We start from the raw sequence: 72,089 nt of genomic DNA, 5'->3' as shown, positions 1-72,089 counted from the left end.
ATAGCATCTTGGGTTGGTACCTCTCTACTATGGTCTTAGAATGATAAGTATGTGTTTGTAGATTCTTGGAGTCTTGTGTAACCTAGAGGAACAATAGTAGCAGTTGGGGCTTAGTCCATCGTGTAGCTGGGTGATACTAGAAAAGTAGGATCCACTGGGCTCAATGGAGGTTTACCATTTCGCTCATCATGGGCAATCTTGCTTTGGAGGTCCCAACTTACGCCATAGGTCTTTGGATCCTTTTATGTTTAATGATCCTATATATGCAATTGTCACAGATACCCTACAATCGTTCCTCCTCTATTATGGCCCAGCTATATTGATTGGAAAATCCCTTCCCAACTTAACACCATAAAATTGGCCTGTGGGCGAAATCCACAAGAGTCTCTGTCGATGCACTATACTCCCAATCATTTGTGAGAAGATGTTGATCCATGATTTGCAAGCCTAGCTCTTTCCCCAAGGTAGACATAATGTTATTATCTAGATCGAGACTATCCAGGCAATACTTGCGCAGTCCTGGCTTGGGACTCATTTTGGGCATACTCAACTATTTGGGCTGCTAATCGTTGTTGTGCCAATTGCAAAGTCTCTTCTTCCTTTGCTCTATTAGCATGGATCAGTGTGCCTCAATTCTTTTAATGTTCTACCGGCATAAGCACTTGTGGTGGTTTGATGGTCAAGTGCAGCAGGTGTAATAGGAGTTGTATAGACATGGATATCAATGTGAATCCTCTCTGCTTATAACGATCAGAGTACAAGTGTATCTCTGGAGTTTACCTCAACTCCTTCATCATGTGGTATGTATGTAGTAAGTTTGGTTCAGAAGTAGCGTCGGTTGAGGCTGAACCTCTAAGATATCTAGCTATGTGGTCAAAAAGACTGGTACCTGGCTTAATTGGTGAGGCCTAGTTATGGTTCTCACTTCTTGGGACTGTGGATCCATTGACTCGAAATCTGACAATGTACTATTGGCCCCTAGTACAGTCCTTATATAATGGTCCTTATATAATGCTAAACTAGGTTCTAACCGAAGGTCCTGATCCTAGTGTAGGCTGGTATGCACGTAGCTTGATAAATGCACTATCAGCTAAATAGGCCTCTAATACACGTTCAGATTGTAAGCGCATGTGAATATGGGGTGTTTGAAGGCCCTAAGGATGCCTTAGACAAGTTTGGGATTTTTTGGTTTAATTTGTTTTTTCCAAAAAAAATTTTGATCATCCAAAGTTTTTCTGAAACACGTTTCTTAACCCATCTAACCCAAAAAATAGCATATTTTTTCGGGTCAGTCAAGCGCTATGTATATATATATATAAACCTCCAAACCTTTTACCTTTTACCTTTTCCCTTTTAAGTTTTCTCTTTTTTATTTTTTATTTTTTATTTTTTTACTTTTTACGTTTTTTATTTACTATTTATGATTTCAATTTTTGGTTTTACCAAAAAGAGGTTTTCCTAGAATCTTTGACTTGGGTCTTGCCTAAAAGCTTGCGTGCATTGAATGCAGCCAGCCCATCAAAACTCACCAAAAAATGGGTATTGATAGGCTTTTGGACTTTTTTGGGCTAGCGGCATAAAAGCCTACATGCATTAAATGCAGACAGCTAGTCAAGATGTCCCATATTTGAGACATGATTAAGCCAACTTAACTCATATTAATTATGCTAATGCAAAAATGCAGAACGTACAAAAAACACAAAAACTTCTTTATGTTGCAAATCCTCTCCTAACTTCTGTCTTTATCTCGATTTCTCCACGTAAGAAGTCAAAATTGGGATAAATACTATGTTAGGAAATTGATTTTATGGTCGATTTAACTTAATTCTTTCAATTTCATGTTCAATTAATTGTTTTTTCTTTTCAAAATTAAAAAATACAAAAAAATAAGAAATACAAAAAACCATAAATTGAACTTCTAAATGATAAGTGGGAGAAGAGTTAACCTAAATACAAGAATTATAGAACTCACAGAAAATGCAAAACATGCAAAAATTGATAAGTGGAAGAAGAGTTAACCTAAATACACAAATTGCAGAACTCACAGAAAATGCAAAACATGCAAAAATTGAAAAACATGCAGAAATTGAACATAAATTTCTTAAGGTTTCAAACAACAATGCAAACAAAATGGGCAAATTTTCAGAATTTTGTTTCTACCATTCTTGAAAAAACACAGAAAATAGAAATATTACAGAAATCAATCATACACACACACGCATTCAAAATGCATTGTAGCTATATGGTGGGGCTATTCCTCGCGGTAGATGCACCGCTTATGGGAAACCCTTGCACCACACCCAACCCCACTCGGGAGAGTATAAAACAACTCAACCGAGAAGCCAAGATGCCATGACCTAGCTAATAATTAAATAGGAAAGGTATGCCATTCACCTCATGAATACTTGTGCTTAGATTCTCGTAGGAGACGATGTTGTCGTGCAGCCACACTCCAAAGCTTCACTCTGCCACCACAAGTGCCACCACAGTCCAAAGGAATCTCGACCCTTCTCTCACTCAATCTCTCTCTCTCTCACATTCACTCACACATACACAATGAGCATATAACAAGTCTAATTAAATTGGATAAGCATGTCTACATCTCATTGGCGTCACTGCCGCATGTTTTGGGTAAGATATCGCTCTGCACACTTTCACTCAGATCTAGGTTTTTTTGCCTTGTTTTGTACATTGGCATCATCTTTGTTAATAATACCATACATTCAAGGCTCCCCCCACACTAGCTCTTCACTCAGCTTACATCAGCATTTTTTGGCTGGTTCTACTCTTGTGTTATTGTTTAGCCATTCAGCTTTCTTTTGACATTGGACTTCTGTGTCCATCAACTTTGACTTGTCAGCTCCCTAGCATTCTTCTTGAGCATTTGACCTTTGTATCAATTCATTTTGCTTGGTCAGTTCATTTAGCTACATCAGTTAGTTTTCCTTTTGCTTTTTGCATTCAGTGTCTAGCTTTCAATCTTCAGCATGCCTGGCTCTCTGCCTTCAGCGCATGGCTTTTGGCTTTCAACACTTTGCTCTACACCTTAGTGTTTGGCTATCTATCTTCAAAAGTCTGTTTTTTATCTTCGGCTTCCTACTGCAGCTGTCAAGCTTGGCTTAGCCCGTGGCTTTCAAATTTTAGTCTTCAGCTTTCCAGATTCGGCAGTTGGTAGGGTTTACTTACTTGGTTGGGTTTACTTTCAAACAGTTGGCTTTCTGCTTTCAGCAAAGTCAACATTTAGCTCGACTTTCCGCTTTCAGTGGTCAGCTCCGCATTCAGCATTTTGCCTATGGCCTTTGGTAATCTAACATTTGATTACAGATTTTGCAACAACTGCTTCCACCTACAGAATCCACATCAACTGCTTCTACCTGCCATCTTTGACCTGCCAACTATGACTTGCAGATTCAGCCCCTGTTGATTCTACGTCAACCTCAACCTGACATTGTAGATTTCGACCTACTGATCAGCTTCCATGTTAGCTTTTGACTTGTTGATTCCTCATTAGCAGATTTTAACATATTGATTCCCCAATTGATTTCGCACCTGTCGATTCCACGATACTTGATTATGCCTGTAGCTTCCAACCTAAAGATTGCTGATTTCGTAAGTTTGCATAGCCCTCTATAGACATTTGAAGTACTTTGACTCCCTTATAGGTACTGCTTGTGTCAAATATACTTCAGTCCGTATATTCCTTTGCTGTGTAAAATGTGCGAAAACACCAGTGAGTTGTTTGGCATTCTGTCCATTGAGGGGACAAGTTGGATAGAACCAACTATCCCATCTAGATATATATGATGTGGCATGTTTTGGTAGCAAAGTACCTATGGGTATGTCTCTGGTGTTGACCTTCAGCTTGCTAGGCCCACATCTACTATCAGCATGTCCAATGGATCCGTTGTGTGTGGAACTAGTGGCAGTGTATAGCCTACACCTATTCCTCTTACACTAAAACAACTCAAATGGGATGTCATAAATGCACAGGTGCATGCACTTATTGCTTTGTCCTCCTACAAACAATAATTTTTTCCTCACATCCATTCATGTACAACTACTAAGAGTTCATGGGATGTCCTTGCCTCTTTATATTAGATCTGCAAACAATGAAGCAGGAGTTGCCTATCTCTGGAAAAAGATTGACTTGGAGCAGCTGACAGAGGATGAGTCTATGGATGCATTTCTAACCCATGTCAAGGATCTAAGGGAACAATTAATCAATATTGATGAGGTTGCAAACAGCTACTCACACAAGTATGCCAAGTTACCCTAGTAGAGCACAAGATTGATCTCAAGCCCCAAAGTAAGCTAGTGGTACAGTAGCTAAGGCGTTTGGGAGTAGTGCAAGTGGAGGTGCTTAAGAATGAGGTAACTAATTTGCTTGAAGCTGGATTTATTTTTCCAGTAGAGAATTCAGAGTGGATTTTCCCAGTTGTAGTCACTCCCAAAAAGGGTGGAAAATGGCGTGTGTGTGTGTGTGTGGACTTTCGCCCTCTGAATGCATGCACAAAGAGGGATTATTATCCTCTACCCTTTTAGGATGAGATTTTGGATCAAGTTCCAAGTCATGAGTTGTATTCAGTGTGATGGATACTCTGGATACTTTCAAATCTGGATTTGTGAAGAAGATCAAAAGAAAACCTTATTTATCACCCCTTGGGGAATGTATGCCTATAGGGTGATGCCATTCTGCTTGACCAATGCACCAGCAACTTTTCAATGCTTCATGAGTCTGGTATTTGCACCTTACTTATTAGGAAAGTTTATAAGGGTCTTTTTGGATGATTTTTGCATTTATTCAAGCCGCATGGATCACTTGGAAAAGTTGAGGTTGGCCTTGCAAAGTATTAATGATGCAAAAGGGTGTCTTAATCCTAGAAAATGCCGCTTGGCACAAAGGAAGGTGGTTCTCTTGGGACATGTTATCTCAGAAGAAGGCATAGAGATGGATCCTGAGAAGGTGCAGGCAATTGTGGGCCTCCCACCACCTACCAATGTAAGAGAGGTAAGGAGGATTTTAGGTAAAACAAAGTATTACCAATGCTTTGTTGACATGTTCTCTGAGAAGATGTATCCTATAAATCTATTGACAAAGAAGAATGTTTCTTTCCAATGGGGGCCCGATCAAATTCAATCTTTTTGTTTGCTCAAGGAATGCATGAGTCAAAGTCTAATTGTGCAGCCTCCTAGGTGGGGGGAGGACTTTTATGTGAATCCAAGTGTCTCATCACATTTAGTGGGTGCTATAATCTTGCAAAAGAAGGGAGAGCAAGGGCATATGCAACCAGTGTATTATGCAAGCTGACAACTCACTGATGCTGAGGAGAGGTATGGTGAAATGGAGAAAGGTGGTTTGTCTCTTGTTTTTGCAGTAAAGAAGTTCAGGTCATACTTGTTACCTCGCCCTTTTTTCTTCCTCACATCTCAACCCTCTTTACAATTCTTGGTTTGCAAACCCAATCCTGCAGGAGGGAAGTTTGCAAAGTGGATTTGTGAGCTTCAAGAATTCTCTTTCACTTTTATTACAGAAAACACCACTAGGGCCTCTCTTGTAGATTTGCTTACAAGGAAGGAAGAGGAAGAAGGAACAGGAACAAAGGAAGAAGTATATGAAGATTTGGAGACACCACCAACTGCTTTCACTATGCATTTTGAAGGAGCCTTTAGCCCTTCCAGGCAATGTGGGGCTAGAGGGATAGTTTTATTTGATCCAGAAGGAAAAGAGGTATGGACCAAGGGTAGAAAATTTCCAAAGGCTATATCAAATAATGTGGCTGAGTACAATGCATTAATTTGGGAATTAGAAGATTGCATAAAAGATGGAATTAAAGAGGTAGAGGTTAAAGATAGAATTAAAGAGGTAGAGGTTAAAGGGGATTCACAATTGGTCATCCGACAAATGAAAGGAGAATATAAGGCAAGGAGTCCTAATCTCCAAGAATTGTATAAAAGGGCAATGGAGTTAAAAGAAGCTTTTGAGTTTTGTAAATTTGTGCAAGTTAACAGGAAGGATAATCAAAAGGCTAATGAATTGGATACTAAAACTTTGGTTTCTTTCAAAGTAGCTTTTCTTGTATTAATGGATACAGGTTGGCCTGAGCTCCAAGATATTCAACACTATTTAGATACAGGATACTTCCCTCCTGGATTGAATCAGCAGAAGAAAAGGCTTACAAGAAAAGCTCATCCTTACACAATTCTAGGGGATGTTTTTTACAAGCAAGGTAAGTATAAGATTCTTAGGAGGGTAGTGAGCCTGGAAGAATCTAAAAGGATTATGGAATTATGTCATGAATGTTCAGGTCACTTTGCCTCAATCCCCCCAGCACGGAGGATCCTTAACACAGGTTATTATTGGCCTCAACTCATCAACAAAGATGTCTATGAGTGGTGCAGAATCTATGAAGTATGCCAGGCATATGGGCATAAGCAATTGGTTCCCGAACCCTTAAACCCTATCCCAGCATATGGTCCATTTGAAAGGTGGGGATTAGATTTTGTGGGCCCACTTCCTCATTCCTCACATGAAAAGTATTACATATTGGTGGCCACAGATTATGCAACAAGGTGGGCAAAAGCAAAGGCCATGGTCAATAATAAAGCAGTGGTGGCAGTGGCATCCTTTCTCACAGAATACATATGTGCCCGATTTGGGTGTCCATTAGAAATCCTTACAGATGGGGGGAGGTCTTTCAGGAATGACTTGATTGAAGCTTTGGTGCAAAAATTAAAAATAAAGCATGCTATGTCAACTCCCTATTATCCCCAATGTAATGGTTTAGTAGAAAAAACTAATGGATTGCTTTGTGGATCTTTGTCTACGCTAGTGGATACTATGAAGAGAAAGTGGGATGTGCATTTGCCAGAGGTCCTATGGGCCTATAGGACAACTCACAAACTCTCTCTTGGTTTCACACCTTTTCAGTTAGTTTATGGAATGGAGGCTATTTTGCCAATAGAATTGGAAATCACAAGCCTTCGCACATCTTTTGCACGCTTGAATAATGAAGAAGAAACACATGCCCAACGCCTAGTACAACTGGAGACCTTGGATGAGAGTCGACTTCAAGCACTTCAAAATTTGGAGGCTGCACAACAACGGTGCAAGGCAAGGTATGACACTCTCACAAAGAAGAAGAAGAAGCCAGAACTCAAGCAAGGATGCTTAGTCTCATGAGGTATAATGGCCGTGTGGAGAAACGGCTAGATAAGAAGCTTCTTCGACGCTGGGAAGGCTCCTTCAGGATAAAGCAAAAGTTCAAAAATAACACCTATCTTCTAGAGTATGCAACTGGCCAGGAGGTTCCCGGACGTGCCAATGAGTATCGGCTAAAGATATTTTACCCTCGAGCACCATGGCCAGCAGACCCCCAAGACAAGCATGGAGGATCTGCTGGGGGAGGCAAAGATGTGACATGAAAAATTGATATCTTTCATTTTCAATTTTGTACATATTTTAATGGTTTCTCAATGGTAATAAGGTGGAAGCTTGTCCAAGAAGATTGCAGCGCCCATAATGGAATAATGGCGTGGTGATGCGGCAGCTTAGCGGCTACCCTGATAACAGCATTCTATCTTCAAATATAATGGTTTTACTTGATTTAGAGTGCACACATTATAAATGCTACAAGTATGCTTGATAAATACTTTGGTATGGTAGATAGGCTAGTGATGTGGAAAATAAAAGTGGAGTGAGTGTGGAAGGCATGTGGAGGAGTGTGTAGGTGCATGATTGGGAAAGATTCTTCTAGAATGCTTACATGGAAGAGGAGAATGTCGCCATGTGTAAGTGGGATCTCCACCTACATGCCACTTAGACTTGGCTATTATCTCATCACACTTTCAAAGTCAAAAAGTCTTCAATTTAATAATCAATAGAAGACTTAGTAAGAGGACAATTGATGGTGACATCTACCCTTATGTCACTGAAGAGTTGAATTTTTTTATGTTGTAATTTATAACAATGGAAGAGGGTGATTCTCCACCTATAAAAGGAGCCCTCCTCTCCCTTTCAAATCAATGAATGAAGCCTCCTCAATTGAGCATTTTGTGTCATTGCCATTCTCTTATCTTCAAACCCTTATTCAAACACTCTCTTTACATGTGAATGTCTCATTTAGCATTAGCTCCTCATGCTTAACCCAATTTTGGACCTCTTTGATGATTCATGATAAGTGGGATAAGGAGTTATTATCTTGGTGGGCCTGTGACTTCTCAAGGTAGCCCTTGCCTTATTGCCGCCCTCCTTTGGAGGTACCAATGGTTTTAGCGGTAATGAGTATGTGGAAAGACTTTGGGGACCATAGGTAAATCTTTACAATTGTTCGTTGAGCAATTTTAACCCTTACCCTCTAGCTTGAATCATGAAGGAGATGAAAGGCAAGAGACTATGTAAAAATTGAGGTTTCATGCCAAAGAGAGGGAAGTGCAGTTTTTGTGGTCTAATATCCAAATTTCAGCCGATAATTACTCATCACTCGGGTATTGGTTTCTAAAATTGATCATATGGCTAGAAATCTCTTTATATGCTCTTTCCACTCATGTAACTAGTTTCTTAATCCTTTACTTTATTGATGATCAGAATTTCTCCCAAAGTTGCTAACTTTTAGGTGCAGTTTTATAGTCTTGTAGTAAAATACTCATAACTTTTCGCTTAGTTGCCCGTTTTCAAAAGTTTTTATATAGACACGAAGCTCTCTTCAAGCTCTACATACTTATATAATTCTCTTTTGTAAACTGCAATTCTCTGTGTATCTCTATTTTTATAGACTTTTGGCCATTATTTCTTCTTAATAATGATTAATTTCTCTTAATCTCTTATTAAAAAGCAAATCCCATGTATCTTATCCTCTTGTAAGTGATTGCTATATTCTTTTACTTTAAGATGTTCCATCCAAATCGTCCAATTTGAACAGATGAACCTTACCAACATTCCCTATATGTTTCCGTTCACATAATCCTGAGTCGGAAGATTTTCTTCCAACAAAGAACTGCCCTCTTGTTTGGAGCTGCAAGACTAGCAGAAATTCTTTCTTCTCCTCCTGAGCCTTTCATCTTTCCTTACATGAATTATGATCTCACCTTTGATGTATTTATCTTTATCTTAACCTAGGGAGAGAAAGGGAGGTGAGGAGGCTGTGAGGTTTCATACAAGTGTGTTTTGATTCTAAGAAGTGACCGAAGTCAAAACCCCAACTTTGTGTTCGTAGGATTGAAGGTGCCTATGTGGTACATAGTACTTTGTACTGTAATTTTAAGACCTAAAATGTGTTTCCGGCACGTCACGGTCTCTGTTCTATCACTGTAAGGTATGTTTGATAGTTTTGGGAAGTTCTGGTTGAGAACTGTCTCAAGTCAAATTCTCGTTTTTATAGTACAACAGTGCATTTTGTGTGTAGACAGTGTTTACACATGTATTGTTGACACTGGGTGTATGTACATGTACTCTAGTCAGATCTCGTGACCTACAGGTTGTGCTAAAGTACCGTTGCAGCAGTCACAAAAGATACTGCTATGTGGCAGATTGCATACAGAAAGTTGTAGATTTTTTATTGTTGCAGGAAAACATGTCTGACGGAATCAATTAGATTGTTAGTGAGAATCTAGACAAGAACAAATTCCATGACTGGAAGTTCAGAATAACCAATTTCCTTATGGGTAAAGGATTTTGGGACTATGTGGAAGGAGACAATGAGGAGCCTCATGAGTTGTCTAAAGAGAATGCCACTACATCACACATCAAGGCATTCAAGGATTGGAGCTAGGATGTAAGGAAATTCATGTATTGGCTTTCAATGAGTGTCATAGACACAATGATAGGGCACATACATGATGCCAGCACTCCACCTGTTGCATGGCAAAACCTGGTGCAAATGTTTCAGACCAACACAAAGGTAAGAAAATTGTAGCTAAACCAAAAAGAGCTTCATACTATGGAAAAGAAAAGCATGTCTATCAATGAGTATGTTTTAAAAATCAAGGGCATTGTTGAATCCCCTGGGTCCATCAATGTATCGGTGGAATATGATGATTTGGTAAGTGTCTATTTGAATGGGCTTGGCAAAGCGTACAAGCCATTCAAGACCTCCAGTGTAGTTAGGGAAAATATTCCCAACTTTAAGTGTCTGTTTAAATGGACTTGGCAAAGAGTACAAGCCATTCAAGACCTCCATTATAGTTAGGGGAAATATTCCCAACTTTCGAGACTTGGTGTCTATGCTAATAATAGAGAAAAAGTCGCTAGGTGAGGACTCTTCTTCACAAAGCAAGAACGCATCGGAACATGCCTTTTACTCTACTTTAGGTAGAGGCAAAGGTAGAGGTTGTGGTCAAGGCCAAGGTGGTGGCCAGCAAGGAAATCAGAATTAAATATTATTAATATTATCATCTATTTGTTATAAAGAATGGCACATTCTAGTGATAAGCGAAAAGAGAAGGAATTAGAGAAGCCAGAGCTACGTACCTTCACTGAAAACATCATGCTAATAGTATTGAGAATAAGTGAAGATGCTCTGGAGCCTTTCAAGATAAGGCAATTTTCACCAATTTCTTGACACAAGTGTCCAACAAAGGATTTGTACAGTTGATCAAGCCCTTTCCCAAGTTTGATAAGAAGCCAGATCTTATGGAGTGTCATCTCGTTCTTCTAGAGTGCAATTGCTTTATTGGGGGGGGGATCCTTTTGTGAGATTTTTTTTTTATCTCTCTCTCTCTCTCTCTCTCTCTCTCTCTCTCTCTCTCTCTCTCTCTCTCTCTCTCTGTTTCTTTATACTACACGTTGGTGTAGGCTTTTTGGAGCTTCGCCTTGCAAGATTTTTTTTAAAAATGCGAGCTTTTTGGAGTACCTCCTAAAGCATTTCCCAAAACTCTCTCTCTCTCTCTCTCTCTCTCTCTCTCTCTTTGTTTCTTTATACTACACGTTGGTGTAGGCTTTTTTGAGTCAATAAATGATCATAGAAACCCCCTCTACACCCTCCCTTTCAGGTCTAGCTGCTGCCTCCTCAGATTGTCCTCTCAGGCCCTCACCTCCAAAAACTTTGACTATCCAACTAAGAGCCTCTCCTGACCACAACTGACACCCAGCTAACCAAATGCACTCACATTGCTGACACAAAACAGTCTGATTCTGCCTCCGAATGCTGATGGATGACTCCAATCATAAAACTATCCTCCAAACCTCCAAAATGTTCTCTAGTGTTAGCTAACCTTATATTCACAACCCCAGGACCTTCCTAGACACCTTGATGACACTCTTTTGATCACTTGCTGACTGATACAGGCTGAATTATGCCTCAAAAGTCTGACATAGAATTTGCTGACTCCAAAACCTTCACTAAAACATAATCTTTCCTTAGGTGTCCTCTAACATCCTCAAGCTCTTAGGCAACTCCAAACTGACCAAGATATCACACTTATGACTAACTAACATCCAAAATCTTCGCTAAAACATAATCTTTCCTCAGGTGTCCTCCAACATCCTCAAGCTCTTAGGCAACTCGAAACTGACCAAGATATCATGGTGAAAGCATGTATAGGTGGTACCACTTTTTTCACCTTTTGGTGGTACCACCAATAGCCCCTAAAAGAAGGGAAGTTTAGTGTTTTTAAAATTAGTAATATGGAAAATAGTGGGCCATCATAAAATTAATTGGGTCCCCCTCTTCAAAGCATGCAATGATTTGGCACCCCCCTTCTCGTAATATGGAAAATAGTGGGCCATCATGAAAAGGATTGGGCCACCCTCTTTAAAGCATGCATTGATTTGGCCTCTCGCGCACGCCCCCTTCTCCCTCTACTCCTCTTCTCCCTCTGCTCCGTTCCTGCATTCCCTCTCACCAAGCGAGCTTTCTGCCCATTCATCCCTCTGCTGCCTCACATCACTCATGGTTTCACCGTTTCACAGCCATGTGCGCAGAGATGAGTGATCCCACCCCCAAGAAGAACACCCCCCTAGGAGGTGCAAGAGACCCTTTGCGGATGCTGACTCAATTGTGCAGACCCCTTCACCGATGCCAGAGCAAGGTGAAGCTTCCCAGACAACATGCGGCCCCCCAATAGAAAAGTCAGCTCGAAAAGGTATTGTGCTCCTCTTCAATGTCTGCTGCATGCATATATCCTTCTTACACATCTCCTCCATTGGCTTTTGTTTGCACATTGTTTCCCTGTCAATGCATGCTCCCCTTGAGAACTAACTTGTTCTCTTATTGACAGCGTCATCTGAGTACCCCAAGCTCTCCCGTTTTTGCTACTCAGCTGAGTTGCATGCTGAGTACGGCTTGAGCATGGAGAGCAAGCTGCCCAAAGACCTTACTGTCGAGGATTTGCCACCTGAGGAGTGACTGACTGTCTTCAAAGTTCCCGAAAAGAAGAAGACAAAGGTCTTCCTGCATATGGTGCAGGATCACCTATACGACGCTTGTCGTCTTTTGTATCAGAAAGTGTACCAGGCTGCCCCCTCTAATGGGGAACTAATGACAAAGTTTGCTAGGGGGTTTGCCTTTGAGAATTGTGCAGCTGCTAAAGCTCAACCCTAAAGTCACAAGATTGCATGGGTTGTGGTGGGTGGTATGGTCTTGGAGAATGTGAAGGCTCAACGGGGAGGTTTGAATTGCAAAGTGAGCAAGTTCATGTCCGATTATGGTGTTTCTGTCTTATATGGACAAACAGAGCATGCTGTTGACTCCTATGCCTTGACAGTGTCTAATCACCCTGCAAAACCGACTGAGGTTGCATCCCAGTCCCTATACATAGAATGGTTAGGTAGAATTGCTGAAGCGAAGGTTGGTTCTGCTAAATTGGTCTTAGCAGAGAAGAGGGATTTGTGGCTACGCAACGAAGGCACCTATTCGGCCTATGCCCCGATTATAGTAGAGATGGAGAGACTTAGAGCAGACATGGAGATATTAAAAGCATCTCCCCTAGAAAATGAAGCTCTCATTCTGAAGAAGGAAGCTGAGATAGGAGTGTTCGAGAGGGTGGTCTCAGTGACTTCTGGTGCTGTGACGTCTGCTAGATGAAGGAGGAGGTGTCCACTATGCAAGTACTTTTGAAAACTCAAGCATTTTTCTATCCTTTAAGTAGTGGTCCAAGCACTTGCAAGCGATATATGCACTTGCAAGTGATTCAAGCACTTGAAAGTGGTGTAGCATTTACACCACTTGCAAGTGCTTAGAGGTCATCGAGTTTATAGACCACTCATAAGTATTCAGACCACTTGCAAGTGTTGTGACCACTTGCAAGTGTTATACCACTGTAAGTGCTTACATCACTAGCAAGTGCGTAGAAATCATGCAAGTTCTTAGAATTTTAACAAGTGCTTAGACCACTTGAAGGTGCTAAGACCACTTGCCCCGCAAGTGGTCATACCCCGCAAGTGGTCATACCACTTGCAAGTGCTAAGGCCACTTGTAAGTGTTCATGTCTTTTGCAAGTTCTAAGACCACTTGCAAGTGTTCATACCACTTGCAAGTGCCTAGGCCACTAGCGAAGTTCAAGACCACTTGCAAGTGTTCATACCACTTACAAGTGCCTAGGCCACTAGCGAAGTTCAAGGCCACTTGCAAGTGTTCATACCGCTTTCAAGTGCTCATACCGCTTGCAAGTTCTTAAAACACTAGCAAAAGCACAAAGCACATACAATTTCTAAGACCTTTAACAGGTTCTTAGAACACTTGGAAGAGCCACTTGCAAGTGGTTGCATCATTTGCAAGTGCTTAGACCACTTTCAAGTGCTTAGACCACTCACTGGTGCTTAGACCTTAGGGCACTGCACAGACCACTGAACAGGTGCTCAAATCACTTACACATGCTGGAAAGTTCTGATGGTTGGTTGTTTTTCATTATGTGCAGGCTTTGGTTGAGGAAATGGAGCATGTGTTATGTGAGCTGAGGAGACATGCCTGCACTTGGGAGAGCCCTTCTAGTGCTGCCAAGTCTGTCCTAGGTGCTGACAGTGTCCTCATTGGTGGATCTTGTGTGGCTTGTGGCCAACTGCTATCAAGCAAACAGCGGTCGACATTTATTATCTGCCATGTGCCCACAAGTACCACCCCTTTTGCTTTTCCATTGTCTGTGCGACTGAGCCCAAGTGCATTGTTCTGGACTGTTCGTGGGAGATACCACTTGTAGCAAGATGTTGGGCACTTGGGAATGCATATGAGGAGTCCATAGGTAAGGCATGCCTCTTTCATAGGATAGGATTCATGCTACTTTTGATATGTACAGTAATTGTCTATTATGTCTCAGGTGAGCCAGAGGCTGGCGAGGGGGTGGACCCAGCCGCTTCCACCTCGTCCATGCATGATGTGGACGCCTTGATGATGAAATATAAAAACTTTGAGGATTGTAGTCTGTCTGCTGAAAAAACTGATGTGCTTGGTGATGGAGGCATCCTAAGGGAGACACCTGGTTCAGAGATCACACAAGGTAATTTTGGTTGCTGTAACGTTATCCTCAGACATGATTATCCATGATCATTGTGATCATATTAACTACCTGTGCTCCTAACTTGATTTCCTATTGCTATCCCAGGTACTGATGTCATTAAGACATTAAGTCATGTTAGTGCTCCAACTGGAGAGCCAAGCCACGTCGACAAAGGTGTACATACTGAAGAGGAGTTGGACCCAGATATGGAAGAGACCCTCCAATTTGTTGCAGAAGAGCTGCGGAAGAAGAAGAAAAGGCAGGTGGAGGATGGGCCTCTTCGGGACCCCAAGAAAAGTACTAACCCAATTTTTCCCAAAGCTCGAGCATGCTTAAAGCTTCTTGCAACTTTGTAGCTTTTTGCTCATGCAAGTTGCATTATTTTGCGGCAATATAATATATAAGTCCTTTGTCTCAGTGTCTGTGCATGTCTTGACCATCTTAATTGTTGTGCATGTAGTTAAAATTCAAGTTGTTGGCTCGAAAACCCTACCACCACTGATGAGGTAGAGCACATTGAGCACTGTCCTCCACGCTATCAGTTTCGACACTTCAATGACTCTCGAGACCTAGCAGTCATTGTTGACTTCAACAAGGTTCTTTTGTGCGTGCACGATAAGCGCAGGACACAAATATTCCCCCAAATGTCTCAACGCTGTACTTTTCCAAAGTCCGTGAGGATGAGAACATCACCTATTACGTACGGCAGGATATGCAGAGGTGTTCTTACTTGCATTGAGTCAGGTTGCAGAGGTATTTGTGTGGACCTCCCACACAGGCAGGGAATTGGAGACAGCCATGGATAAGTGCCTACCTCAAGCCAAGAAATGCATGAGTGGATGGCTGTCGCAAACCGCTTGCCATGTTTGCACTTGGCGCTTTGATAATCCTCCTAGGCCAATGTTCTTGAAAAACCTGGATACCTTCTGGCATCTTTTCCCGAAATTCAATAAGACAAATACACTTGTGCTAGATGACTCATTGTATAAAATGTACTCTAATGATCCTGCATGCTATGTGATCTTTCCTGAAGTGGAGAAGCAGACTAAGGGGCAGTGGAAAAATTTTCTGAAACAGGATGTGGCTGACTTTGTGTTGCAGTGGGCAGAAAGTGCTGATAGAGCAAAAAGTGTCAGAGAGTGCCCTTTTGATGTCAGGGATGATGACTTGCAACGGTCAAATTGGAGAATCGTGCGAAACAATGTTGAGGAAATGAAAGAAATTGAAGCCCCCACATTGCCGAAAATTACCCCCAACCTGGATCCTAAAGAAAGAAAGTATAAGCATCCAAAGAGTAAAACAGCAAATTAGAAGTGCTTTTGTTGGCATTTTTCCCATTGTACAGAGGACTGCCTGTAGCCCCTTCACTACCATGACACCATGCCCTTACTGTGTAGCTTAATGTACTCTGACACCGTGCCTTTATTGTGTGGCTAACTTCCAACACTCCTTGACATATATAAAAACAAAAATGGTTTTGACCTTGGAACGATTTTGTGTCGATCTGGTGTCATTTTCTTTAGTTTATACAGTGGTTGAATTTTGTGGACTCTTAAGAAAGTGATGGTCTGAAAGTGCTTGTCTAGGTACTGAAGTGCTTGTCAAGTGGTTTAAAAGTGCTGGTCTAGACACTAAAAGTGCTTATCAAGTGGTTTGAAAGTGCTTGTCTAGGTATTGAAGTGCTTGTCAAGTCATTTGAAAGTGCTTGTCTAGATACTAAAAGTGCTTTTCCAGGTACTGAAGTGCTTGACAAGAATTTCTCAAGTGGTCTTAAAGTACTAAACATGTGCTTGTCTAGGTACTAGAAAGTGCTGGTGGTCAGGTAATCTGAAAGTGCTTGTCAAGGTGCTTAAAGCGCTTGTCAAGTGGTCTGGAATGCTTGTCCAGGTACTAAAAGTACCTGACAAGTGCTTACCATGTGGCCTCCAAGTGCTTGTCAAGTGCTTGTGTAGGTACTTCAATTGTTTGGGAAGTGCTGGTCAAATGGTCTGAAAGTGCTTGTCTAGTTACTTCAAGTGCTTGTCTAGGTACTTAAAGTGCTTTTCAAGTAATCTGAAAGTGCTTGTGTAGATCCTAGAAGTGCTTGTGTAGGTACTAGAAGTGCTTGCCAAGTGGTCTTAAAGTGCTTGTCTACTACACTGAAAGTGCTATCAAAGAGTTGAACGTGCGAAATAGTGCTTCTTAGGAGGACGCATTGTGCTAGCTTGAAAGTTAGAACTTATAAGTTCTCCTCTGGGGGCATGCTATTATAGATTTGTTCAAATACATCATTTGACAATTCATATACATTAGGCTCACCTTCTACCAGCACATCGAAAACCTGATGCATCACACCAGGTGGGAGTAGATAAAAGCAGGGGGAATATAGGTGTCATCTTGGCCATTTACCTTGTCGTAGAAGAGTCCCTCAATGACAAATGAGTTCTTTTGAATACGGTTATGCCATTCATCCCTTTCAGATTTGATGGTCAAGCGCTTGGTTTTAGTGCACTTCAAGATGTAGAAGTCTACACTTGGCTCTTCTGCATTCACTGCGAAGTTCTGGCCAACCATCAAGGCATCACTTAGGTCGTCATGGTGGCCAGCATACATGGGGGCTCCTAGTAACTCATCATCGCTGGATGCTTCTCCATCGTTTTGAACATTGACAGTCGGTTGTATTCGCAAGTACTGCCACCTCTCAACGTGGTCCTTGTTTACACATCTCCTCCATTAGCCTTTCATGCACGCATGGCAAAAGCACGACAATGGTCTGCACCATAGCCCGTGCATATTTGATTGACTGTAGCCCTTGACACAGTGGAAGGATCACCATAGCCCGTGCATATTTGATTGATTATAGCCCTTGACATAGTGGAAGGATCGAGACCCTTTGATCCGCATGCAATCCCACTCTCTATCTCTGTCTACATCACCGAGCTTGACCTCCCAGAATCTACGATCGACTTTCTTCCCTGTCAATGGCTTTCTTGAGGGTTGCATTGAGGAATGCCACCACACTTGAAGCATTATGTAACACCCATCCATTAGATTTTAGCTGCTCCTGTGTGAGAGCTCTTTTGAGCACTGCACCAGCCCCATCGTGCTCACCCTTCCCATGGACGGATGCAAAGAAACTGTGCATCATCTCAATACCTGTCATATTGAAGTATCGAGCTACAAAATAGAAATGGCGCCTTGCTTTGAATTGTGAAGCAATGCCATCCAGTGTCGCTTGACACTGCATCCTTGAGCTTTCAGCCACTCATTGTGCAAAAGAAAGCAGTGCTGCACAAACAAAGTGTTGTGGATTTTGTCATCAGAGATGTAGAAGTGGGTTGTCTTCCGAATGGTACCAAGCACATCACGCAGGTACGAAATGTGGACCAAGATTGTCACCTGAGTTGAATACCAATGCATTGACTGAATTTCATTCTGCACCTTGAAGGAGTAATTCTCTGCAAAATCCACTACCGACACCACTACATGATCTGGAAATTTATCCAAACACTCTTTGAATTGTTTAGCTTGCCATCTGTACTTATAATTGTGTTTGATGAAGTTTCCCAATTTGCTTTGAAGCAAGGAAGTGAAAGTCCTCGGGCTGACTTGGCGAACATCAAGATCGTCCGGAGTTTTTGCTTGACCGTTCTCATCCACTTCCTGTGTAGGAACGTCGTCAAAAAGCTTGACAGTCATCATAGAGATGTCATCGCTTTTTTCATGTGGACATAAGGAGATCTGTTTAATGCCACAATGTTGGCATGTACCCAAAAGACATTGTCTACAGTGAAAGCACAGTCAATGGGTTTGGGGCACAATACAAACTCCCACAGGTTTGTTAAGCTTGGAAATGTGGCATTGGAGGCCGCGCACTGCGCTGTTCCATCATGAGAACTGCAAACAAGGCACCTGCAAACTGCATGGCCGGCCATGTAGCCCATATCTTCCCTGGCGCATCTGATTAAGAGCTTCTTTGAAGTAGACAAGCTGCACATGGTATTCACAGCAACAAGTGTTGCGGTCCTTCAACTTGCGTACAAAGTATGGCTTTAGACCCTCAAAACATATAAGGGAGATCCTTATGTTAGGATGAGCCACTTGGAACTGCATATAGAAGTCCCTCTGTGACAAAGAAGACAAATTTAGACACACTATCAAGCATTATAAATCATTTTGAAGCAACCTATAGCATTGATAAGCATTATTACGCACTTTCAATCAGTGTAAAGCTATGACACTCATTGGGTAAAGCTCTTAGATGCACTTAGTAGCACTTTCTGCACACCTGGCAGCACTTTCTGCACCTGGCAGTACTTGTAAATGGTTATAAAGCACTATAAAGCACTCTCAGGCACTTGCAAGCACTTAGAAGCCTGAGGATCCATTTAGATGAACTTGGAATAACATGGAATTTCTTGGAAGCACTTGGAAACACTAGCAAACACTTAGAAGCAAGTAAAGCATGTGGAGTTCATCCACACACACTTGGCAAACAACTGAAGATCCAAGTGATATCCAAGCTTTTTAATGAATTCAAAGTTCAAAGACCTTCACACCCTCCTCCAATCTCTCTTTGTAGATTGATACCCAATGAAGCAATCCGTGTCGTCCGTAGTCATGTAGATGTCATGCTAAAGGCCTTTGATGAGCATGGTGGTTATGTGGACTTCATTGTATCTCCGTTCATTGTATCATTGCAAAAACCAGGGTCTAGAGAGTATGCCAAAGTTACAAATGTTGATTGGGCAGTTTGGGGACCCACATGGGGTTTCTTGAGTGGATAGGTTTGACTACCAACTGAATGAAGACTGGCAGGATCTCAAGGGTCATAAGTTTTATGTTTGGGATGGCAATCACAGACTCAAAGCATGGATACAACACATACAAGACTATAAGTTAATGCTTCCCAGTTAAGTTAATACTTTGATTCTCTTTGATTGGTCCTTATAATGAGTTAGGCTTATAGGTTATGAGCATGTACCTAAGATGTACACGAAGGTTGTTTGCCACTTCATTAATGTGGAGAAAAGGAGAGAGGGTGAACTATTGTTGGCTTTCAAATCCACTAATGAGTAGGTGCCTCAATCTCACTTTAGTTTTTATTGCTCGTCACATGCACAAGTATTCATATTGTAACATTTTGTACAGGATTACTCGTGCCCATGTGGCACCCTCATTTGCACACAAGGTGTTCCTCTTTCAAAAGTTCGGTTTGGCAGATAAGACATCTCTTTTGGAGCACAAAAGGCATTGGGTTGAAGTTGAGATGGTTGTAGAGCATAGGCATGGCCCTATTGTATGGTACAATGCACCAACAACTATCCTTGGTCAACTAGTTTGGAAGATAAAATGCTTATCGATGTTGTTTTTATCATGGTTCAATTTCACTTCCATTATCGCAACTCATGTTTATTTCCATCCTACATAGGAAGAGTTATCTGAAGCATTGAAAAAGGTCACTTCAAATTTGGATAAGGAAAGTATGACACTAGAGGATTTCACACAAGCTCATACCAAAGAAGTTAGAGGGGTGGAGAATGCCTTTCGAGGCATAGCATAAAAATTGTTGCAGATTGCAAACCCTACCAATGGTGATGCATTTTTCCAATTGATTTATGCATATGACTGAAACAACAAAACTAGTCCAGTGAAAAGGGACAAGATACTCACCTTTGCTCAGTTTAGAGCTCAGTTTAGAGTTAACATGTGGTGCTTCTATTTGTCATGTTTTTCCCCAACAACATGCGATGGTCCATTTTTGTTTGTTGTGATGTTGCAGGAAAGCTACCATTTGGAACACGATGATTCAAAGTAATGTGAAAGATGAAGGTTACATTAGACAGTTTTGAGATTCCGCAAAATTGCAAACCTATCTCAAGAAGGAGACATATTGGTAGTGCATGTGTACGAAGAGAGTATTAGAGACCTTGAAATGAGAGGCTTGTCATTACTTGAAGGTTTTGTGGAGTGGTTCAATGATGCAAGGGATAACCATGTAAAAGATAGCAATATGAAGCCCATGGGTGATATGTCAAAGCAACCAGAGATTCAGCTATCTGCTACTCTCTCTCTCTCACTCTCTCTCACTCTCCGCCTCTCTCTCTCTCTGCCATAGCCTCTGCTTCCCACCTACACAGAAGGGCCTCTCTTCCCGCCTGAGCGCAAGCTGTATTCATCTGTACTATCTCCCTCTCTCCCTCTCTCTCTCTCTCTCTCTCCATGAAGACTACAGTTGTGCTTTAATGGTCTTCTTTGCAATAACCTCAGCCGCCTAGCTCCCTCATAACTGGCTCCACATGGAGTCTCATAGTGTACAGAATGGCAATACAGGCTCTGTATATCTTCCCCCATTGTCTATCACACAACACATCCCGAGAGAACTTCTACCAGGTCTTCGAAACTACTAGGTTGCAAAGAAGAGGGAACAAAGAAGCATTGAGAAGAGGATGGCACGTACACGCGAGGATGGTGACATTGATGAGCGAGAGGCAAAGAAAATCTGCAGAGCAGTTTCTCAGTGCTAGCGCAAACAAACAAATGGGCTTTCCGAGGGCCTTCAAACAAAGATTCTACAACAGCTCCACCGTCATCCAACGTTCTCAGCACACGTCAGAGACAGTTGAGAGACTCATTTTCTCTAACATTTGTCATACATTATCCGCCGAGGCGAAGACACCCCATTCAAATAACGAGTTGTTTTTAAAGCGGGCTACTGTCATGGCATGCCTCCTGGTGTTGACAATCAAATGAGTGGTAGAGAAGTTGCCAAGGCTTTAGGAGTTCATCGAAGGAATGTCATTGAGGCCAATTTTCGGTTGCAACATGAAGCGGAGGAAGGGTCACTTCCCTTGGATTCTTGTTAGCGTCAATTGCATAGGGCAAGCACCATCACCAGTGAAATCAGGGAAATCGTGTTTCAATTTTGGTCGGTGGAAACTCGCATCTCCCCAAACAAGAAAGATGTTGTTCGAAAGAGGATAGGCAAGAGTGCGCATGTACTGCATCCAGTACATCTACTCGATTTGCCTCAGGTATATCACTGTGTTGTAAGAGCTACACAGTTGATCGCATATGATTGATAGTGTATCCGGATATGCTCTTCTATACGATACTGATTTCTAAATGTCAGTGGTTTAGAGTGCTTGACAGTACTAAAATTTTGTATGATAGGGCATTAGAGTGCTTTACCATGCTTCCAAATGTTTGCAAGTGCCTCACAGTGCATTACAATGCTTAACCATGCACTATAGTGCTTTACGAAGCTTTACAATTGATTTCAGATGCTTCTGAGTGCTTCATGGTGATTCGAAGAAATTCAAAGTCATGAGTGCATCTTAGTGCTTCTGAGCATTTTCAGACCGCTTGTGCTTGACATACTTCTTCAAGTGATCACAAGTGCTTCTAAGTGGTTCATAGTGGTTCCAAGTAATTTTATGTCATTCCAAGTGCATCTAAATGTTTCTGTGTGCTTCTAAGTGCCTTTTGTTGCTTCTGAGTGCTTAATAGTGCTTCAAAAAGCTGCCAGGTGCCTGAGAGTTCTTCCAAATGCTTCCAAGTGCTTATGCTCGTAATGGCTTAACAGAGCTTCAGAAGTGATAAACAGCCCCCAAAAATAAACATTTCTCTTCACGGTATGGGTGCCAGTGCCTTTTTTTTTTTAAGTATGACCACCAGATCAAGGATATGGAACGGACTTGCCTCAACACCGCAATTACATGCCAAGTGGCGCGGGCAGGCGCGACGACAACACGATGAGAACAGCCACCCTCATCGCAATATCCTAAATAAATCTACTTTATTTAGGATCAAAGTAGATTGTTTTTTAACATCGTTAAATGTGACACAATGCGACATGCTCAGTGTGATATTGGTAGCAACATTTATCTTAGAAAATTCCTATGTAAAAAAGCATCATTAATGACTTGATGTGTAGTGGTGATCATCTTTAATATTTTCCCTTATAATCCATTGGGTACAATGACTGGTGCAACTATGGATGTTTCTCATTTTATCTTGTTATCATGGATGAAATATTTAGAAAGTAGGAGGAACTAATATAAATATCTTATGTTTTGAATAGTAGAGTGTTGCTATTTAACATCATTAAATGTGATGCAATATGACATGTTTAGTGAGACACTGGTATAGCAACATATTGTCTTATGTGTTTTAAATAGGAGAGTGTTACTATGTATCATTTTTTAGCATCATTAATGTGATGCACTACAATAGTGGTAGTAACATTTTATTTTAGAAAATTCCTTCGTTAAAAAAGTAATTAGGCTTGATACTTAACCTTGACCTTATAATCCATTACGTACAAAGAATAGCCCAACCTGTGTCTCATGGTATCTTGTTATCATGGTTGCAATCTTTAAAAACTAGGAGGAACTAATATAAGCCTTATGCTTTAAGCAGTATAGTAAATCAAAGTATGCCTGCTACTCTCTCTGTGATGTTGTAGACCTCTATATTTCCAACTTGTAATTGTATTTACCATGTTATGGTGGGGAGGTTTTTAATATGCATTAAAGGCCATTACATAATACAAAACATTGAAACAAACTCACCTTAAATCAAGGTTAGAGCTATATTGTCACCATTTTTTAATATTGGAATTGGATTTGACACCTTCCCTTCTCTCTCTCTCTCTCTCTCTCTCTCTCTCTCTCTCTCTCTCTCTCTCTCCCTACTTTTATCCTCACTTACACCTTCCCTCCCTCTCTCTCCCCCCCTCCCTCTCTCTCCCCCCCTCTCCCTCCCCCCCCCTCTCCCTCTCTCTCCCTCCCTCCCCTCTCCCTCTCCCTCTCTCTCCCTCCCTCCCTCCCTCTATCCTCACCTTACTCCTTCCCTTATCTCCCTCTCTCTCCCCCTCCCTCCCTCCATCCTCACCTTAGTCCTTGCCTCTCTCCATCCGTCTCTCTCTCCCTCTCTCTCTCTCTCTCTCTCTCTCTCTCTCTCTCCCTCCCTCTCTCCTCTGTCCCTCCCTCCCTCCTCTATATCTATATCTCTATCTCTCTCTCTCTCTCCCCTTCCTTCTCTCTCTCCCCCTCCCTCCTCTCTCTCGCCCTCTCTCCCTCCCTCCCTCTATCCTCACCTTACTCCTTACCTCCCTCTCTCCATCCATCTTGTTCTCTGTCTCTCCCCCTCCCTCCTTCTCTCTCTCTCTCCCTCCCTACCTCTATCCTCATCTTAATCCTTCCCTTCCTCTCTCTCTCTCTATGCAAAATATTCTTCATTACATACAGAATATCTCTCATTTAATGTCGGATATTTATTTGATATCTTTCTATTTTCAATTGATACATACAAAATTTTTAATTTATTAGGTCTTTGTATCAATATTAGATTATTATTCCATTTTTTACATTCTATTCTTGATTTTGAGATTCTTCTTCTTGGATTTGGAGATTCTAAGTCTATCTCTCTCACATTTTTGAGCTAAACACGCTTTCTGCTTCTCTAAGTATACATTGAGAGCTTGTGTTTGCAATGGATTGCTCTGCTATATCGAGGCTATATCAGTATTCTTTGGTGCCTGCAAACAATGACCACATGATGGTATTCTTCCCATGTGTAGATCAATATTTGCTACTAAAAGATTGGGAGTTACAATCTCCTCTCTTTTGTAATCCTAATGCTTCTATTAGTGTGTTTGCCAACCCAAATTACTTAATCCAATTATATCCAAGAAAGACTCTACCGTGTATGTTTTTGATAGGGAGTTGTCAAACAGATACCTAGTGAGTCCGTCAAGTGAGTTTGAGTAGCCTACTCCAATTAATGAAAGTACTTTCCTGGATCTCACAAAAGGAGGTCCATCAGGGTCTTTGGAGGTGGTCGATGTCACGATTGATGAACCTTCGACAACAAGCCTGGATGTGGTGTCAAAGGGTAATGAGATGAACGTCATTTGTTAACCTTATAATGAACTCCTACTCTCATGGTGGTATTTTGATGAAGATGTTAATGGCATGTTCGGGGGCCACAGTCGGTTGAAATGCATTGGTGGCACCATATGACGATCACACCGCAAGGGTGGTCCACTGCCCGATTCGTTTAGGGTGTAGTTTGCTATTGCATCGCATGGGCGATGTGTGTGCCAAAATGGGCTCCCACCATAGCCCGGGATTCCCCTCGGCAATTGGTGGTGGATAATACACATCAGACCTCAGATCAGGCACGGCTACCCATTGAGTTTAAGCATATCACTAAGCAGAGGAAAAGAAACCAATGAGGATTTTCCTATGAGCAAACCGAAAAGACCCTAGCATGAGAATCGAGCGGCCCTGCTGTGCGAATTGTAGTCTAGAGAGGCATCCTTTGCGGTCGACTGGGTCTAAGTCCCCTAGAAAGGGGCATTGGAGAGGGTGAGAGCCCCGTCGAGCTCAAACCTTGTCGCTCCTCCATGAGGCACCATTGATGAGTCGAACAGTTTGGGTGTGCAACCCTAAGCGCGTGGTAAATTCCATTGAAGGCTAAATACATGCAAGGGACCGATTGGGGAACAAGTACCACGAGGGAAAGATGAAAAGGACTCTCAAAAGAGAGTTAAAAAGTGCTTAATTAGGAACTAGTTGTTAGCCCCACCACTAAGTGAATGCACCACAGATTCATTTTGAGTTTTATCTTCATCTTAAGCCCTTTGCACACAAAGCAGCCTGCCCAACTTGTTGTGTTGAATCACCAATCAAAAGACTCAAAAGCAAGACTTAGGCACCCACCCTTTACACAAATAAGCAAACTATGCCATGCTTTACACACATAAAAAAGTGTAATCTCTTCATTTGCTGACTAGGATGCTACCTAGTGCCCATCAAAAGGGAAAACTTGGCCATGTGACTTTTTGACAACACGGTCCCATGATCCAACATTTTCTTGAACGTATTTGGCCAGGTGTAAAGGAGACACGACTAAGTTACAACTTTATGAGAGTTTTGGTTGAAAATGCATGACCATGCTATGTGCACATTGATGGGTGGCCTAGTAGTGTGAATTGCATTCTTGTTCCATATTAGTAAGTTGATATACCAATTTAAGAGTGCGTGAAAATATCAGTTAGATTCTTGCAAATTCATTGGACTCTTGCAAACTCATTAAAAGCGAAAGGCTGTAACTCCTTCCAAACCACTAAAGGGTGGTGGGCCATGAGCATTTCCAAAGGTTATTAAGGGGCTGGTAAATACCAATGTTCAATGAAACGTCCGTCCAGCGATCAATTTTTTGGATCATCAATCAACTCGGGTTAGCCTACTTTTGTTTATTTACCCACACACCTTATGAGAGAAGCTTTTAACATCATAGGAACAATCCCAAGAGACCAAAATGGTCTATCCAACGAGGAGAGAGAGAGAGAGAGAGAGAGAGAGAGAGAGAGAGAGAGAGAGAGAGAGAGAGAGAGAGAGAGAGGCAAACACATAAAGTGACCCTAAAGAGACATAGAGAGGGAGAGAGAAGCAAGTAGAGTCTTAGAGATTAACAAATAAAGTGACTAGAGAGAGAATCAAGTAGAGAGACAATGAACAATCACTTTGCTCCTCCACTAACCAATGGAGAAGAATTCAAGAAAGAAGATGTTGCATGACCATTGAGCCTCATCATCAACATAAAACCCTTGTATTGGTTGAGTTGTATGGCATGCATCTATAAATGCCTTGGGATGTAAGTGATTCTTCTCATTGGCATTGAATCATTGGCTCTCGCACACATTTATAAACACCTTTCAATTCAAAAGCTAGCTAGAATGTGTGTGAGGGCACCTTGGCATTTGGAGGAGAGGCCAAGGGAAGCATTTTCGTGAATCCGCCTTGCCGTGTGATTGTGCGGTAAGGTAGAGGATTAGGTACTTGGTGGGAAAGACATGGCCCAGACCCTTGCTCTTGGATTTCCGACTTGAGTAAGGGGGTTGGAAGAGCTCGAAGATCGGCAAGCTTTAACGCGCTTCTCCGGCGACACTTCGATTCAAGTACATTGGCATTAACACTATGGAAAATGAACGGGTAATGCATTTGATGAATGCATTGATACAAGCAAGTGAATTGTATGAAATTGAAGTGATTTAGAATCACTTGCATTATGGCAAGGGTTATGCAAAGTTGCCAATGCATTGAGGTATTGATTGTCCCGGTATGTGTAGGATTGAGATTCGATTGCACATGCCCAAAGATTATGCCAATTTTTTGGTCAAAATTCAATGTCAAATGCTATCCTTGAGCCTATATATGCTTATGTACATTGAGAATATCATTGGTGATCAAGCTTTGCACACTTGAGACTTGCGGGTCAATCTTGGTTATATACAGGCTGCTATGCACTAGGGTCATATTCAGCCATTATTAGTGTGACCGGGTTTGAAGCCATATGGAGTGTTGGTTAGCCTCATTTGAGAGCTTTCTAATAGGCTATTGGTCCTTTGAATTGGATTTTGGAAAGGCGGTCAACTTTAAGATTTCCTACTACATAATTTTTGGGACTCTATGCATAAAAGTGTGGCCCAGTCATAAATGCTTGTTGCTAGTCAAAAAGTGCTAGCATATCATGAAAGTATATATCAAGAGATTTCCAACAAGCCCAAGCATGCCCAGTTTAGAGACCATTTAACAGATCAACTCAAAGCGGTTGTCTTTTCCACTGGTTAACTTGGCCAATAGGGACAATTGACTTTCAAATCTTTTTTTAGACATCCTTGATCTACTCATCATCAAGAGCATTCCAATGACCCAGAGATCATGCAAATTGGGGTTAGTTTGAGTGGTCTACTAGAAAACAGGCATGCGGCACAAATCTCAAAACAGAGAGGTATAGCCCACATCCAAAGTGGGATCAAGGATTGTATGGCACGTTCCTCTCTCCATGACATGGAAAACTAAAGCTCATCAAATTTAGAGTCTTTTTGGGCAAAATACGGCCTATTTGATGTTTTGGTAGCTTTTGACCGCATAGAGGAGAGTGCTAACCACTAATTCAGTCAAGAGGATTTAGGGTTGATCAGAAAGCAATCATTGGGTTTTAATCCTCACTCTATAAGCTTCACGACAAGTTTTCAACCTTGTCAATCGGACTATGGAGTCACTAGTTGGATCAAATTTTGTACCAGGGGCATAGTTGAGAAATTTTGGGTCTGGTACACTATTCGGGAGTCATGGGTGACTATGATAGTGAGGATGATGAAAGCTATTATGGGGATGAAGATGATTATAGTACTAATAATAGTACTTGCAATGGAAGTTGTACCACGGATGAGGAAGATTGCATTGAAGAGGATAGTTTCGATGAGGATAGTGACAATCATGAAAAGTCCACATGCATGGATAATGATCAATGTGATGAAGACTATATCATCTTCAAGGGCATACAGGAGGTATGAAAGTGGAATATATCTATGGTAATCAAGTTGACCATGATTCTTCCTATGAGGTCACTAATAGCAATAATGATTGGATTCATGAAAGTGAAGTTGAATCTCAACTCAATCAAGGTGGCTACAATTCTTCCTATGAGATCACTCATAGCAATGGTGATTGGAACCAAGAAAGTGGAGTTGAATTTCAACTCAACGCCCTTGAGAGTGATCTTACGTGATGAGGATAGTGATGAAGAGTATTTTGATACTATGTGTACGAAAGAAGCAGTGTTCATACTAAGCAACCTTCTTCAAGCATGTACGGTATACAAGGACAAGACTTCTCTCAAGCAAGGCCAACCGGAAACTTTCCATCTTCAAGGGCAATGGGTGGAAATGCCTATCAAAGGCCTTTATCAATTGAGAGTCAAGACAAAAGACAATATGCTTTTGAAGATATAAGGATTATAGAATATTATGGTAGTAATGTTCAAAGTCAAAAGGTTGTGTATGCAAAAGAAAGATTTAGATTTTCCATGATATATGGACTTATGCATACAAGGTTGTTGAAACCAATCAAAGTTCAAGCTTGTCAACTCAAGTAGGTAGATTCTTGTTCAAAAGAGGAGAGCCATTTGCACAAACATTGTTTGTTTTTGATGGTGAAAGAGTCAGTTGCATGGAACTCAAGGATTGGATTCGTAATTGGATGCCTATTTTCATGCCATTCCTTGTGGCGAGATTGACAGTGAACAAAGTGACTTCTCATTTCAAGGGAAGAGCCAGATCTTGGTAGATGAAGGAAACGCACAAATATGATTGGGATTGATCGAATTTGGCATATGATGTTGTGCAACACTCTGTGACCACCAAGAGCAAAAGTGCTTTAGAGATCAATGCATGGTTTTGTCACATGAGGATTCTCTATCTAACTATATGGAGAGATATTGGTACCTTTCCTTTTTCATTCCTCGACAATAAAGAGAAGGAAAGTATAGAGAGTTTTGTGCAAACATTAGACAAAGAATTCATTGAAGTATCTCAAAGTATTGTGAAAATTGATGAGGAAATTAGTCTTGATGAGATTATGGTGTTCGTGGGACTTGTCCACATGCATATCCAAAGGGTCAATCACTCAAGGAAAAGTTTCTCAAGCTAAGCAAGATAGAAATGAATAAGTTTGTGGTACCCATTCTTGGTTACACTTCACGCTTAAGAGGGAATGGAATGCTTCAACTCATGTTGAAAGATTTGGGTATTAAAAGGGAGAAAAAAGAGGTTACCCGCTTCACTCAATCTTTTGGTTATTGCATATGGACTATGATTATGTGGGCCTTTGTGAGTTCATTGAGGGTATCCTTAGGGACAACACACGCTAAAATTTCTAAAAAGAAAGTTATTGTGAAGCCATACACTCAAGTGCAAGAAATTTTGGACACTATCTCATGTGCCGATTTGTGTTCCGACATGCATAGATCTTTTTCCAATGTTGGAAACATCCATATGTGTTAATGTAGTGGCCCATTGTGAGCCAATGATGAGCTTTATGATAGTTGAAAAATGTCAGCCCATTGATAGTTATGTGGATGAGCTTCCTTCACCTTTCTCAAGAACTCTTCACACTTGGCTTTATAATGCATTAATTGATGATTGTCGTGGATGAGCTTCCTTCACCTTTCTAAAGAACTCTTCACACTTGGCTTAATTGATGATTGTTGTGGGCAACAAGCACATTTGGATTGGCACCGAGCTTCTTGGGATGACTCATCTTTTCTTGGGACTGACTTAGAGTCGTCTTCAAGAGATATTGATGTGCATGAGATGATGGACTCCATATGGGTTATGGAGGTGGATGGTTTTGCTTTGGGTACTATATCTTCTATTGATGCATGTATCCATGGGTATGATGACTTTGCAAAAGAGATGGATGCCTATGGTCACGAGGGATTGAATAGTTGTGCATCTAATTTGTGTGATGCTCATCATGCTCATGGTGTGGACATACGTGATGCTCATGCATCGATTAGTGTTACTTATGCATTGTTCGGTGTGGAAAGTCGTACCTTGGATTCACCTACTTGGATTCACCTATGGATAGTGTTGGTCGTGCATTGATAGGTGGTCCGTGGACTATATTTGTGAATCCAACTTATGATGCTTTTCCGAGTTCAGATGGAAGGTATATGATTGTGAGCTCTATGAGACCACTTCATGTGTGGATGCCTTATCAGAGTCCATTATTGTCAGGGATCGTGCCTATTTTAAATTTGAGGATCACACTTGGGACACTAGGGAGGATTACACATGTGGTGATGATGATGCACACAAGGATTTAGTCTATGTTGATCATAGCTATGTGCATTACATTGATGTTAGAGTGACACCTATGGAGAGTCTATGGAATGATCATGATCACATCTATGCTCATATGGGTATTGGCTATGAGGTGTGTATCTTTGGACCTTATGGATACCGACATGAGGTGATGGTTTATTCAATTGGGGCATTCACTTTTGGATGTGCTTTGTGCCATTTGGAATGTAATTTTGATGGAGAGCACATGACTATCTTCGTCATAGACAATGGTCCTTTACATTTTGATGGAGAGCACATGACTATCTTCGTCATAGACAATGGTCCTTTACATTTTCCATTTGATCCGGGAGGATACATGCTTAGCCTTGCACGTCCGATGTTGATTTTCTACATTTGCTATTTGATCCAAGGGGTTCTAGAGCCATTGTCTTGTGGCGACTGCACGACGTGGATTTCCATTTGACCCAGGGGACTAGATGGTTGTCTCTATCTCTTGCGTGCATTTGGTGGATCAAATCAAGAGACATAACAATGATTTTGTGTGCTGGAAATTCTTGTAAATCATTGTTAGAGAGTTTTATAGTATTTGGAGATCATGGAACTTTCATTTGGAAGTGTTGGTAAAGGAGATACCATCATGGAGAGCAAGTTTGGGCTGTTTGCATGCTTAAGATGGAATTTTTGATCATGGGAAGCAATTTACAGCCATGAATCATTTGGGATGCTCTCATATGAGTCACTTGTCCACATGTGGGTTCCGAGAACTATTATGTGGATGCCCAATCCATACAGAGGCCTAAATGTTTAAGGTTTTGAGGATGAAACCTATGGGTGGGGATGGTTTGTAATCAAGTATTATGGGACTATATGGACCATGGGTCTTGGGCATGGCCCAATATGAAGGCCAAGGACATTAATAAGTGTGAAATGGTGACCAAAGTATGTAAGGACAATTATAAGGCCAAGTTGTAGATAACTCATAATCACTTTTATCATATTTACTCAATATCAATTAAGCTTTGCTCATGCAAGCTTCCATGGTGACCTTCACCCGTGTATTGGACTCCATGTAAACAATGTCTCGTGTTCTCAACTCCATGTTAACGAGTCATGTCCTTCCTCCCTTCTTTCAACTAGCATGACCCACACAACCCCTACACTTCCTTCTTCACCGGCCATTCTTACTCCATGATGCCTTATAGAGGTACCTCTAAGGTGCATGTGTGCATGAGAGAGAGAGAGAGAGAGAGAGAAAGAGAGAGAGAGAGAGAGGGTGGGGGGAGGGCTAAGAGAGTGTTATCTTGTGCACAACAAAATCATGGCTCTCTTGGGAGGGAGGGAGGGAGGGAGCGAGCGAGGGAGGGAGAGACAGAGACAGAGACAAACACAACGAGACTCCAAGCTCTCCATGATTATGCCATGGCCATAAAGGCAAATAGATGGTTGAAATCAAGCAATCTCCCTATCTTTGGTTTGAAATATCCCTTTGTATGATTTTATTTTACTTGATAGAAGTCTCTTTTTTGACAATCAAGGAGGAAACCATTAGATTAAGGAAGGATGTTGAGACTTGTTTCAAATGGGTGAAAATAGCTAACAAAAATATGCATATGGTGGGCGATCTCCCTATCTTTGGTTTGAAATATCCCTTTGTATGATTTATTTTACTTGATAGAAATCTCTTTTTTGAAAATCAAGGAGGAATGCATTAGATTAAGGAAAGATGTTGAGACTTGTTTCAAATGGATGAAAATAGCTAACAAAAATATGGAGATGGTGGAGGCTACCAAGAAAGAGAGCTACACATCTGGAGCTACAACTTTTGTTAGTTATTGGTGCTTGTTGTTGCCTATGATTCCCTTTTCATGTTATTCCTTAATACTCGATCTATTAGTGGTGGAGAAACCATCTCTAGCAAGTTGTGTAAACCATCTCTAGCAAGTAGTGCTTCTTATAATTTATTTTTATAAAAAAAGCCACATGTCATAAAGATTGATCTGGTTTGTTTAGCACATGCCTTTTCAAAAATATGAAAAGAACCTTATCCACACTGCTACCTTTCAACCATGGGCATAGAAGATGTCTGCTTGATTATGTTTGAAAGACCAAAAAAGCCAGCCTTTTTATTGCAGTTTTAAGCTGTACAATCTCCCATTTGAATATAGTTTTCATGTTAAAAAAAGGACCTCAGCCCTTTCTATATGAAGGATGCCCTGTCTCCTCTTATGGATTGCTTGTTATAAGCTGTGTTGAACTTCTCAACAAACTCATTGATGGTGCTGTGGTGACAAAATGAAGGGAAAAATGAATAAAAATTTACCACAGAAAAGAAAGCAATTATATAATGTCCTTTCAGCACAAAAGCTCTCCTGCCAGTTAATCCACAGAGCTAGCTCTCATCTAAAACACGCTCACACAGAGCAAGTAATTCCACTAAAACCCTTACTTGGAGCACTTGGTTAGCGTGGCAAGATACGTCAGTAAGAGTGTGTCATTGTATTCCTGCAATATTTAATCACATTTTCACCAACCCAAACGTACATACGGTTTAGTAAGCAAATCCTTACTCCCCCAACCCATTCGTAGAAAAACATACCATTAAAAGGTCCTCCTGGAAATTTGTGGAGTCTATAGCAGGCAATCTACGCAAAAGACTTGAAATTTGCCGCAGAAGAGAATGTTCATATGTAGCATCCCCTGCAAAAGAAAGAAATCTCTCTCTCTCTCTCTCTCTCTCTCTCACATTTCTTCACGGCATGAACATCCACTTGAGCCACCCATGCCAACAGTGCCGCATCGACATCAGCTCACACCAGCTGTACACATGGGCCATATTCGTGTCCCACAGGAGTCCTGAGTGGGCAGGCCTACTCCATCCTACAAGCCAGGTGTCCCTGACCCATGAGATTCTCTAACATGGCATGCCCTCACCATAGCCACATCTCCCATAGGACATCAGGAGGCTGATAAGAGTCATGTTTCAGTTTTCAGTTTTCATGTTCTTTTTTAGTTTTTCCCAAGCACTATATACCCATGGTATCATTGTACTATTCATGGTCTCATAGGCTTTTCGGGTCTTTTGTAGACCTTAACAGATTCACCCACTACACCCGACCTTCAGGCTGATGTAAGAGCTCGGCCGAGGGGAATGACACTAGACAGAGCCATTGAGCTCGACCTCGTGGTCCCTGCCCATGCCCGTGTCACTACAGCAGGATCAGAGCCATCATCTCGCACCACCACAGGACTTTCTCCCACCAGCCCAGCTTTACTACATTTGGGTACCATGTTGCGACGTCCTATGCGGGATATTTTAGGGTGATATGAGAGCTGGACACTTTTTGTTTTGGGATCAGATCTGACATTTCAGCTCTTATTACTTTCTTTGATTTTTATTTTTAGTACCCATGATGATGTATTTCATGGGCATGATGTAACCATTTGGTCTCATAGGTCATTTTGGCCTTTTGTAGACGTTAGTACAACTCTCTCTCTCTCTCTCTCTCTCTCTCTCACAGATCACGAGCTTTTTCTCCCACATCCACGAAGCCTCTCGCCGCCGCCACCTGAGAGAGGAACCCATCCAGGACCCCCCACACCTCAGACGAGTAACACAGTGCACACAAGAGCCTCCGTTTCCCCAGGTTCACTGTAGACCAAGCGGTTCAGATGCAGCGAGCTAGGTGCCCAAGACCTACTGGGCTGCATAGGCGCTCCGCCCGTCAACTCCAAGTCCAAGAGATGCTCCGGTGATACAGAGATACCCACATAGGACATGTGGACATTGATGCCCTTTACACAGTTCTTGAGGATGATGATGAGACCTCTCCACCAGCCACGCTAGCTTGATGTTCCTTGGACCTTGGGTCATCGTGCTATTGTATTCTTGATGATGTATTCCTGAGGATTCTACTTGTATTTGTAGCTAGTAGTCTTTTTCCAATGTTTTATTTTTTTTGTTTTACCAGGATCAGTATAACACTTGGATACTTCGTAACATCTTTTTTGTCTCGTAGACCCTAGTGGTCTTTTGAAGACGTTAATAAAATCATCTTCTTCTTCTTCTTCTTCTTCTCTTCTCTTCTCTCTCTCTCTCTCTCTCTCTCTCTCTCTCTCTCTCTCTACCTCCTTCTTACATTCAAACCCCTCTCTTTACTACTACTACTCAAACTTAATGGGCAAAAGCTGATCAACAAGAAGCACTCCAAGATCCCTAAATGCACGCATTTACAGGCACGTACGCAGAACCCTCCTTCAATAGTTGATTTGCTGAGCTATATGTACGATAGAGCTTTGCAAAAGCAGCAGTAGTAAATGTTACATATCTATTATCAACCCAAATTTGGTTGGGTTAAAAGCTTTTTTTCCCGGCACTACTCGAGGTCAACTACTGGGCACAAACTTTCAACAACCAATCCCAGATCCCCTAGTACAAGCACAAACAAATTTTCCCTCAAGAAAAGATCCATCTATCCGAAGAAATCGGAACATCCACTCACGAGCAGACTACAGAGTGAAAAAAGGAGGGAGGGGTTATGAGAGGCTCCCTCCATGACTGGCCACACTCGACGGGAGTATACATCAAGGGGGAAGGAGGGGGAATCCAGGCTAGGGCACGTGATGCTGGCACCTCCTTGGAAGAAATAGGGACCCGGGCTCCGACTTCGAAAGAAGGCAGCCCGGCACTATGCTCTCCAAGTCACCCGTCAATAGCACTCCAGACACCCCTGGAGGGTGTGAATGAGGACCAGTGGATGGTCTCTGCCGGTGCAGTGACTGTACCCTCAATGACCTCACTGCATCGCGCTCTCCAGATATGCCCTGCTGTGATCCTGCTAATGAGCTCCAACCGCTTGTCCGTGTGGATCTGGGGGGTCCAGGTTGCCACTAAGACTGTGGTGGTGGCAATGGTAGCGATCCAATAGTGAGCGAGCTAAAGCATGCGTAAACTTTACAAGTTATCTCCCAAGTTTAGAGGGGCTTACGAAGTTATTGATGAGGCTGCCTACGAGTTCGAATTTCTGAGCATTCATCCTATCTTTCAAGTCACTCTAATGAAAGAGATGTTGCAAGAACAAATTTGAAGAGCTCGATGTCGGCTTTCCGAAGAGCGGCTTCATCGGATTCACGGTTTAAGAGATACGCAATAGTCTTATCTCTGGTGAGGAGCTTGTTTGGTAAAAAATCTAACTCAATTTGTTTCTCATTAACGAAAAGCAGTTCTCAACTATCTTTAAAGAGCTCTTAGGAAGAGGCAGGTTCCCGACATGCTTATCAAACAGAGGGATCTTTCTAAGTAGGATAACTCATGGGAGATGGCGTTGACAAAGGCATGCTCAGAATCGCTCACGCTGATCGATATCACCCCTTCCTCTTCACAATTAACACAGGTTTTTGCTGCTGTCGCTATTACTAAAGCACCCAAGTGCAGTGGATTACATCGACACAAGGGTCAACATTCCATTGTAGTAATCATCTGCATACATGTTAATAAATTCTAGAAATTGATCAATTGTTTGGTTTACAAAGAGGTTTCTTGGGTGCGTGCCTGAGTATGATGCTCTGTGGCAAAACTCACAACTCATGCTCTATTTTGCAAGGTTGCAAGGTCATCCAATTAGTCTTACAATTGCAAGAGGGTGTGACTTGGCAAAGAAGGTTATTTTTCAATATAGATTGGACCATAATCTTCGATGGATGCTCGTACTTTTTGTCCACAAACTTCTGTTTAGCATGCCCACGATGCAAAACAACAAGAAACCACGAGCAACCCATTTAACCATGCCTAAGACATAGGGCCAAAAGTATGTCCTTCCAAGGTCAGACTCACTGAATAGCTTAGTGTGTCTGGTTACACCGAAGGACACTGCCACTTTCCCTGACCAAATGGAGTCTACCAGATTTAGGACCTCTTAGAAAAGGAAGTTTCACTTTAGAGATAAGAAAACTGGGTTGCCTAGCAAGAAGCAGCAATAGCTACAGCAGCAGGATTTTCTCTCAAGAGACAAATTCCCTTGCTAAATGCTTCTCTATTAATGGAAGGTACAGTTTCAAGGAGGAAATATGTTAAGACATCCTAGCGGACATTACATGATGAGGTTAGCCCAAGCCCTGATGTCCCATACCACCACAGTCCAATCTCTACGTGTAAGACTTGAGCATAGCCATGGCTTAATCTAGGTCCCTCCACCCCCCATTAATGAGTCCATCTCTAAGGATGTGTGTGTAGGCATGGAAAACTAACCTTATGGTTCAGTCTATGCACTAAAGATTTGGTCCTACCGCTTTTTCACGTGAACCCAAACCTTATTTAATTATTCTAACCTTAGTTTTGAAAGTACTAGGGTTAAACAAAAGAAAAGCCCTAAAATAAAAGTGTGGAGATTCAGCGCTAGGAAAAATAAAAAGCACCTTATAAGTAAATCGACCCAAGAGCTGCACTCCGCCAAGACTTTCAGATAGTGATGTACGGATGCCATGCATTCATCCATACAATCGTACGACCTGTACGGACAAGCATACACTGAGGTGGTGAGGAAGTTGGCTTGGCTGTTCAGCTTCACAACAACTGTTTCTGGGCTACTTCAGCTTTTCGGGCTATTTTCTACTGTCTGAGCCGTTTCCAGACTGTTTTAGAGGTTTCTAGGCTGATTTAAAAGGTTGCAGGCACGTTCAGTTGCCGCATGATTTGACTTCTAGCACGCTCAGGTGTACGAGCTAGGATCACGTAGATTCCGGGCTGTATGGGTGCAGACTAATGGATTTTCCACCGGAAGCCCACTACATGGGTGCCAGCTGATTAGGGTCCGCCATGTGCCATCAGTGCCAGCTACTTTTGTGTGGTCTACTAGCTGCAGCCCCATGTGGCAAGAAGGTCCTCCACCGAAGGGGGGGAGGGGGAAATCTTCAGCCCCCACTGTGGCATCTTGCGCACATACTTCTTGCATCAATGCTGTCTTGCATTATTCAGTTAGTTAAATGAATAATTGAGATTTCCTGGGCATGCTCCCGTTACAGTAAGAAATCACATTGTTTCTCTGAGTTAAAAATGATGTAATTATCTATTCCACAAAAGATACACAACATTTCAACAATGTCTTTGACCAGCTTTCTACATGCATTGGACTGAAGAAAAGACAAAACGTGTGTTGGTTAAAACCATCTCCTGTGTTGCTTTATCTGAATGAGAAAGTGGAGACCTCCTTGCTAAGTCGGTGAGATTTTAAGATGTACCTTTTTGGATGGACACCAAGAAATGGTGAAGTAACCTCATTCTACGATTGAGCATCTTAACTGCACTGTGGATGGTGATCAAATGGGCTGCCACTGTTTAAAAAGTCAAAGCAAACAGAAAGCATTTAATACTGCAATGCAATTAGAGGAAACATTAGTATTGCTCCTGCTGTAAAAATGAGGGAGCAAAAATTTACATTGAGTGGAAGTAGAGCTTCCATCAGAGGGCTTGATGTGTGTAACATGATCCACAGTAATGTGCTCAGCCTCTACTGTCTGTTTCACAAAAATCCTAAATATGACCTTAGCCCAAGCTCAAGGAACTGACCATCAGCCATGTAAGAAGCATACCTCTATTGTATAGCTTGACTGGACAAATATCAATGACGGCACTCCATCAATCACATGTAGCTCTACAAAATGACGAGATTACCATGTAAAACCTTCTTCAACAAGAACAAGTCCAAACAAGGTCAAATGCATTGGAGATGTATTTGCATCTTATCGGTTGTTACCACTTTCGTAAATAATTATCGGCAAATCCTTTTGAGCATGGTTAATGGCTGGGTTCAAAAGCATGTAGATTGGGCTCTCATTGATGTCCATTAACTGCCCAAAGAGAACTGAGATATGTCAATAAGCATAAAGAAAATAAACATGTGTAATTATTTATTTGTTTATATTTTTTTGAAGTTTAGCTGTCTTGCAATACTAAAAAGAATAATGTCATAAATAGATCAAAGTTGGAACTGAGACTACCAAACCAAGCATGTACTTCTGCATCATTTGAAATGATGGCAAAGGCAGAAAATTGCATATGGCGGATGCAAAGATCAGAATAGCATGCTAGCCAGTAAAACAAACATGAACCACACCCATAGTAAGGGTTGTATGAAACTTTAGATCCATGCATTCCCTATGTAAAAGGATACAACATGCAGTGTGTATAAGAGAGAACACTCACAGGAAGTTTATTGCTTGGGATGAAATGGAAGTGATACAATCAAAGCATCGAAAAGCCACCAATACCAATGTGCTCCTGTGAAAGGAGCTTCGATGGTTGATTTGGGACTGCTAAGACTAGTAGAAGTTAGGGAGTAAACTGACACCGATGACTAACGATCTCTGTGGAGATCATGTATCTATTTAGGCATGTATATGCAGGGCGTACATGACATGACTGTGTAGGCCCATGGTCACTAGTCAAAGCCACTGTCCCCGGTGTAGACTCGGCCCTTGAAGATAAACCAGAAACTCCTACCCAGTTGCCACACCTCCCATTGCCATCCGGGCTCATCTTGGACCCTGCAATGTCATGACAAGGTGTCCAAGAGTAGTCTACCTACTCCATGTGTGGACCTCGAGCCTCCCACGTCACCATCCCATGTGAATACCGGGATGGGGGCACTCGGGCTGCTTAACCATGGCTACTCCTCGTAATGAGGGCCATATAAACATGAGCCAGTGCCTCAACAATACAATATGAGGGTGCAGCAATGATATCCAACACCCTACTCATACACAACCTGTTCCACATGTTTCTATCCCAAGAAATCGGTTCCATGCACCTGTACAATAGTAGATAATACTAAGGAGGCAGGGCATAAGGGTCAATGGATTATTACTGCTTCTTCTTAGAATTTGCACCAAACTCAAAAATCACAGAAAACACAGCTTAGGAATAAAGAAAGTTGATCCAGACGTGGCACTTTAAGAAGGACGAGCACCCCAGACTGGTATTTCTTTGACTTATGTAGCTATGATAGGGTTGGTCCCACTAAGATCTAAATATCCACTTAATCAACAAATAGGAACTCACTCTTCACAAAGATAGTAGAACAATGATGCAGTAGAGAATGCTATGCCGAATTATTTTCATGTGTGCATGCTGTGAGTGCTATACTGCAATAGGGACTGAAGATGGGCCGGCGTCAGCCTTTATACAATGCTTTCTGTAAATTGAGTAAAGACTTTTAGCTGACTCAGCTCTCTACATAAAACTAGCCGAAAACAAATCGAGCACTAAACGCCCGTTGGGCTACAAAAACCCTCTCCTGCTCATAAGAAGGCAGAGCAGAGATCCAATCAAGGCAGCTAGGGAGACTCTCCCTAGGTGCAAAAAAGTACAAATATCAGTACAAAGAACTGAGAGGCTATATCATACAATAGGAGGGGGGAAAAGCCAAACAGGTGGCCTGTAGTGCCAGCGGGGGGTACCCGCGTGTAGGGTATAGAAGGGGCCACTGCGCCAAGTGGTGTGAAAGGCCTGGCACCGCAAGATCGCCTCATCCGAGTCGCCCCGGATGCCGTCATACTGTCCTCGCAGGGTGTGGATCAACTCCTGCCAAATCCCCCGAACAGTCTCTGCTGGTGGCTCCAGTCTCCCCTCAAAGGCCCTGAAACACCAGGCTCTCCAGGTGAACCAGATGGTGAGGCTGCTGAGGAGCTCCCATCGTAAATCCCTCTCCTGTGTCCAGCCGGCGGACGAGAAATCCGGTGAAGGAACAAGGCGAGGCTGGCCCCTAATGAATCTGATGGCCTGGCTGTCCTGCTCCGTCTCGTATCCCAGAGCAGGCCGTGACGAAGTCGACCAAGCAACGGCACCCCACGTATACATGCCCTCTGGAGAGAGGGGAGCCAAAATGCGCAACATCCGCAGCCAAATCTGCTGCGCCTATGGACAGTCCCATAGGCAGTGTCTCTGTGTCTCCAAAGGGTGGCCGCATCGGACGCAGGCCGCCGGAAGACCACTGTAGACAAGCCAACTGCAGAGCCCCTGTGGGCAACCAGCCACTGGAGAGTCGAGATCCTGCGTGCCTGTCGACTAGCCCAGAGCCTGGTCCAAAAATCCTCCACGAACTCCTGTGAGAGTCCCTGTAGCCGCCAATGCTCCGATGCAGCTGGAGAGACCATCCTCCTCGCCGTCAAAAAATGTCTCCCCAACCGAAGAGTGTACTGGAAAAAGGTGATCTCTATGGCCTCGGGGGATGCATAACGTACTCGCCAGGGTCCCACTGGAGCCGGGCCAAGGGGCGCGCAGCATATGCCCATATGCGCCAATCAGAGTCCACATCTGCAGGGTCTGGATCAATATGCCACTTTCGGGAAGCGGCGGCCACTACCCGTATCCTCTGAAAGATGCACTCTGCAACCAAAGGCGACTCCGCCTCCACTCTCTGAAGTCTGCCCTCATCCTGGATCTCATAGTAGAGGCATCTACCATCCTCAGTGCAAGCTCTGACAGCAATCAGGATCTCCAACTATGTAAAGGCTCCCATCCACCGTGAGACCGCTGGCTCGAGAGGCGTGAACCACTCCTCAGTGAGTGCCTCCTGAATGTCATCCCTCATAATCAGCCCCCCTCTGAAGTGACTCAACCTCTCCACCTGGATCTCCTCTGGGAGACGACTGCAGAAGGCCTGCCAGTCTCCAAAACTGTGTGCTGGGCCTGCCGCCAATGGTCCCCAGACTAGACGAGGCCGAGATCCCAGCATATGACCCTGCTCTGTGCGTACCGCTGGGCTCCAGATGAGCGGCTGTCTGGCCCGCTCCTCATCACAAGTAGGAGGTCTCTGAGAAAGCCCCGGTCTCAGCAACTCCCAAGCTCGCAGGATGCTCAAGGCAAATCTATCCTCCCATCCTCTACTGAGGCCTATCCTCCTCATCTCTATGAAGATCCATCGTATCTCTAGTGCCCAAGTGCCCACTGCTGGGGGAGCCCTAGCCTGCAGTCGCTAAAAAAGAAGCTCCTTCCAAGGCTGAGCGCCTGGAAGCAGCCCCCGAACAATAAGCTTCCCCAATAAGGCTCTACTCTGATCAACTGGATCTATAATGCCCAAGCCCCCCTGGGCCAGCGGAAGAGTAATAACTGCCCAAGCAACCTTAGCCCGGGCTGGCTGACCATCCCGCCCAGACCAAAGAAAGTTCCTCATCAACCTCTGTACCTGGCTGATGCAAGAGTTCGAGAAGATCCAGCAAGACGTGATGTACCACATGGTCGCTAAAGGCACCTGATTTGTCACCACCACCCTCCCAGCCAAGGATAGCCGAGCTGTACTCCAATACAAAAGCTTCTTCCGAATGCTCAGAAGAAGCGGGGCGATCTGCTGCTCAGGTGACAAATCTAGTCCAATCTGGCATCCCAAATACCGCACTGCTGTGCCAGGAGGAATCCATCTAAAACTCGGGTCTGGGCTCCATGCCGGAGTGGGAGCGCTACTGATCCAAAAGGCCACTGTCTTGCGCCAATTGATCAATGCTCCCGAAGCTGCGCCAAAAACATGTAACGACTGCTCTGCCCTCTTGAGATTGGCCTCCTGGCCATGCAAAAACAATCCCGTGTCATCAGCAAACTCAGCATCAAGCAGGTCCTCACCCCGGACTGGGAGCTGGAGTCCTTCAAACCAACCTCCTCTACCGTCAGATACATGCTCATAGCCTCAGCAAAGAAGAGAAAAAGAAACGGGGCGAGAGGACACCCCTGACGGACTGATCTGGTCAACTCAAAACTCGGCCCCCGTCCTCCTACCACCATCAGCACCTGGCTACGAGCTGTGGAATATAGAGCTGCCACTCCTCGAATCCAAACTGGCTCAAAGCCCAGGCGAAGCATAGTGCCCTCTAAGAAACCCCAATCGACTCTATTGTATGCTTTCTCAAAATCGAGAAGCATCACGACCAGGTCCTCACCGAGAAATCTAGCTCGGGCCGTCACCTCCCAGAGGGTGAAAATGTTGTCAAGGATACTGCGCTCCTTGACGAATCTTGTCTGGGTAGCATGAATCAACTCCCCAAGGAAGGGCTGGATCCTCAAACTCAAGGCCTTTGCTAAGACCTTGTAGACAGTATTGAGGATCGTAATAGGTCTCCAATGCCGAATATCATCTGACACTCCCTCCCCCTTGGGGATAAGAAAGATCAAGCCCTCTGAAAAGCTCTGTGTCATCACCCCAGTGTCCAAAACATATTGAAAGCCCCTGCGGAGGCCTGGCCCCAAAAGGTCCCAATAGCGCATAAAAAAGGCAGGCGTCAATCTGTCCTCCCCAGGGCAACTATGGCGCGGAAGGACCCTCAAAGCCTCAGCAAGCTCAACCTCTGAAAGAGGCTCACCCAAAACTGTGCGCATACGATCTGTGACCCTCCTCTGCACATGGGCCCACACAGTCTGTCTGCAAGCATCACGTGCCTCCGTGGCTGGCTCCGCTGAAAGCAGGTCTCTATAGAACTCAGTGGCAATGGCTCTGATCTCCCCGGGCTCAGTGGCTAACGATCCGTCCTGCCTCCTGAGCTAGCGTACTCTTGCTCGGGCATGGCGGGGTCCAGTAATCTCGAAGAACTCCCCAGTCACTCTATCACCGAGCTGCGTCCACTGAGAGGCTTGGCGATGATAGTAGAACTCATGTCTCTGCTCCTCTGCCTCTCTAACCTCCTGGCGTGCCTGGCTCAGTTGGGATGCCACCCACTCACATGTAGGCTGTTGCTCCTGAAGGCGCTGGAGCGAAGCAAGGCTACGTCTCAAACGACGCTCCCACTATCGTGTCTCTCCCAGCCATGTCAAGGCTACAGCGTGCAAAAAAGAGCTGAGCTCGATGAGTCCCTGGGCACACTGGCCTACTGCATCCTGGTCAGAGCTCTGGCTATCATGCCATATCTTCTCAATGTCCTCAGAAAGACTAGGATCTATAAGTACCCTCTCTGGGATCCTCAACTGCAAGCTGGTCTCCCGTGTCCTCTCCTCAAGTGTCAAAATAACTGGCGCATGGTCTAAAAAAGAGGTGCCAGCGAGAATGCCATCGGAGCCCCCACGCTCCCCGAACCTGTCGCCCACATAGAAGCGATCAATCCGTGATAGATTAGTCCCTCCCTGCCGGCGATCCGACCGAGAAAAACTAAGACTGTCCTGAGAGCGGGAGAAAGCCTCATGCTGCCATGCATCAATGATCCGTAGTGTCATGCAAAATCGCTCCCAAGCTGCAAGCTCCGTGCCGTGCACTGTAACATGACTGCCTCCCACCCTATCGGCCGGGTCCTCAAGCATGTTGAAGTCTCCCCCGACACACCAATGTGCGGCCTCGGGCAATGCATCCGTAACAAGGGTCCAGAACTCTGCTCTGGCACTAGCGTGGTTGGGCGCATAGACATTGACACGCCAAAGAGCTCATCATGCATCCTCAGAATAACATACTGTGCTCTACCAGGCACAATGACCCCGAGATCCACAATGGCCTGCCGCCATACATCCGCAATGACCATACATACTCCTCCCTGCCCACCCAAGGGGCCAAACCCTGCAGACCAAAATGTATCCCATCTACCAGGCATCACCGAACCGTATCTCCGGATCCTGCTCTCACTCAAATGGTGCTCCTGCATCATTAGAATATCAATACTGCCCCCAACCAGGCATCTCATAAGCTCCTGCCTCAAGCAACCACGATAACGTACATAGTGTGCACCGCCAAGGCCCTGTACATTCCATGAGATGATCCTCATGGATGACCTGCTGAGGTGGAGGCTGTCTCAGCCGTCCAGCGGGCCTTCGCAAGCGGCTTGGATGGAGAATAGTCTCCATCCGAGCGGCTACGAATCTGCCCACCCGGTGTGCTGCAAGAATCTCGGATCAGGCGCCAGTGGCTGTGTCCCATCGCGACTGCCTCCCGCTCAGAGAATCACGAGGGCGGGGAGGGGGGTGAGCGTGCAGGCGGCAGCACGAGCAGGGGGGGAGCGAAAGCTTCAGCGAGCGCAGGATGCTACGTGTTTGGTTCCTTGATCTCATCGAACCTTCTTCTAGTGCTAGCTAGTTATAGCTAGTGTGGGAGTTGAAAAGGCTCTCAGCATGCACTTCAACAAGTCACACATTCAGCTGATCAAATATCAGAAAACCTCAAGATCAACCATCTTTCTATATGTACAGACTTGTACATGCACTAACCGAATACCATTTGTACAATTGTTTTATCATTTATGCAAGCTGTGCATGCTGTCCACACAGCCTTTGCACATCCTGCACCAAAAAAGTTTTCATTGTCCATGGCATACTCACCAAGCTCAAGGCTAGCCTGTGCTGCCGACGCAACCTTTTTGCTCAATTGGCACCCGAGAAGCCTCGACATTAGTCTCACAATTATATTTCACTCATATGCATAGAGCTTATGCAAAATGGAACAAAATTGGTTAGCTCTTTTATTCTTTGAGTCAAGTCAAAATTTCCAACCATCTTTGCAATGTGCCCAACCAAGTTGCTCCCAGTGGAAGAGGATAATCTATTGCTTCCTAAACAAGCATGCCCATATAAAAGTAAAGCTCCAAGATCATACTTACAATTTTGTGAATCTGCATGTCAGTCTCTCGAATGTTGCTCCCAGTAGAATACCACCCCAAAATGTCATACTTTGGAAAGACTTTTTTGTCTGCAGACAAGCGAGTTAAATGGTAAAGTAAGAGCATCAACTTTCAAAAAGACAGTTCTTGTGCCTACTAGAAGGAATCCTAGGACACAAACCTTTAAATGTTGATCTTTGAGCTAGACAACTGACATAAAATAAAAAGCATTGAAATATGTATAATATCTAGGTTTACCACATTGAGAATTCAGAATGGCTAAGTGATGCTTGAAATATCATTAGTTGGCTAATTGATGTTGTAAAGATTACTAGCCAATGTCCACTCTACTTTCAGGCTCATTACCAGTGTTGCAAAGCGTTTCAGGAACTATTCATGCGTTTTATATTTTTCAAAAACGTTTCTAGAACGTTTCATACAATAAATTGTGTGAAAATATACCAAAAACAGGTATTTATTCAGCCCAAAAAGGGCCGACTTCTATGCTGGCCGCTCAAAATCTCATATAAATATGAGGCTCTTCTCGTGTTCATCATCAATAACATCCACGTGGACTTTGGCACCCTCCACCTCAGGCTGCGTTTCTCTTCTGCGTTACATCACCTGCTGGACTATTCGTGGACTGCGCCTCACTGTGTGCATCACCACCTCCTGCTGGTCAGAATACGCCACCTTACAACAGGTTCATCTGCTGCGCCAACTGCTGCTGAACCGGCCGCCTATATCAGCCTCACATCAGTGTTTTCGCAGCCCACTTCACGTTCGCCTACAGCACCTACTGCTGCTGGACTTCATCGCCTACATCAGGCTCACAGCAGCGTTTACTTCGCCTACATCAGGCTGACTTCATCATCTACATCAGATTGTCTTCAGCGTTTGCATCAGGCTTATATCAGCGCTTTCATCAGGATCACTCCAGCTCTGTTAACTGCGTTTTATGGGACAGCAGCTCTCTCTGCTTATTCGGAGTCTCACAGAGAGCTCATGTAGTGGACTTCATCTTTTATATTCACATCACCATTGCATGCTGTCTTTTACTCTAATCTTTCATATATTTGGTCCTTTGGTCTCCTTTGCCCCCCTCACATGGTATCAGAGCGATCATGAGCAAAGGGATCGAAGACCTAGAAAGTACACACCATGGATCGTCTACCCTCGATTCCGGAGGATCAGCTTTTCATACCAGATACTGACTCCCCTTATTCCGATATAGATCACACGGAGGATGGAACTCCTCATTCACTGGAGAGCCCTGTTCGATGTCTTTCATTGGGAGACGACCAGCCTACTTGTACCCACTCACCCTCTACACCTTTGGCATATGGTTTTTCTTCTCCGAGCTTATCAACTGTTACTTCCAGAGGAGGATACATGCCCACAGCCAGTGTGCCAGTATTGGACCCAGGTATTCAGCCTCAACTGGAGAGCTCTGCTTCTCATTCTAGCCGACAAACTGGACTTTGGTACGGGACTCTTTCTCGGGAAGGACACGTACCTCCTCAATCGTTCGGAGATACATCATCATCCCTGTCGGTGACCGCATCAAGTTCGTATGTGCCTATTAGTACGTATGTTCCTAACTCTGCATGGGTATCTTCTTCTGTGGCACAAGTTCAGCAAACGGTACCATCAACTACCCTCGATCCCTGGCATTTTGTGAACGGGTCTAATTATACAACCTGTGCTAATCTTAAGGAACAAGTTTTCACTTCCCAAGGTTCTTGGAACCTAGTAAAGGGCCTTGAACCAAAACCCCACCCTTCTCTAGTACCTCCTGAAGTCATCAGCCATTGGGAGGCTAGAAATGCCACTGCTATAGTGGAGCTCATGCAAGGCCTCCTGCCCGAGTTCCATTCACAACTCCAGCAGTTCCCCTATGTCTCTGACAGATGGACACACCTCCCAGAGAGATATGCCGCACATGATCGTACGCGTCGCATTGATCTTGAGCATCAAATTCAAATTTTCTCTATCAAAGAAGGGGATGACCTGACCGTCAAAGTTGCTGAATATCGACGCCTTAACGCCAAGTTTCCCACCACTGGCTCTGCCAAGTCCCACGAAGATCAGGTTATCATTCTTCTAAACAAGTTGCCTCCTAGCTTCTTTACTTTTGTCACACAGACCATTAGTTTAGAGCCTATGCCTAACCTATATGAGTGTGAATGCCAACTCTTGCGTTTTGCTAGGTTGCATGACCAATTTCATCCCAAGAAGTCATCCTCTTCCTCCACTCAAGAGGGGGCCCTTGTGTCCAATACAACCTCTACTCAAAAAGGACAGCAAGGGAAAGGGAACAGCAACTTAGGAAATCAAGGCAAATCTCCTGGCAACCACACTAATCCGAAAAATCCTGCCTCCACACCCATTCCCTACTGGCAAAATATTCCCAAAAAGAATAGATTTTGCACTTCTTGCCAAATACCTGGCCATGTTGATGATGAGTGTGTTTTTAAAAACAAGGAAAATAGACGCAACAACTCCAACCCCACTACCTCCACCAGCCAAAACAACCAAGGTGGTAGCAATGCCCCAATTGGTGACACAAAGGGGGTAGTAATCCAGCACCTACTCTACCAAGCTCCCCTCCAAGGACCCAACAACAAGGAAATGGTTCTACTTGGCCACATTCCTCCCAGTGGCAAGCTAATAGTCAGGTTGCTCACGCCCCACCTTCCCAGTCAGTTTCTTTCACCACTCCTAAAGAGATGTCTAACTGGTCTTCCCTCACACCTCATCCTGGACCCTCAACCAATATTGCTCAAGTCACACTTAAGATTGATTCCATCCACCACTCCACAAAAAGGAAGAAACGAAGGCCTAAACAAGGTCATCCGCAGGGAAAGGCCTCTGCCCTCATTCAGATTTGTCAGTTACCTAATCCCTCTGTACCCATTATTGAGGCCCATCCAACTCTTCCCTGTGCCTGTGGTCATCTTGTCACTTGGGTAGTTGACAGTGGCGCTACTCACCATATGGCACGTGATGCTGACATTTTCATTTCTCAACGTCCCATTAAGGGAGAAGTTCGATGTGGCAACAACACAATGATGCCCATAAAATCCATTGGCACTGTCTTATTTGACACCAACACTGGCCCCAACCAGGCTACCTTGGACAATGTCTATCTTGTCCCTAATTTAGGTCTCAACCTTCTTTTTGTCTCCCGAGTCCCAGCTTACCCAATTCGATCGTGGTGTTTACTTCAACAAAAGAATTGTTGAGGTAATTGATGAAACTACTGGTCTTGTTGTTGCCAAAGAACAAGCTCAGAAGGATGGTTTGTACCAAATGTCCACTTTTCTAACTAAGCCATCTTCTGTTGGCTCAGAGTTTCATCGGGTTCGGGCCTATGTAACCCAAGCTCCCTCCAACATTGAACGACTATGGTACCCTGTTCCACTCTCTATGAGCTATCTCGAGACAAGTTAGTTGAAGGTATACCCAGCCTCAAACTGACAAAGGATGTCTGTCAGCCCTATCAACTGGGTAAACATCGCTCCCATTCCCACAACACGCTACTCATCGGGCTTCGGGAATCCTCCGGATGATTCATTTCGACTTGAGTGGCCAATCCCCAACCCCTTCCTTGAATGGATCTCTATACTACATGCTGATTGTTGATGATTATTCAAGATACATGTGGGTATATTTCCTAAAGCATAAATCTGACGCTTTCCAATACTTTTCCACATAGGTTCGTCACCAATCAAATGAGCGTCTCAATTGGGACTGCTCATAGTGACAATGGGGGTGAATTTATCTCCCATCAATTCTCTCAGTTCTTGCAAGATCATGGCATTCAACGCCAACTCACCTCCACCAACTCTCCATCACAGAATGGAGTGGTCGAGCGCAAGAACCGAATAGTCATGGATATGGCACGCTCCATGCTTTTTGCAACTGAGCTGCCTAAACGCCTCTGGTCAGAATCAGTCAACATTGCAGTGTATCTTCTAAACCGTTGCCCCACGGTTGATGTTCCCCCCACAGGACCCCATTTGAGGCTTTCTTTGGCGACAAGCCAACTGTTTCCCATTTCTGTGTCTTTGGACGTCGAGCATATACTCACACTCCAAATGATACAAGGGGCAAGCTTGAGCCAAGGAGTGAGTTGCTCATTTTTGTGGGTTACTCTTCTGAATCAAAGGCTTACAAAGTTTTTGATCCACGATCAAACAAAGTTTTCGTTCATCGAGACATTGTCTTTGATGAGCGAGACTTACTTCGCCTTCCGCTGCCCATACCAACTGAACAAGAATCTCAGACTGTGCCAAATGAACCCCATCAGTTACCTACAACTTCACCTCTTGAGGAGGCTTCCTCCTCTCGACACAACCACCCAGGGACCCTTTACCTCGCTTGCGTGATTCTGGTATACTTCCCTTTGATATCCCTTTGGACGGTCCTCGTCGATCCACTAGACTCACCCCTCGTGCCTCATTTGCCTTTGTTTTTTCCGCACACACTGAGGCACATGATGAGCCAACATTGTGGAAAGATACTATTAAAATTCCATCCTGGAAACAGGCCATGGAACTCGAACTCGAAAGCATTGACCGTAATGGCACGTGGTCCCTTCTGGATCGCCCTCGTCATAAGAAGGTGATTGGAATCAAATGGATTTTCCGCACCAAATTTAAAGCCAATGGTACCTTGGACAAATACAAAGCTCGGCTTGTCGTGCAAGGCTTTCGCCAAAAAGAAGGCATTGATTTCAACGAGACTTTTGCTCCCACTACTCGAATGACCACAATCCGTCTTTTACTCAATCTTGCTGCCCACCATAAATGGCCAATCTATCAGATGGATGTTAAGAGTGCCTTTTTAAATGGCATTCTTAACGAGGAGGTCTACGTTGACCAACCTCCGGGTTTCCCTCTCCCTGGTCTTGAGAACAAAGTCTTTCGCCTCCATAAAGCTCTTTATGGGCTTAAGCAAGTACCTCGGGCGTGGTATCATCGCATCGACAAATTTTTTCACAGCCAAGGTTTTCACCCATCACACTGTGACCCCAATCTCTATATTCAAACTGATCAAGTGATGGTTTGCTACCTTGCACTGTATGTCGATGACCTAATTATTTCAGGTTCCCATCAAGCCAAAATGGTTGATATCATGGCACAGCTCAGACAAACTTTTGAGATGACTGATCTAAGTCTTCTCTCATATTTCCTTGGCATGGAGGTGATCCAACATCCTGATGGTATTTTCGTGTCTCAATAGAAATACTGTCTCCAACTCATTACTTCCTATTTTCATGATGGTGCTATCCCCGTGGCTACTCCATTGGATCCCACCGTTAAACTGTCAAAGGAAGTGGACTTACCTCCACATGAAGAGGGAGCCTACCGACAAGTGGTTGGGAAACTTATTTGGCTCAGAAATTCTCGTCCTGATATCTCCTATTGCACCTCCATTTTAAGTCAGTATTTCAATGCTCCAAAGGAGCCACATTGGAGTTCCGCAATGAGGGTTGTTCGCTATCTAGCAGGTACCTATTTGTATGGACTTCACTACAGCCGCGGGATCTCCTTGCACGGTTACACAGACTCCGATTGGGCTGGTGACCTCAATTCCTGACGTTCTCATGGTGGTTATTTATTCTCCCTCGGATCTGTCCCTTTCTCTTGGTCTAGCGAAAATGCACGTCTCCATCGACACCGCCTCTACCATCTTCATCGACAATCAGAGTGCGATTGCCCTTGCTGGCAACCCTATTTTTTCTAACCATATCAAGCATGTGGGTGTCCATTTTCACTTTAACAGGGAACAGGTTGAGCTTGGTACCATCCGACTCCAGTACATTTCTACGGCAGACAACCAAGCAGACATCCTTATGAAGTCCGTCAACCCCCCCATTCTCGAGCATCTTCGCACTCGGATTGGCATCGGTCCACCACCATCACCATCCGCTCATTGAGAGGGGGATCTGCCTCTTTTGTACCATTTTTGTACACATGAGTCGGTGAAAACCCCATGAGGGCACGGCTCCTGTGAAAACCCACTGCATTGCATTTTTTTCCATCCTGCATTCCCTATGCACAGCATTCTGTTTTATGTGTTTGGGGCGCATGTATGAATGAAAACCCAAAAATGGGCATTCATGCATGTGAAAACCTCTTGCATTGTGGCATTCTTCCAGTACTTCTCAATCCCAGATGCCTATACTCTGGTCAATCACAGAAATCCTCATCTTCGACAACCAACTCTTTCGCCTCATCTTCTCTCATGATCCCTTTTTGGTCTGAGAGCGGGTGTGTGAAAATATACCCAAAAACAGGTATTTATTCAGCCCAAAAAGGGCTGACTTCTATGCTGGCCGACTTCTATGTTGGCCACTCAAAATCTCATATAAATATGAGGCTCTTCTTGTGTTCATCATCAATAACATCCACGTGGACTTTGGCGCCCTGCACCTTAGGCTGCGTTTCTCTTCTGTATTTCATCACCTACTGGACTATTCGTGGACTGCGCCTCACTGTGTGCATCACCACCTCCTGCTAGTCAGAATACGCCGTCTTACAACACGTTCATCTGCTGCACCAACTGCTGCGCCAACTAGCCGCCTATATCAGCCTCACATCAGTGTTTTCGCAGCCCACTTCACGTTCGCCTACAACGGCTACTGTTGTTGGACTTCATCGCCTACATCAGGCTCACAGCAACGTTTACTTCGCCTACATCATGCTAACTTCATCGTCTACATCAAGTTGTCTTCAGCGTTTACATCAGGCTTATATCAGCGCTTTCATCAGGATCACTCCAGCTTTGTTAACTGCATTTTATGGGACAACAGCTCTCTCTGCTTATTCGGAGTCTCACATAGAGCTCCTGTACTGGACTTCATCTGTTATATTCACATCACCATTGCATGCTGTGTGTTTTACTCTGATCTTTCATATATTTGGTCCTTTGGTCTCTTTTGCCCTCACATAAAGGAGTCCAAAAATTCGTGTTTTAGCCTGGTAAGTACAAAAAAAAAAAGCAATTTCTGTGCACACCAGCAAGCAAATAGGTTTAAAAGTCCTATAAAAACACTGAATTTAAACTAAAACACCATACAAGTTGTCACCAGCCTAGACATTTCCCAGTATGAAAGGGGTCTGGTGGACTCCAGGATATCTAAATATTTGGAAAGTACAAGCTTTGGGAATGGGAGATTATCCTAGAATACAAAGGACCACACTCCTAAAATTTAGGAGAATTGCTATTTTTGGCCCGACTCCGATGGAAATTCTGTTCGCGTCATTACATCTGGAATTGAGCAGATACCAAGAGTTAGCAAGTGTCTATGACAGAATGTCTAGTAGTTGGGATATTTTTAGAGGTAAAGATTATAGGAGAACCCATCTCTTCGATTGGGACATGTGGCAAGAAAGTGGATCAAAGTGAGACAAGTGGCCTCACACTTGTCACTCCAGCTATTGTGTGGCGCTCCACTTGTCATCATAGCCTTCTCTTTCCATTTTCACTCATGGGAGCCCCAAATCTATAAATTGGAGCCCTCTCTCTTCATTAATGAAGGCTCTCTTGCTGCGCACTAGCCTCTACCACCGTTACAGGCTGCCCCAATGATGGCTACTCTCTTTCTCTCTCTCTTGAAGGCTGCCCATGAAGAATACCGGCTGTTGGTGACTGTTTTGGAGGCTTCCATCGCGAAGAAATACTGAAGGCAAGGGTATTTAATCATTTTATTATGATTTATAGCCATTGTACTTGTTGTACCAACCCTTGTACTTGCTGTACCTATTGTACTAGCCACTATACCAGCTGTACCTGCTGTACCAACCATTGTACCTAAAGTACCAGCATTTGTACTTGCTGTACCAATCACCGTACCGGCTGTACCAACCACCTAACCGACTGTACCAACCATTGTACTTGTTGTATTGGCTGAATGGAGAGTTGTACTTGCTGTACCAACTCTATTGCATGAAGACCCGTGGTTTTTGGGGAAGAATCAATACCCACATGAAGGTATATGGATTACATTGTTGGCCCGGCATTTCTACAGCCTATGTTCCGGCTTGGTTGCCTCGTGTTGGGCTGTGTTATGGCATTTGTATATCGATAATCCGGCATCTCCCGTGGGAAGAGTAAGGCCCTCAAAGCTTGTACATGATATTATTCTCCTTGGGTAATAATATACTCCAAGGGGGGGGGGGGGGAGAGGGGGTCGGCCCATTCCGGGCTCTATGCGGTGTCACATGTGCAAGCTCCATTTTCAGCATTTGTGGATGTTTTGTACAGCTTTATGTTTTATGCAAAGTGATGATGGATATGTGTTAAGGCTATGGCCATGTTTAAATATTTTAATATGCATTGATGGTATCAACAAGTGTGTCAAAGGCCCTAGTCTCCCGGGCATGCGCGAGTTACATTGGTATCAAAGCATAGGCTTCCTTGGGAGTGGAGGCTTCCTTCTATCAATAAGAAAGAGAAAAGATCTCAAGTGGGGACCACACTTATCATCATTGCTGTTAAGCATGGCCAGCTGCTCATAGTCTATAAAGCAAGAGGATGAGCAATAGACAGCTTGGTCTAAGGATTCATGAATTCACAAAATTTATCTTGGAAGTATGGAGTTGGCTTTATGTGCACACATTTAGCACTCTTTCCATATGGATATTGTGGATTATATTATCAAGCTTACAGGCAAGCTATATGGAGATATATCTCAGGATATCATAAGGATATGGTGACGAGATATTTCTTTTGGCTTCATGACCAACCTAGCAAAGAAAAGCTAAGTATACTTTGAGTTTGCGAAGTTGGTGCTTTTGCTATTTACTATGAAGTGTTTTTGATGTTCACTAATCCTTGTATAGCCATGCAAGGAGAAAGGTGGTGTTGTTTGCCTAAAGGTGGTGTTGTTTGCCTTGAGGTGGTTTCAAGGAAACATTGTTTATGGCTCCCTTTATTGGGATGGATTATATCTATGGAGATTTCTTTCTTGGACGAGATTTATATAGATATTGGGCTTCACAAGCAATTTCTATGGACGAATTTGTCCTAGTTTATAGAGAAGAAATATTTGGATATCTCATGGATATGATGCTTTTATGGATAAAAGTCCACCTCTACTCCAAGGTGTATCGTCAGCACGGAGCATGTGGTAAGAGTTATGGTATACATGTCTATGGATTCCTGGACTTCTTTTCTAGGGGTTTATAGAGAAGAAATATTTGGATATCTCGTGGATATGGATAAAAGTCCACCTCTACTCCAAGGTGTATCGTCAGCACGGAGCATGTGGTGAGAGTTATGGTATACATGTCTATGGATTCCTGGACTTCTTTTCTAGGGATTTGGATCCATCCTCAGGTTTATGGATTATTCTTTTTGGCTCCCTTTATTTGGGATGCATTGGACTTATGAAACTCATGGTTCACATACCCTGTGTAGTGTTCTCTTGTCCTACGTGCTCTCTTGAAGATTGTTTCTACCATGTGTGGGTGGAACAATAGAGAGCAGATGGAAGGGAACATGGGCACTTCAGAGGGTAGTGTTGAGCACAACATACCGTGTGTAGTGTTCTCTTATCCTACGTGCTCTCTTGAATATTGTTTGTACCATATCTGGGTGGAACAATAGAGAGCAGATGGAAGGGAACATGGGCACTTGAGAGGGTAATGTGAGTTGGTGGCCGAAATGCCTATAAACTATGTGTAGCAAAAATGCTTATGGAACACCAAGCTATCTATGCCTGCGAGTGATTGTTTTATCTTGTTACTTGAGCCCACCTCTCAGCCAAGGTGTGTGGTCAGAGTACCAACACAGAGTGCAAGTGGTAAAGTGGACATGATGCCTAGTTGACACGGGACTTATGTCTATGCCAAGGGTCATGTGGGCCGATGCCTTGTTGGCAGAAGACTTATTTTGTCTCGCCCATTTACTTGGGACATGGATTATGATATCTGGACTTATAGGACTGATTTGTCTCGCCCATTTACTTGGGACATGATTATGATATCTAGACTTATGGGACTGTTTTGTCTCGCCCATTTATTTGGGACATGGATTTTTTTTTGTCAACCATATTAGAATCACTATCTCCCCATATAGAGGCCAAGAGGTTCATTGTTCATCTCACCATGCATGTGGATTCATGTTGGGATTGTGAGAGGGCAATTCAATGAACACTCCACCATACACGTGGATTCGTGTTGCCATTGTGGAGTGATTGTTTCATTGTTTCCACACCATGCTTGTTGATCAGAGAACATGGGAACTATTGGGATTGGGAGAAATGATTGCCAGAACTATGGAGAACCAACTTTTTTGTCACCATGGTTTGTGCTCTTGAATGGCACCAGTTTGTGTGCATGGCACATGTTTCTATACGAGGCACTTATTTAAGTGTCTTAGCACCTCGTTAGTGATTTTCATTGGCATATGATTATCTCATTGATATTGGTGATTGAGACACAATTGGCAGCATATCTTCCATGGAATTCTCGCCCATTTATTTTGGGACATGACTTTGATATTGGTATTATGGAGTCTTATTTAGTCTCATCTATTTCTTTGGACATGGATTCTTCAATTATATTGGATTTTTGAGACTGTCTCGTCTCGCCCACTTAATGGGTCATGATTATATCTTGAATATATGGCTTGAAGCTTAAAGTTGCACAACTTTTAAGAAGCTGGGAAGGATGTCACCAGCCTGGACATTTCCCAGTATAAAAGGGGTCTGGTTGACTCTAGGATGTCTAAATATTTGGAAAGTACAAGCTTTGGGAATGGGGGATTATCCTAGAATACAAAGGACAACACTCCTAAAATTTAGGAGAGTTGCTATTTTTGGCCCGACTCCGATGGAAATTCTGTTCGCGTCATTACATCTGGAATTGAGCAAATACCAAGAGTTAGCAAAGTGCCTATGACAGAATGTCTACTAGTTGGGATATTTTTAGAGGTAAAGATTATAGGAGAACCCATCTCTTAGATTGGGACATGTGGCAAGAAAGTGGATCAATGCGAGACAAGTGGCCTCACACTTGTCACTCCAGCTATTGTGTGGCTCTCCACTTGTCATCATAGCCTTCTCTTTCCATTTTCACTCATGGGAGCCCCAAATCTATAAATTGGAGCCCTCTCTCTTCATTAATGAAGGCTCTCTTGCTGCGCACTAGCCTCTACCACCGTTACAGGCTGCCCCAATGATGGCTACTCTCTTTCTCTCTCTCTTGAAGGCTGCCCATGAAGAATACCGGCTGTTGGCGACTGTTTTGGAGGCTTCCATCGTGAAGAAATACTGAAGGCAAGGGTATTTAATCATTTTGTTATGATTTCTAGCCATTGTACTTGTTGTACCAACCCTTGTACTTTTTGTACCTATTGTACTAGCCACTATACCAATTGTACCTGCTCTACCAATCATTGTACATAAAGTACCACCATTTGTACTTCTTGTACCAATCACCGTACCGACTGTACCAACCACCTAACCGACTGTACCAACCATTGTACTTGTTGTACCGGCTGAATGGAGAGTTGTACTTGCTGTACCACCTCTATTGCATGAAGACCCATGGTTTTTGGGGAAGAATCAGTACCCACACGGAGGTATATGGATTATATTATTGGCCCGGCATTTCTACAGCCTATGTTCCGGCTTGGTTGCCTCGTGTTGGGCTGTGTTATGGCATTTGTATATGGATAATCCAGCATCTCCCGTGGGAAGAGTAAGGCCCTCAAAGCTTGTACATGATATTATTCTCCTTGGGCAATAATAGACTCCAAGGGGGGGGTCGGCCCATTCCGGCCTCTATGCGGTGTCACATGTGCAAGCTCCATTTTCAGCATTTGTGGATCTTTTGTCCAGCTTTATGTTTTATGCAAAGTGATGATGGATATGTGTTAAGGCTATGGCCATGTTTAAATGTTTTAATATGCATTGATGGTATCAACAAGTGTGTCAAAGGCCCTAGTCCCCAGGGCATGCGCAAGTTACACAAGTGCATGAAACCTGAAATATAATCCATAATCCAAGATCCATGGCAAATGCAAGCACATACAGAATAGAGAATAAAGCATCAAAATGCAACAATGTCTCGACTCTAGAGTCTACTCTCTGAATGTGTGACATCAAACAGCTCCACCAAAAAGAACAGCTCAAAAAAATTTCGAACGTTCAACACATTTCATACCATTTCATATTTTTTTAACGATTTCGTTGCAACTATGCTCATTACTCAAGTATGCATGTGACTTGATCCAAAGATTCTCTAGTGAAATTGCATTTCAATGAAGAATTCTTAAAATCCAATGGTGAAACACCCATCTTTTCTATCATGGATTTTAGATCAATGTCATATATATGTTTTTCCAAAAATGTTGGGGCTTATACTCATGACGTTTTGGTAGAATGGGAAGTGAGATACCAACTCATGCAAGATGTTGGAAACATGGCCAGGTCCAAGAGGGAGGGAGTGAGAGTGGAAGGATAGGTGGAGAGATCAAGCCATGGTGTAGACATGGATATAGAAGAGAGAGAGAGAGAGAGAGATGCAATAGAACTCAAGTGAGAGAGAGATTGCACATGAAAACAATGATTGTATTATAAGGCCTTTATCTTTCGACCTAACCCTTAATAAAAGGCGTTCACACCTACAGTGTTCACACCAAAAGACTCAATAACCCTTTCACACTACTGAGACTCCGATTATTCCAACACCCCCCCCTCGGAGTGAAGGTGGTGAGACTCGAATGCAAAAGAAGCAACCAACCTCCAACTCCATCGCATCACTGCAAAGAGACGACCTAGCCATGCGCACCTCCCGTGCCAAAACTATTCCCTCAATCAGCTTATGACCGAAGCTATGATTATTGCTTAGTCATCCCTCCCAACTCCTAACTGGGATAAGAATACATCTTTGCCTTTTCTAGCATCAAGGCTTTACAACAACTCCAAAAAGACATCTGAAATTTCAGATTTTGAGGGACAACCCAAACAGAGAACCCTTGACTCAACATAGAATAGAAAATAGATTAAAAGTTGGGGAACAATCCCCCCCCTCGAACATACGTTGGTGAAGATCCTTTTCGGCGACGTTTCCAAGCAATGGATGCTTGAGTCATCCTTTTAGGATTATGGGCCAGGGAAGAGGACCTAGAGTTAGATGTGTTCGTCAAAGAAGTGAGTGTTGATGCCGAACACATATGCCTTGAGACATGCACCAATGCCGAATCTAGAAGATCCCATGGCATCATGAAAGAAGCATAGGAGTAGACCTTGTGGTGGTCTCAGCATCATAAGTTGAAGCACCTGAGCAGCCCGTGCCTCCTCCTTGAAGGAAGCAAAACACTGAAAGAAAGAATGATCCATTGAACATCTTATTAGACAGTCATCTGATAGTTAACGCACATGTTGATGAAGTAGATGAAGAAATTGCTGATGAAAACACACATGTTGCCTTTGTATGCCTTCATGCTATAGATTAGTGTAGAGTCCCCTTGTTGATGATGACTTTAGAAGGCGTCCATGTATGAAAAACACACAGCTGAGTGACTCTTATGGCTGCAAGTTTATGTCATCTTGTGTATGCACGGCAGTAGATACTTCATGATGAGAAAAACGCTGACTATATGCTGGTCATAGAGTGGGACAATTCATGGGAAGAAAACACAGATCAGAGAGGTGTTATAAATACACGGCTCATGAAGAGAAAAACGCATAGATTCTCACGGAAGGTTGAAAATGCAGAAATCCTAAAAACGCCAAAACCCTAAAAACACAGAAGGGTAGAAGGTGAAGCATGGCGATGGAATGGAACCTAGCTCTCATGCCATGTTGGAAACATGGCCAGGTCTAGGGAGAGTGGAAGGAGAGGTGGAGCCATGGTGTGTGGAAGCATAGACATGGATGTGGAAGAGAGAGAGAGAGAGAGAGATGCAATAGAACTCATGTAAGAGAGAGAATGCACATGAACACACTGATTGTATTATGAATGATAATACTCACACCATGTGCAATGTATTTTTGATTTTTTTGGCACTAAGGCCTTTATCTTTTGACCTAACCCTTAATAAGGGGTGTTCACACCTTGAGTGTGCACACCAAAAGTTTCAATAACCCTTTCACACTACTAATACTCCAATTATTCCAACACAAGATTCCACCAACAATATGTCGTGTTCAATGCCCTCTTCCACACCATCTCGTACATTCAGCATGTATACACACTTACTAGGGACCCTCTCTCAAGACTAGCACTTGAGTCATCCCTGCAATTATACTAGGCGCAGGAGAGAGGGGGGGAAGAGGCATGCTTGACTACCCTCCACCTCATCATCATTAGGATCACCACCATTACTAGCACCAACGTGGTTGTAACATGCGGAAGCTTACAGAACAAGATTATACTTTGATAAGGAATATTCAGCACCTTGGTTCTTGACGATTGCACAATAAAGAGTGAGTGAGAGAGAGAGAGAGAGAAGAAGAAGAAGAAGAAGAAGAACAAAGACAAGTACATCCGATTGGATCCCAAATACCCTCTGAAGGGCCCCCACTAAGGACTGGTGGTTTGAGTACTACTATTGACACCACGTGCCAATACTTGATTGGGTACTGAGGTACTCGTACCAGGGAGGCTTGAACCAAAGTCTCTGTAAGGGTATGAGCCAAGCTCTAGTACGAGAGCGCCTGTTTGTGCATGGTCTCAAAACAGTTTTGTATTCACTTCCCTCTGGGTGTATGCAACTAGTGGCCAAACTGTTTAGACTCATTCGATGCAAACTACTCCAATACACTTCTGTTTGGGTAACTTGTCTTCATACTTGCATTGCATTAGATTACCTAGCTGGCAAGCCCTTGGAACTTTGTACAGATTTAAATATTCTAATAATATACTTCAGTATTGGGAGGGGGGTCATCCCGTTCGTGACCCCAGTGATGGTGTAATATGCAATGCTCATCTCTTTGGCAGATTCTCTCGTGTAATGATGTATCATTCAGTTGTTATGTGCAATGTGGCTTTTACATATTAAGCGTGATGTATGTATTGTTCACGAGACGGTGCCCAAGGACGTTCACACCTAGCCAGTGTAGTTCCATGGGCAACAAATCGGCAGCCCGAAGGGTCACACACAGCATCAAGGCCAGTCAGCCAGCCCATAAACCACATATGTGAAAGGCGTCTATTTAATGGTGAATATTCAAGTCGTGGGGCAGCAGAAAACAGGCCGACAGTTTACTGATGCAAACCGACCAGCAATGGAGTGTCCTATATGAACGATATGTAGTCTAAGACATTATCATCTTATTCTTCTGCAAGTGCTTAGAGTCTCCAGGGGCAGGACAGCCAAGATTGCTCTCTGCAAGGTAGTTGAACTTTTGAAGTAGGTCAAGGGCAGAGGTAACACTCAGCCAATATCATCTCAGTAGAAGATCACTTCAGTCCAGGTATTTCTAGCCCGAAACACGCTGTTTTCTACACATTCAATAAAGCAAATACACCATCCTTGGTGGGGGGCTTCAGAGGGCATTTGGGACCCAATCCTCTCTCTCTCTCTCTCTCTCTCTCTCTCTCATTATCATTACATTGTGCTATTGTCAAGAAAATTTGGGCCCTTTGCATGACTATTTGGGTATTCAGTTCTCACAACGTGATGATGGGATTGTCTTGTTGCAGTCAAAGTATATACAGAGACTGTTGAAAAGGTTTAGTCTTGAGGATTGTAAGCATGTGGCTACACCATAGTCACCCGACCAGCAAACAGAACTAGAATCGAGAGGCCGTTGGAAGCGAGACCGGTCGAAGTCAGGAATCGGAACCAATTAGAATCAGCATGTGGAGTGGGCCAAGAGAGGCCATCCCCTGTTTTGAGACATCGATTTTGTTGATTCCTATGAGTATCACAGGAATCGGCGGGATCGGTGGAGTCGGCACCAAATCCACCAATTACAGGAATCGGCAGAATCGGGACCAATTTGCCGATTCCTGTGACTATGATCGAGACAAGTGCCAAGCTAAGCATTCAAGATCCTAGTGAGCCTTTTGATCAAACACTATATCAACAAGCTATAGGATGCTTGATCTACTCATGCAACACACGGCTAGACATTCAGCATGGAGTCTCACAATTGTGTAGATTTATGCATTGCCCAGGTACCAAGCATTGCAGGCTGTAAAGCGGGTTTCCGCTACTTGTAGGGCACTCAGTTCCTTGGATTGTTCTATCCCAGGGCGGTGAGCCACAACTGCATGCTTTCACTGATTCGGACTGGGCAAGATGTTAGGACACCAGAGTGTCCACTAGCAAATTTTGTTTCTCTCTTGGTGGTTCATGCAAATCATGGCTCAACAAGAAACAGCCAACAATGGCCACATCTAGTTGTGAGGTTGAGTACAGGGCAGCATTTACAGCTACCATTGAGTGTGTATGGCTCGTACGCCTTTTGGCAGATCTTAGTGTTGGATTGTAGTACTCCAATCCTATCTAAACTAACTCTCAAAGCACATTGGCAGTTGGAAGGAACCCAATGTTTCATGCTCGCACAAAGCACATTGAGGCGCATTACCATTATGTCAAGGAGAGACTCCATGATGCAGGAAGAGATTGTTAGCAGTCATCTCCTGTCTATACCATATTACTTGGTAGTAGGGAGTGAGGGCCTTTGTTGTGGGTGTGCCCGCCCGGAGTGAGTGTCTCTATTTTTTTCCTCAATGTCCATTTTCCCTATTTTTAGGACCCATGGGGGGGTGTTGTTTTCTACTGTCGGCTGTAGTAGTGCTGGCGGACCAGGAGATGTCCACTGAGTGCTGGCCGACCAAGTGTGATGCTGTCCGACTGGATTTTCCCAGTAATGGGCATCTTTTATGGGCTGTCGGCCTGTTCTATATTGGCCGGCTTGCAGCCCATGGTAGTATATATTGCACTCAGTCCCCTCCACACCATGTTATACCGGATCACGTGTATATAGTAGAGTTTATACAGATTCTCTCTCTCCTACAGTTTTGCGTTTCTTTCTCACAGCAGTTTGTCTCATTTCCGCTGCACATTCTGACATGACATTCTGACATGGTATCAGAGCCCCAGGTGACTTGAAGCTTGAAGACAATGAGAGCTTGAGGGTTTGTTGTTTTTTGGTGCTGATTGGAGAATTTCTCGATTGTTCAGGACGTGGAGAAGCAGGTAGAAGGCAGCCATCATTGCTGGACAGCCACTTTGCATAGCAGTTGCAGCCTCTTCTTCAATTTTTTTTTCCACCCACCCTCCCTTCACAAGACCTTGTAAACCCCTGAGATGGCTGATGAGAAGCATGTGAAGATCCCACTCTCCCAACATTCCCGATGGACTGACAATTGGGCGGGACCAATTATGGCATCTGGAAGGTAATGATGGAGTCTCTCTTAGAGTCTTATGATTTGGCTGATTTCATTGTGGTTGGAGTTCCAAGGCTAGAGTTGGAGAAAGAGGAGCTTTCACTATCCACTAGGAAAGAGCGGGACTCGGGAGGCTCAAGCACAATTGTGGGATCGCGTCAATGCCTATGTGTGTTCTTTCATCTTTCTTAATTGCACACCCCAAGTGATCAATCACATCAAACACATGACGCTGGCCCAAGGGATTTGGCAGCAATTGACTTCTTTGTACAACAGGGTACCACCCATGAAGAGAATTTCCTTGGAAGTGCAGATGCGAGTAATGAATCCTGCAAAGTCTTCAACGATGCGAGAGCACATCAACAAACTCCAGGCTCTTCAACAGGAGGTTCTTCAGGCTAGGAAGGAGATATCTTCAAAGGATATGGCCATCACTTTGCTGTCTCATCTTACCCCTCAATACTCAGCTTTCTATTCTTCTTTGATCACCAATGGGATGCTCAGAGCCATTACATGGGAGGAGCTTGTGGCAATGGTTTTGGACCAAGAAGAGCGGTTTACAAACCCTCCACAGGTGGAGGTTTTGAGGCTTTGACTGGCCAGCGGTCGAAAGGCCGCAACAACAACAACAACAACAAAGGCAAAGGGAACTCTTCACAGGCGAAGTCTTCTGAGCAGGATACCGACTCGGATCGTGATGCCTTGAAGGCCGAGAGGACCTGTAACCATTGTGGCCAGAAGGGTCACTACCGAAGGAAATGTCCTCGGAGCATCGAGAAAGGTGTTGATTCCTCAATTGCAACCGTGCAGACTCCAGATTTTGTGCACTTGGAGATTATGGACACCGGAGCTTCATCTTCTTCAAGTATGGAGGTGGTTGGTCTCACCGCTCTACGGATACTCGGAAGTGGATTCTGGACAGTGGTGCTTCCAGGCACATGACTCCTTCCCGAGAGTTATTACAGGATCTTTGAAGGCAAACAAGTCACATCCTTATTGGTGACAAGTCCACTATCCCTGTTCACAGTGAGGGCAGGTTGGAGATCATTCCTAATGGCAAAGGAGGGAAGCATTCCTCCCGGGTTCTTTATGTCCCATCTCTTGGTTTTCATCTTTTGTCAATGCATGAGGTTTGCAAGACTGGCATACGGGTGGAGTTTGATGAGCATTTTGTTGCTCTCCGGGACAAAGCAACAGACCAGGTTGTTTGGGAAGGCGGAGTGAAGAATGGGATCTACAAACTCTCAGCACTCTCTTCTCTGACAAGTACTGAGCTAGGTGATTTGCGACAGTTTCGTCATGGCCACTTGAATGTGGATACGTTGCAGCGGGCTTTCCATGACGAAATGGTGGATGGCTTGCCATATGTTGGCACCAGGTAGGGACATTCCAGTTCTTGCGTTCGTCAGTCAAAGGAGCTTTTACAGATAAATTATGCATTGATGTCTCGTATCATTCGGGACAAAGAGCCTACTTCAGTTAAGGAAGCTCTTTCCCAAGAGACTTGGAGAAAAGCCATGCAAGTGGAACTTGAAGCCATAGAGAAGAATAACACTTGGGAGTTGGTTCCGAGGCCATCAAAACGGTCAGTCATTGGTGTCAAGTGCGTCTACAAGACCAAGTATACGTCTGATGGGTCGGTGGACAAGCACAAGGCTAGACTTGTGGCTAAGGGCTATGCTCAGCAGCCTGGCATCGACTATGAGGACACTTTTGCATCGACAGCTACGATGACCACGATTCCGACAGTTCTTGCCCTTGCCTCTTCTCAGCAATGGCCCGTGTATCAGATGGATGTAAAATCTGTGTTCTTGAATGGTGACTTGCAAGAGGAGGTATATGTTGAGCAGCCTCCAGGCTTTGAGGTTCAGGGATCAAAAGGTATGGTTTACAGGTTGCGAAAGGCCTTGTATGGTCTTAAGCAGGCTCCCAGGGCTTGGAATTAGAAGATTGATTTCTTCTTTCTGCGAAAGGGTTTCCAGAGATCAGTTGCAGATCTGAACTTGTATCTCTTTTGGGACCCCGGTATGGTCACCTTGATTATTCTTTATGTGGATGATCTTATTCTCACTAGCAGTCATGTGGAGCACATAGATGTGACTAAGGTTGCCTTGTCAAAGATGTTTAGATGACGGATTTAGGCTTACTCCATTTCTTTTTGGGATTGGAGATTTGGCAAACCCAAAGGGGGTTCTTTGTTTCTCAGCAGCGGTATGTTCATGAGCCTTTGGGATGGAGAACTGCAAGCCTATTTCATCTCCAATCGACCCGAATACCAAACTTATAGTACATGATCCTTGTGAGCAGGTTAATGCCTCCTCGTATCAGAAGCTTGTTGTTTCATTGATTTAGTTGCTGAATACCATATTAGACTTGAGTTTTCCAGTGGGACTGTTGAGCTCATTTATGCAGACACCTTTGAAGACTCATTGGAACACAAGATTGCGGATCTTGTGGTATCACAGGGTACGAAGGATCTTGGACTCTTCTATGACATTGGATGGGGAACGGAGGACCTAGTTAGTCCCCGAGGCTGGAGTGACTCTGATTGGGGAGGAGATCTACATCAAGCTACGGATTTACCCTTGGCTCAGAAGCTATTTCTTGGAGCAGCGAGAGGCAGCCAACTAGGTAGAGTACTGGGTGCTGCTTGCAAGGTGGTGTGGCTGCGGAGGTTACTTAGCAAGATTGGGTCTCAACAAAAGAAACCCACGATCATCTAGTATCACTTTGTTCGTGAGAAGGTTTTGGCTGGTGACATCTTGCTAGAGTTTTGTTGGACGGAGGACAATGAAGCTTACCTCTTCACAAAGTCTCTACCTCATGCGATGCTCCGTCAGCACTCCAACTCACTCCAACTCACTGGGGTTGGTTCCACATCTAGGAGCTAAGAGGGGGCGTTAGCAGTCATCTCTTGTGTCTGTACCATATTACTCAGTAGTAGGGAGTGAGGGCCTTTGTTGTGGGTGTGCCCCCCGGAGTGAGTGTCTCTATTTTTTTCCTCATTGTCCATTTTCCCTATTTTTAGGACCCGTGGGGGAGTGTTCTTTTCTGCTATCGGTTGTAGTAGTGCTGGCCGACCAAGAGATGTCCACTGAGTGCTGGCCGACCAAGTGTGATGCTAGCCAACTGGATTTTCCCCGTCGTGGACATCTTTTATGGGCTATCGGCCTCTTCTATACTGGCCGATTTGCAGCCCATGGTAGTATATATTGCACTCAGCCCCCCCCCACACCATGTTGTACCGGATCACATGTATATAGTTGAGTTTATACAGCTTCTCTCTCTCCTACAGTTCTATGTTTCTTTCTCACAACAGTTTGTCTTAATTCTGTTGCCCATTCCAACAGAGAATCCATGCAAGAGAGATCAGTTTGGTGTATGTTTCTACACATGACAATGTGGCACATTTATTCACGAAGGCTTCTCCTCGTGAAAACCTTGAAACTTTCCGCAAAGCTTTAAGATTATTGCCTTTTAGGGATTGATCAGCAATATCCCAATACATGTTCACATCATCACTCCACGGGGGTTTGTAGACATCTATGTCATGGGCAATACTATGTGAACACTCTAGAATCAGCCAAGCCACTTTTTCCCTCACTAGGAGGTTTTTTTCCGATACACAGGAACACCCTCTTACTTCACTTATGTGTGTCCTTATCTTTGTACTTGCAATTTGGTACAATCACTTCAAGGAAATCTAATCAAGCTGTGTGACATCCCTCCTCACGATTGCTTCACTTTGTGTGTGCTTTGTACTGTTGCTTGTTGCTACACAAGTCCAACAGTTTAGACATTCATAACAATCTCTCTTTTAAGGAGCAACCTTGGAGGCTCAAATTACCTCACGAGCAGAGAGACAACGATAGAGAGCCTCAAGTCAAGCAAATTTTGAGAGGACCTAGACCACATCTTTACACTATGGGCTGCTAATCAAGAGACAAGAGGGTGGAAGTGTAATCTCCCTAAATACAGGCAACAAGATTAGTATGAACAAATAGAAGGGGTGCAAGCTAGCTCACCTCCCAACCGTAGGTTTTCATCTCCAGACCACTCCTAAGCCCCTTCGGCTAAGGCGCATCCGTGGACCATGTCCCAGGCTCCCCATCATCTAACCACACTGGTAGGATACAAAACAATACGGTAGTCCACACAATAGGCTCACCCATTTATATAGCCTCAATTGATCTATAAATAGCCAATAACTCAATATAGATAGCTATAACTTATGGGATAACACTAATAAACCTTCACCCAAGTAATCACAACCTACTGCACTAATCCTCAGGTCCCCTAACCCCAAATGGTTAGTGGGCCCTAATCTGGGTATGTATGTAACAAGAAGCAACCGGTCTTTTGTTGCTTTCAGGATATCAAGAAGGCCTTTGACTCAATGACAAGATCGTGGCGTTTTGCTCGCTTGCATGAGCTCCACTTTCCACCAAAGATGATATGGGGGATAATGATAAAATGGGGGGTAATGGCACTCTTATGAGTCGATGATGGTCAGGTTTGGGCTCCAAATGGTATATCAAGTGAGATTTGTAGCACCATTGGGGTCAAGCAGTGCTGCCTACTCTCTCTTATACTCTTTGGGCTATACAGAGTACAAATGGGTTCAATCTCTAATGTGATGCACTAGAGGTCAAAATATAAGTGGTTCATTTCCATATTCCATCAACCCAAAACCATAAATCATACAATGAAAGCACTTGTAAAATACGAAAACAGCACTATACATTGCTCTTGTTTGGTGACGAAAAAGGCACGATCGAGGCAGTCAGCAGAGTCATCATATTTGAGCTCGAAGCAGGTGAAAATCTCGACCGTCCGGCCGGTTTGGACGCCCAGGAGGCAGCCGAAGACCCTGGGCGGGTTATCAGGGGTAGGCTGCTGGGCCTTGATGCGGGTGTGGTGGTCGGAGACGTTGAGGATGACGAGTGGGTGGAGCTTGACAGTGAGGCCGCTGCTGGAGGACATCTCCCTTGATTATGCTTCAAAAAAGTAGGGTTTACCTCGCGCACTGTCAAGCTCACACAGGTAGAAGTTTACATAGGTGTATACTGTATAGCGCTTCCTCTCCCTCTTCTGGAAGACTACCGGTCACCGCATGGTATCCTAGTTATCTTGTTAGGGGCTGTGCACACGCTTGTGCAGTTGCTTGGTGTCGGGCGGCAACGCTCAGAGCACCAGCCGCGTGGATGCATAAACGTGTGCATAGGATCATTACGTGAAAGTTGATGACGTGTTTGGACTGTTGAACAAGCATCTTCTTCTCACTTTTATTTAACTACCAAATCCTGATTTTTTCGAGAAGAAATTTTTCTTCGACTAGTTATGGCTCAGGGAATCTTAGTGTTACTCTAGTCATAATAATGACCAACAATGCTTAAGGTCGATCGATGGTCATTGTGGTTGATAGTAATTGGTAATTGTAGACAGCATTGTTTATTGGTGGCCATGTGTGCTTGATCCTGCACATAAGCAATTACTGCTCCTCGACAATTGTGTGTCGTGCTCAAGAAACTTATTCGTTTAATAGATGCCAAGAAAATGTATCGGAGAGTTGCCATGCTTTCTCCCCAAAAATTGTAAGGGGTATTTCCCTTCTGATAATAGTTAATGGTCGAGGGACATTCATAGATGGTTGATAGTATCACGATCATGTGAGTGCTCTTCATGGCGCCCTATATCATGCAAGGAGAGATGCAGTAGACCATGCATGGATAATGTTATGTCTTGTGCTTGGACATAACAAGGCTAGTGTTTAGAGACCAACTAGGCACAGTTTTTATAACAATGTGAATTGGTCATTGGGTTGTATAGTTGGGTGTAGGGCTCATTTATAAGGGAGTTCATGTGTGGAAGTCTACGCTACAAGAGGGGCCTCCCAAGGAACCTAGCTTGTAGTTAGCCCACCGGTTAGCCATGCTAGCGATAGTCATGTGAGGACTAAGGTGTGTGGTATGGGATGTGCATGCCTAGAGGTTACAGGTTCGCCAAGGTTGTGTTGGCCTCTAGCTCAGGGGTGGCTTACCAATGCATGTGGTTTGGAGCTTATGGTTAGGTGGCAAGCCTAACCCCTTGTTTGTGTGATTTGTGTGTGTAGGGGAGAGCTCTAGAATGTTACCATATGTCACATAGGGGATGCCCATGTGTAGAGGACACATGTGGGGGTCTCATCAAAGGGCATTTGTCATTGCCCATCCCTTTCTTCAAATAATCGAGCCCCCGCCCCCCCCCCCCTTCCTTCATGGAATAAAGCTTGAAATGTTAACCCTAAGTTAATGCCTTTACACATGTCAAAAACATATAATATCTAATTTGTATTTTTTAAATTTTTTTAAATTCATTTGTGCCTTTTTGCCTTGGATCCCATGGAGTGTCGTCCCGGTAGAGCTAAAAATCTATACTTTCAAAAATCAAGACAAGATTTACTCTTTCTTACACCAGATTTATGCCCACGTAAAAGGCAACCATACAAACCTTTCAAAATCAATTTTGTTCTCTAAAGTTTGGAGAATTCATCTTTTTCCAAAAGCAAAGCACCAAAGATTAACAAATCAAGTGCTCTTGAGGACTTTGTGCTACTAGAAGCTAGAAGACCACCTTTAATCGAGAAACCTTCCACACATGAACTGTACAAAAATACATAATTTGATCTTGTGAGATGGGGGTGAAAGTACCTATTTTCCTATATAATCGGATGCTTTAATTAATAAATTTTATAATGGAGTTGAGTGATTTAACACTGCCATAGAAATTTGATTTTTGGATTATGCAGAATACTTTTTGTTATGCATTTATAATGTGCACAAATGTGTTGTAATGTCTATGAAAACCATATGGTTTTGTTCTATGGAATTAGCACATGGGATTAAGTTAAATTTTCCTATTTTGGGGCATTGTGGTGTGGGGAGGTTCTTGCAAAATGCATAATTTTGGAAATTTCTTTTGAATCTTGGGTTTAACAAGATGGTCATAAACCAATACTCACATGGTTTTGCTCACCTGTCCTACTATAAGATGCTTTGCCATCTTACCCGCTCAAACGAGCACCTATCATTTGTAAGATGACGGCACAAGAACATATAAGGTAGAAGCCATACCATGAGCTTAATGTCAAATAGGGAAAGTCTAAGAACTTTGTGTATAGTGGCCAGACCATTTTTAAGTTTTTGGATTGCCTAGTTTGAAAACTAGTCACTTATATATATTAGTCAATTTTGGTAATAAGCAACACATTCATTCTCTTGTAATAGAATACTTGTGTGATCTTCTCTTCTCTACTCTTGCTTGCTTATATGCTATTGGATTCTTTCATACTAGATGGATTGCTTGCTTGAATGTAGATTTCTCCTTCTCATTAGCTTCTTCTTCATCTGCCTTTTGTGGGAGAGAACCATCACGAAGACCGTTCTCTTCTTGCTTGTATCTAGGTTTAAAGAGCTCTTCCTTCACCCCCGTAGCCATAGAGCATTCTGGTGTGACAATGGAGTGAACCATCACGAAGACCGTTCTCTTCTTGCTTGTATCTAGGCTTAAAGAGCTCTTCCTTCACCCACGTAGCCATAGAGCATTCTGGTGTGACAATGGAGTGACGAACTACTGCACGCACATCATGGAGTTGCATTTGCAGCTTGAAGGTAGGACCCAACGACACTTAACTCGACAAAAGGCTAAGGGATGGGTATTTGTCCTTGCCCATCCCTTTCTTCAAATAACCGAGCCCCGCCCCCCCCCCCCCCCTTTCTTCACATGGAATAAAGCTTGAAATGTCAACCCTAAGTTAATGCCTTTACACATGTGAAAAAAACATATAATATCTCATTTATATTTTTAAAAATTGTCAAAATTCCTTTGTGCCTTTTTACCTTGGATCGCATGGAGTGTCAGCCCCGGTAGAGCTAAAAATCTATTTTCCTTACCCATACTTTAAAAAATCAAGACAAGCTTTACTCTTTCTCAATTTTGTTCTCTAAAGTTTGGAGAATTCATCTTTTTCCAAAAGCAAAGTACCAAAGATTAACAAATCAAGTGCTCTTAAAACTTCCACACATGAATTGTACAAAAGTACTTAATTTACTCTTGTGATGGGGGTGAAAGTACTTAATCAATAAATTTTATGACGGAGTTGAGTGATTGAACACTACCATAGAAATTTGATTTTTGGATTATGCAAAATACTTTTGTTATGCATTTATAATGTGCATAAATGTGTTGTAATGTCTATGAAAATCATATGGTTTAGGTAAGCTCCTAACTCGACACATATTTGGTGTCACCAAAACAGGGACTAGCCTAGGGCTTAGCTATGTTCTTCCATCCAATCCAAGCTATTGGGATTAGCCAATATTGCCAAGTGTCTTAATTAGGAGGTCACACTCCAAAAGGCATATAGTATTATAGATTTGGATGTGTTTGTCTTACTATTTTAAAGCTTGTTTGCAATAGTTTAGGTCACTTTATTTGCATACATTAGAAGGGGAAAACCTTCATTTCTTTTCAATGAACAATCAAATTGTGACACATGTTAGCCAGATAAAAAATCACCTACTTTTAACTGCCGAATGCCCTATTGGCCTCATCGTCCCTAAAACAGATGTATTTTTTGGCGAGCATTTTTGAGCGAGCGCTTTTTGGTGTTGAGGCGAGTGGTTTCTCTCTCTACACTTCTTGTATCCATCTACTCCTCTCACTCTATTGTCACACCTATGAGATGTTTGAACACTACACACCATGGACCACCATCATTGCAACTCATTTATAAAGACACCATATTATGATCTAAAACTTCCATTATATTCCAAAGCAAATTTACAAGACCACAACATTACATGACAAACACCTAACGAGATATTGAACACATGCAACAAAATAAGAAAGCATGTGTGACATAATGTTCTTTACTTCCATGGGCCACTATCATTAAAACTCGTTTATAAAGACACCATATTATGATCTAAAACTTCCATTATATTCCAAAGCAAATTTACAAGACCACAACATTACATGACAAACACCTACGAGATGTTGAACAATGAAAGCATGTGTGTACACAATGTTATTTACTTCCATGGGCTACTATCATTGCTACTTCTTCACAAAAACACCATAGAGAGATGCATACTTCAAAGAAAAATTGCAATACTGTAACATATTATGAGACAAACACCTACAAATATGCTAAGCACATGCAATAATATATGAAAGCATTTTGGGCCTCAACTATCATCTTGGCCTTCTCCATCTACCCTAAATTTCCAATGAAGGTGGCAACTTCTGCTCAAAGAGGAGCCTCCTTTACCTCTTCAATGATGCCAAAAACTCTCCATATCCTAATGGTTGTTGTTGCTTTCACCTCTAGCATGTTCTTATCAGCAAGGTCTATCGCTTTCTCTATTGTGAGCTTCTTGTAGAGCTCGTGCACTTTAGATGTTGCTGTCCATGATTCCATAAGGGTATCCGATCTAGGCTCCTTTTCTTTGAGGTGCATGAAAAATTAAAGATCTTTGCTTAAGATGCTTGTAAGCATAGTAGTATTAGAGGGATTGCCAGAAGAAGCCATGATAAAAGAGTTAACAAAGAGCCTATTGCAATATCAAGATATAAGGGGAGGGTGGGGTGGGATGTGCGCTTGGAAGAAGAGTATTGGAACATGGCAATCTTTACTATATTTATAACTTTAACGAAATAAAAATTACTATTTTAAGCATAAAAATATCTATTTTGAGCACAAATGTAATTATTTTAATGTCTTGCTCAAACTCTCTTTCTCTCTTTCCCTCACACTCTCTCTTGTGTCGTTGAGAAGCTAAAAACAATGCCATTGACATAATTTGAATATACAACAATAATGTCTAAAACAATATATTTCTTCCATTACAAGCAAGTGAAATACATCAGTACGAACACCCGCAGGTGCTAATGGAAGAAGGAAGGTGGTATGGGGTAGTGAGCTCTACCAAATGGTGCAATTGCGGGTGCCTCGCAAGTTCAGGTCATGGTGCCCATGATGAGGGCATTATAAAAGAATCCACAGGGGATATATGTGGCATGACATGTCAATATTGGGGCTTCCTTTCTACACCAGGTGGCCATGACGA

At 43.4% G+C, this 72,089-nt stretch overlaps 1 protein-coding gene across 1 annotated transcript; it reads right to left on the bottom strand.

The window, feature by feature from the left end:
* Nucleotides 1-32,161: 32,161 nt before the first annotated feature.
* Nucleotides 32,162-67,177, bottom strand: LOC147631174 (COP9 signalosome complex subunit 6-like). The gene is made up of 9 exons (XM_086809500.1): nt 66,723-67,177; nt 44,621-44,709; nt 37,816-37,909; nt 37,652-37,713; nt 37,498-37,576; nt 37,301-37,393; nt 32,664-32,764; nt 32,514-32,569; nt 32,162-32,346 (listed from the first exon to the last, which is right to left on the bottom strand). Exons 1-9 carry the CDS (start codon nt 66,961-66,963, stop codon nt 32,265-32,267), a joined length of 897 nt encoding a protein of 298 aa, XP_086665626.1. The 5' UTR covers nt 66,964-67,177; the 3' UTR covers nt 32,162-32,264.
* Between the last annotated feature and the right edge of the window lie 4,912 nt (nt 67,178-72,089).

Source organism: Cibotium barometz, chromosome 15, assembly GCF_041138505.1.
Source record: "Cibotium barometz isolate CiBa-2024 chromosome 15, ASM4113850v1, whole genome shotgun sequence".
Taxonomy (NCBI): Eukaryota; Viridiplantae; Streptophyta; class Polypodiopsida; order Cyatheales; family Cibotiaceae; genus Cibotium; species Cibotium barometz.
Note: the sequence above shows the minus strand (reverse complement) of the source record. Positions and strands in the feature narration are given on the sequence as shown.

Bases quoted from the DNA above. Each gene is read 5' to 3' on its own strand.
- LOC147631174 (XM_086809500.1), bottom strand. From the start codon at position 66,963: ATGTCCTCCAGCAGCGGCCTCACTGTCAAGCTCCACCCACTCGTCATC. The intron at 37,714-37,815 runs GTAACAACCGAT...GTCATTTTGTAG, and splicing joins GATAATTATTTACGAAAGTG to AGCTACATGTGATTGATGGA. The intron at 37,577-37,651 runs GTATGCTTCTTA...TTTGTGAAACAG, and splicing joins AGTCAAGCTATACAATAGAG to ACAGTAGAGGCTGAGCACAT.